Below are 72,089 nucleotides of genomic sequence, written 5' to 3'. Positions count from 1 at the left end.
TTTAACCGTAGGCAACATCGGAGGGTCATCGAGGGACAAAGTTGTATATTCGAAGGCAACATCCGAGGGACTATAATTTATTTTATGATGATTTAACCGAAGGGTCTTTGCTAAGGGTATCCCCACGTTCGCGGGACATGACCGTAATATCGTAATCGTAAGGCAACAAAGAGAGGTCCAAGATCACTTATTCAAAGGCAAAGTTTTACAATTAATTATATAATTAGGATGAAACTCCACATTAAAATTATTAAAAAATAATATTAAAAATTAATACATTAGAAATTAATTTAGGGTGAAACTCCACAAGGGTATCCCACAAATAAAGTGGAATACCTAGCCAATAACCTTTTCCTGGGATATGAATACAAAACACAAAACATGTATCTCAGAGTAAAATGCCACCAAGGGGCTCAAACATTGCCTCCTATCGAGGTCTTCCAGCTAAGAAAGCGATAAAGTATGAGAAAGGGAAAAAATTACCACACGGATAAAGATCCGAAGCTATAGCAGTTAAAGGGCAAGAAACCCTGAAATGTCTCCAGCTGGACCGTCAAAGGAAATCAGTCAACACGAATAATCAGAATAAAACTCCAGGGGGTATCCCACAAATAAAGTGGGAAACCACGCGAGTGTCTCTGCGAAAGCCATGTGAGCCCTCACAAAACTCGACAAAGGGTTAGAGCAGTAGGATGAAATCAAGAGAAAACAATGCCATGGAAACACAAGACAGGTTAGAATAAACAAAATAGGGTAACCCAGAGTTGCCCCTAAATCAAAATGTAACCACATGAATAATTCCATCAAAATTCACAAAAGGCTCCCAAAAAAAGTATCAAATTCATCCATAATACCTCATACATTTAGAGCATTCAAATAAAAGGCATAAAGATGATGGATATAGGGCAAACCTGATTGGAAAGCTTGATTGAAATTGAGTTGCACCCGTGAGGTTTACAAGTTGAGTTCCCTTCAGGGCTTGGAGGTTGCTCTGAACTCTGTTGGCTTTTCTCTCACTATCTTTTTCCTCAGGGTTTGGTTCCAAGGAAACCTCAGAGTGTTTTGCTTCTCTTCCTTCTTTCTCCAGTGAATCTCCCAGTGTAAAACTCCAAGTCTCAACTCCAAGTGTGAAGCTTCAGTATTTATAGACTAATTTCATGGGTAATGGGCTTGGAATGAGGGAGACACAAGTCCAAAATAATTTGTTATATTTTATTTATTTATTTTAATTATTTAATTAATTAATTAATTAATTAATTAATAATTTTTTTTTTTTTTGGGAAAAATGATGGGTAATTTTTGGGGTATGACAGCTGCCCCTGTTCAATATTCTTGAACCGAGAGAGTTAGGATGGCGTGTATGCCATTCGTGGTCTGGAGGTGGAAGATTATTGAACACTAGAATGCCCCAAAAATTTGCACTTGAGAATCGACAGTTGGTCTTGATGGAGATGGGCTTAAAGATGCCATCCGGGAGGTTTGATGACGAAAGCTTCAGATCGAGCCGTACATTAGGCCAATTTGAAGACATGGGTGCCACACTGGGTCGTACATTAGACCGAATAATGAGTCATCCATTAGGCTGCCGACTTCGCTGGGGAGTCGGAGTGTGTCATATGCTGTTGGAGATAAAGGATCAGAATGGATCATGCGCTAGATCGTATCTGAGTTGCAGAATGAGCCGTACGTTAGGCTGAATCTGATGACGAAAGGGGTAGTCGTACGTTAGACTACACTTCAGAAATGTACCGTATGTTAGGTAGTATTTGAGGGGATGGACATCCGAACGGGTCGTACGTTAGGCCGTCGCAGAATGAGTCGTCTGTTAGGCCGCATCTGATGATGAAAGCGGTAGTCGTACGTCAGACTACACTTCAGAAATGTACCGTACGTTAGGTAGCATCTGAGGGTTGTAAGATCCAAACGGGTCGTACGTTAGACCGCGTTGGAGTTGCTGGAGTTCAGAATGGATCGTACGCTAGATCGTATCTGAGTTGCAGAATGAGCCGTACGTTAGGCTGTATCCGAAGAAGAAAGTAGTCGTACGCTAGACTACACCCCTGAACGTACCGTACGCTAGGCAGTATCCGAGGATTTGAAGGTCCAAATGGGTCGTACGTTAGACCGCATTGGAGTTGCTGAAGAAGTCATATGTTGGGCTGAATCAGAATGAACCGTACGTTAGGCTGTATCTGATAACCTGTATATGTTGTACTTGCAATAAATGTCTGGGATGGGCTTAGAGATGCCATCGTTAGGAGGATATCGAAGTGTTGTCAGAATGAATGTTCCCATGAACTGTATTTGAAATATGTATCTGAATCTTGAATGTGATTGATAAAGGTGTCTGTCTGAATGAACCTTTTATTTTGACTATATCAGGAGGATAAATAACCTGCAAAGAAAAGTTAGCTTCATGCTATGTCATGATGTATGAGATGTTTCGTGTTATGCTAAAATAAATGTGAATGTTGTATGCATGCGTATGCTGTGAAATGATGTAATGAATGAGTTATGCGTATGAGAAGTTCTGCTTGGGGACTCTACTGGGGAAAATAAATCCCCATCTACTGATTGGAGATATTTGTAACGATGACCCTTTCTCGGCAGGGGGTTCTTGATTCTGTCTGATGGTAGAAATATTCCACAGATCTTGGCTGAGGATGGATGAGATGATCAATCTGTCTGATGATGCCGACCTCTGTTGGGGAGTAACTGGCTGTGCCGGGGAATACTGCTAATTTCTTCTGAGGAATAACAGACTTGCTGGGGGAGTAGAATTGGTAGCGGATTTATTGGAAGCATGGTTAGACCTTCTCCTCGATCCTGAAGTCGGGTAGTAATTGCTATTGCTATTCTATGCATGTATTTTGGTAAACATTTATCATATTCAAATGCACATATTAATTCAAATTAAATCAATGGACATTTACGCAAACAAAACAGAAAAAGTAAAACAAAAGCATCTTTTTGAAATGAATCGCATTGATTTTGAAAGGAGGCCTATGAACAGGCAATTTGTGTACAAGGAGACAGAAATCCTAGTAAGAGGAAATTGTCGAAAACAAAGAGAAAGCTATGTGGAAGAATTCCTATTGATTTTAAGCCTACTACTGTCATTATGTCTTCGAGCATCTCATCCCTTGCTGTCGGATAGAAGTGATTGGCTTGGTCAGTCCTTCGAACTTGGATGAAAGTTGACTGAGAACGGGACATAGTCATACGCTTTAATCCCTAATTTTTGCCTGGACCGCCTTTTCAGGTTTTCAGTCCACCAGGATACCCTTTTTTGCCCAAGCCGCCTTTTCAGGTTTTCGACTTGCCGGGTGTACATTTTTTTTATATATCCCTAATTTTTGCCCGAACCCTTTTGGTTCGCCGGGATGCCCTTACTTTTGCCTAGATACGTCGATCTAGCGGGTCTCTTTCATGCGTAGTATTTTTTAACTATGTCCGCGTTCACGGGATGTGGGAAATCTTCACCATCCATTGTAGCGAGTATCATGGCTCCACCTGAGAATACCTTCTTAACTACAAATGGCCCTTCGTATGTGGGAGTCCATTTGCCTCTGGGATCAGTTTGTGGTAGGATGATGCGTTTGATTACCAAGTCGCCAATTTGATACACTTGTCTCTTGACCTTTTTGTTGAATGCCCTGGTCATGCGCTTCTGATATATCTGCCCGTGACATACAGTCGCAAGTCTCTTCTCATCAATCAAATGTATCTGATCGAGTCGAGTCTGAATCCATTCGTCCTTGTCTAAGCCCGCCTCTTTCATGATCCTTAGAGAGGGAATCTGGACCTCTACTGGTAAAACGGCTTCCATTCCGTAGACTAAAGAGAAAGGAGTTGCCCCTGTCGAAGTTCACACGGAAGTACGATAACCATGAAGAGCAAATGGTAACATCTCATGCCAGTCTTTGTATGTTACCGTCATCTTTTGTATAATCTTCTTAATATTCTTATTAGCCGCTTCTACAGCGCCGTTCATCTTTGGCCGGTACGGAGAAGAGTTATGGTGTTTTATTTTGAACTGCGTGCAGAGTTCAATTTAGTACCATTATCAGTGATAACTCTTTTAGGAGACAGCAGGTTTCTCGAATGCATATTTGATAAGATCCATCTTAGAAATCAATAAAGTGGTATGATTCAACCTATACTGTCTTAGTCGGCGAGCAGCCCAAGCCAAAGCGCAGCAAGCTTTCTCGAGCTGTGAGTATCTTGTTTCACAGTCGGTACCTTTTGCTAAGGCAGTGTATGACATGCTCTTTTCGACCAGACTCGTCATGTTGCCCCAGCACACCCTATTGAATTTTCTAACACGGTCAAATACATAGTTAGAAGTCTTCCTTCAACTGGTAGCATCAGAATTGGAGGTTCTTGGGGATACTTCTTGATTTTGTCATTCATCATTCCATACCATCTCTTGATTTTTCTTTTTTAGTAATTTGAAGATGGGTTTGCAGGTAGCAGTCAAGTGTGGAATGAATCGGGCAATGTAATTCGAGCGCCCCAAGAAACCTCTGACTTCTCTCTTGTTTATTTCAGTACCCAGATTTACAATTTCAATTGATTCCTCATGCGGCTGTATAGTCTTTTGTAGTACCAGTCTGGCAAGTGCTCTAGGGACTTCACAATCTTCCTCACTTCCATCCTCGGCTTGGTAGATCGGATTTTCAAAGTCATAATGAACAGTAGCAGAGTCATTACCAACAGGATCCAGCGTGGATATGGATCGGTCAAATTGTTACGTGAGTGTGTGCAAGAAAACATAGCTTGTTTGAAAAATGACAGGAAAGATAAAGAGCGCAATATTTGAATGCAAAAAGTCCATTGATTTATTGAATATGAATATGCTTATGAAAATGACAAAACCCTTGAAAAATTAGCTATTGTGCCCCGGGTATAGACACAATGCTTTAAAACACCAAATAGCAATAACAATTACTCCTGACTAAAGGAAATCGGGATAGTGTCCTCAGCCTTCCAATTATTGAGTCCGTCACCAATTGTTGGAAAAATCCAGCTATCCAAGTCATAATCGTTATCGGCATCTTCCACAGCATTAACAGTCTCGTCATGATTAGACAGAGGAGCAGTGATGACATTAGGAGTCTCCGGAGGATCAGAGGTAGTCGCCTGTATCTTTCCGCTTCGAATGCCGCTTTCAACATGTTCACCTGTTAATATAAGTTCAGTGAAACCCAATGAGGAGCTCCTTAATAGATGGCCGTAGAATGGGCCAGTCAGTGTACTCATGAACATGTCCACTAATTCTCGATCAGTCATAGGGGGTTTGACTCTGCCAGCCAAATCTCTCCATTTTTGAGCGTATTCTTTGAAGCTTTCTTTAGATCCGATAGTCATATTCTGCAACTGTAGCCGGGTAGGCGCTAGTTCAGAGTTATACTGGTAGTGCTTGTAGAAAGCTGTCGCTAAATCAGTCCATGTGCGGATGTCAGAGCTCTCGAGCTGATAATACCATTCCAACTGTGTGCCAGACAGGCTCTCTTGGAAGAAATGGATCCATAGCTTCCTGTCAGTGGTATGCGGCTGAATCTTTCTCACATAAGCTCTCAGATGCATCTGAGGACAAGATGCACCATCATACTTAGTGAAAATGGGAATCTTGAATTTGCGGGGAATGACCACATCAGAGACCAGACCCAAGTTTTCGAAATCCAGACCGGGCACTTTCTGCCCCTCCATAGCTAGCATACGTTCTTCCAGCAACTTGTACTTATCATCCTTCGGAGAGTACTATTCATGTTCATAATCTTCGTCGTCGTCCTCAGAATTGACGAGATTAGGATTCTCATCTTCCGAATCATTCTCGGTCTCCTCTTCTGAATCCTTCGGAATTCTAATCTTGACTCCTGTAACCTGTCCCTTAAGCCTTCTCCCCGGGTTGATGTAACCCACAGGTTTCTGATCCTTCTTCTTCTCCATCAAAAGAGCTTTCATTTCTTCCTGCCCCTTAGATAAGCTCAGCATCATTTCCTGGAATTGAGCATTCTGGGCCTGGAGATCTTTGACAGTTTGTTCGAGAGCCATTGTTCAATCTGTTTGAATCTGCTGGAATCTGTTTGATAGGAAAATCGTGAGAACACTGATCCTTTAGAATACCTGTTATGCGATGCAATGCAATGTATGAAATGTTTTCAAGGACTTTCGGGATTTAACTTTGCATAAACTAACAAAAAGAGCTTCTTTTTTTTTTCTCTTTTGTTTTTGCTTTTGTTTTTGTTTTTTCTATTTTTTTTTTAGCAGAGTTAAATCCCTAAATCCTTGAAATGGTTAGTACAATGCCATGATGTTATGATGTTATGTTGTTATGATGTCATGTTGTTAGATAAATAACAAGCACAAGCAAGTCACACAACAATCATTCCTAGGTTTTAAGGCTTGCGTGAGTTCCATAGGTAAATACCCTCCCCACTGAAGTTTGGTTGGTTCAACCTGTCTTAGAATAGTAACCGGGTTCTAGAAGGATCTCAAATCATTGACCTTTCCTTAAGTCCACTTCAGTGCAACACCAAGTGGTTGACCGAAGCTTCCCTAAAGTCCAATCTCAAAGAGTGTAGTATCGAGTCTCAACCAACTCCAGTTGGAACCGAAGCCAGTTATCTCACTACTTTCTAATGGCCAGGATGAGTCAATTAGGGTTCTAAAAGGTCTGGTTAATGCTTTGAAGACACCACGCGGAAGCCAAATTTTTCCTCAAGTAACATGAGGAACATCAGGACAACCAAAGTGTCACATCAACCGTAGCCATCATTTTAACCATTCCAGTATACGCCGGATAGTCGCGATGATCTATTGCTACTTACCTAAGGTACACTAGATCCGGGTGTAGGATCTTTCACTCAAGCATAGGATACCCAAGCAATCCCTTAAAAGTAAATCAAACAATTCAAATAAGTGATCTTGTTTTAAGGTAACCTCTCTTTTTAAATATTCCGACTCCCCAGCAGAGTCGCCAGTTCTGTCATACGGTGAACTGGACTTTTTGTGGTTTTAATCGCAATGTCGCGGTTAGCAAGAGTCGCCACCGACTTTTCTTTTATCCAATAAGGAAAGGTGGAAAAGAACAGGAAAGACCTTAATTTAGATTTTGGGTTCGGGAGGTACATTATACAAAGGGAAGGTGTTAGCACCCTTTGTATCCATGGTTATCCATGGGCTCTTAATTGCTCGATCACTTATATTATTTTTGTCTGAAAAAAAAAGTGTTTGTGAATTGTTTAGAAAATTGTTTTTGGAAAGAGAATTTAACTTTGTAATGATTCTTGTATGAATGTATACAAAGTGGTTATCCCGTTTTAGTTTTGAAAATTGTTTAGAAAAATATAACTCGGTAATGATTCTAGTATGAATGTATACCAAGTGGTGATTTTCTAAAGGCATTTTGAAAGGTGTGAGGTGTAAAAGAAATGTTTTAAGTTGTGAGCCAGCAATTAAGAGTTATACCGACCCAAGGTCTTTACGGGCATTTCCTATCCTTAGGAGGGTAAAACTGTCCTTATTATTGAGAAATAAGTAGTTTTATCCTTTGGATGTAAAAGGGTCATCGTAGGGTCATCGATGGGTCATTGAAGGCAACAGTTATGAGGATACCTTAGCATTTGAAGGGACTATCATCTTTTAACCGTAGGCAACATCGGAGGGTCATCGAGGGACAAAGTTGTATATTCGAAGGCAACATCCGAGGGACTATAATTTATTTTATGATGATTTAACCGAAGGGTCTTTGCTAAGGGTATCCCCACGTTCGCGGGACATGACCGTAATATCGTAATCGTAAGGCAACAAAGAGAGGTCCAAGATCACTTATTCAAAGGCAAAGTTTTACAATTAATTATATAATTAGGATGAAACTCCACATTAAAATTATTAAAAATAATATATTAAAAAATTAATACATTAGAAATTAATTTAGGGTGAAACTCCACAAGGGTATCCCACAAATAAAGTGGAATACCTAGCCAATAACCTTTTCCTGGGATATGAATACAAAACACAAAACATGTATCTCAGAGTAAAATGCCACCAAGGGGCTCAAACATTGCCTCCTATCGAGGTCTTCCAGCTAAGAAAGCGATAAAGTATGAGAAAGGGAAAAAATTACCACACGGATAAAGATCCGAAGCTATAGCAGTTAAAGGGGCAAGAAACCCTGAAATGTCTCCAGCTGGACCGTCAAAGGAAATCAGTCAACACGAATAATCAGAATAAAACTCCAGGGGGTATCCCACAAATAAAGTGGGAAACCACGCGAGTGTCTCTGCGAAAGCCATGTGAGCCCTCACAAAACTCGACAAAGGGTTAGAGCAGTAGGATGAAATCAAGAGAAAACAATGCCATGGAAACACAAGACAGGTTAGAATAAACAAAATAGGGTAACCCAGAGTTGCCCCTAAATCAAAATGTAACCACATGAATAATTCCATCAAAATTCACAAAGGCTCCCAAAAAAGTATCAAATTCATCCATAATACCTCATACATTTAGAGCATTCAAATAAAAGGCATAAAGATGATGGATATAGGGCAAACCTGATTGGAAAGCTTGATTGAAATTGAGTTGCACCCGTGAGGTTTACAAGTTGAGTTCCCTTCAGGGCTTGGAGGTTGCTCTGAACTCTGTTGGCTTTTCTCTCACTATCTTTTTCCTCAGGGTTTGGTTCCAAGGAAACCTCAGAGTGTTTTGCTTCTCTTCCTTCTTTCTCCAGTGAATCTCCCAGTGTAAAACTCCAAGTCTCAACTCCAAGTGTGAAGCTTCAGTATTTATAGACTAATTTCATGGGTAATGGGCTTGGAATGAGGGAGACACAAGTCCAAAATAATTTGTTATATTTTATTTATTTATTTTAATTATTTAATTAATTAATTAATTAATTAATTAATTAATAATTTTTTTTTTTTTTTTTTTTTGGGAAAAATGATGGGTAATTTTTGGGGTATGACAAGAGTGAGTGAGATAACTTGAATGATCCTCTAAGGTTTAGAGATGCTTGAGGATGAAGATTAGGGTTAACGTGGCTTGAGCACACCTCAACATGATCAGGGGATTTTGAAGCTTCATAGATGAACCCCATACCTTGAGTTTGTGGATCATTATGGGTTTAGATGCATATGAGATGATATACGAGGGATGAATGCTCATGAATTAGAGTTATGAAGATTCTATTAGGGTAGAGTGAATTTGAGGATATGACATGTGTGTGTATGAGAGAGAGTGATATATATATATATATATATATATATATATATATATATATATATATATATATATATATATATATATATATATATATAGAGAGAGAGAGAGAGAGAGAGAGAGAGAGAGAGAGAGAGAGAGAGAGAGAGAGAGAGAGAGAGAGAGAGAGAGAGAGAGAGAGAGAGAGAGAGAGAGAGAGAGAGAGAGAGAGAGAGAGAGAGAGAGAGAGAGAGAGAGAGAGAGAGAGAGAGAGAGAGAGAGAGAGAGAGAGAGAGATAGAGAGAGAGAGAGAGAGGAGAGAGAGAGAGAGAGAGAGAGAGAGAGAGAGAGAGAGAGAAAGTTTATTAATCAATTTTGATGGAATTGACCAATCTTCAAAAAATCATTAAGAACCTAGAAACCTATTTTTTCCAAGAACCTTGATAGAACCAAGTTGTCTTCTTCATTGACCAACACACATATCCTTGTCGATACCTTGTAATTAACCTTCTAAAATGTGTATCTTGTATGAATTAGACGTGTGTGTGTGTGTGTGTGTGTGTGTGAGAGAGAGAGAGAGAGAGAGAGAGTGTGAGAGAGAGAGATTCTCCAAATACTATTCAGCATTTTTCAAGAACCATTGTTGTGGATATCCAACTCTAAAGATTGAGTGTGAGAGGTAAACTAAGGGTATATTAGGGAATATAATTTTGTTCTTTGAATTTATGTTTTTTGTGTATCAGGTGGAAGAATCATTTCATGTACATGGATTTTGGTCGTGTGTTGTTCATAAAGAGAGAAAAAATTCTCTATACTCCATTGAAGACCGTGATGAAACCATGTGAAGGTTGTCGTAGGACAAAGTTGAGAGTTATCCAACTATTCGAGGCTAATAGCAATCGCTCAGACAAATCTTCTTCATATTTGAGGAAAGAATGCTTCAAAAATGAATCTTGAAGCAGGTTATTATGGATAGCAAAATTATTGGATCAAGATCATTGATGATCTTGAATATAGCAAAAGAGTATTTGAAGTCTACAAAAGGAACTATCATTTGATCTGTGTGTAGGCTAATCTAGTGAGGCTATTAGTGTTCAGATTCATGATAGTTCATTGTATCATAATACATGTACATTAACTCTTGAAAATAGTGGAAGACATGATTATTTCCCAATGGTTTTAAACCATTAAAGGCTGGAGTAGGTGCCTGCGAGGACGATAACACTGAACCAATATATATCTTTGTGTACTCTTTTTGTCCTTCATCTCTCTTTAATTTTCTGCATTTTTTATGTAAATTTTACACATATCATAGTTTGTATGACATCTAGGTCAGATCATGCTTATAACGGTTTATTGTGTAAGCATATGCCCATGTTCCGTCAAACCTACTGAATCGTCTTTAAGTCAATTATGATAAAACACATGTCTATGTCGAGATATTAAATTGATTAGATCAAGCAACTTGAATTATCCTATTTTGTTCATGTCCTTGAAAGGATCATGAGTTTAGTGACAACATTGAAATATATTGGTTAGAAATCATGTTGATGAGCTTCTAAACATCCATCTTATTTTCTTTTTACCTCCGACCATAAATATATGACCTTGTGTGAAATACTTTTTGAAATAATTTTTAAAGGGGATCAGTCTATTCAAGACCCCTTCTAAACCTTTTATTATTTATATTCCCAACGAACAGTTTCACTATTCACCCTGGTTCCTCCACGGTGTATTATGACTAGAAGGGGATTTTTGGTGACCGAGAATGAAAAAAGGATATAACAGAGTTCTTGGTTAGATGTTTTATGTGACAACAGGCAAAAATAAAGCACCAAATACCAAGCGGTGTGTTAGTAGAAGTGGGAAAACTCTTCATCTATAAAGTTCCTCAATTGGCAAGACTCTTCATCTCCAAAATAGTGAGGTTACATGGAGTACCATCGATTATTGTATGTGACCGTGACCTAAAGTTCACTTTTAGGTTTTATAAGACATTTTCACCGTGTGGCGGGGACCAAGTTGAATCTTAGTGCGATGAATCATCTGTAATCGTACAGAAAGACGAGAATGACCATTCATATGGTAGAGGATATGTTAAGAGCTTTTATGTTGGAGGGCGGAGGGAGTTGGAACCAACATTTTTCGTTGGTTTAATTCGACTACAACAATAGCCACCACACCGGCATATGGATGACACTGTATGAGGTGTTATACAAAAGTAAATGTCATACTCTTTTGTGTTAGGAAAAAGTAAGAGATAAGGAATTCTAGGACTGGAAATATTTCAAGAGACAATTAAGAAGATAAGAGTAATTTAGGAAAAGATGAAAAAGCTCAAGATTGTCAGTAAAGTTATGCATACCAACATAAGAGGCCCTCAGAATTTACCAAAGGAGATCATGTGTTCCTAAAGATTTCTTTTAGACTAGAGTTGAAAGGTCCTTTCAAGACGAGAAAGTTGAGTTCAAAGTACATTGACCCTTATCAAATCATAAGTCGAGAAGGAAAAGTGGCATATCAGTTGGCACTGCCACCTTCCCTATTCGAACTACATGATGTATTCCATGTGTCATACTTTAGAAGTTCATACCAGATCCTTTTCAACTTATCCTTCTATATACGATTGAAGTTGCAGTAGACCTCACATTCCAACTCCTATTCAAGTAGTGGATTATGTTGTGATGTCCCTAAATAATAAGGAGATACTATTGGTGAAGGTGTTATGGAAAGAATCACATCCCAGCGAAGCTATTTGGGATCTAGGTTAGATATGCGAGCTAACTACCCGTATGTTTGCAGATAAATTCTTAAATTTCAAGGACAAAATTTAATTAAGGGAGGGATTGTAATATCCTATACCATATATAAGCATAGTATTAAAGACCTTGGAAGTTTAAAGTTTTGCTTCAGAATATATTATGCAAGACCAACTCCGAAAGTTACCATTTGTTAGAGAAAATATGCTTTGATATTTTTACATGATATTGGTCTTCTAGATGAAAAACCTGTCATGAATCCAGTGGTAATATCCTCACACCTTACATTTATAATTGATTCTCGTCCCATTAATCCTATTGGATACATGAGAATTATTGGTAGGTTGATTTATTTAACCACCACCATATTTGATTTGAGCTAATTTGTTGAATAATTGTGTTAATTCATGTCATCTCCATCAGTATCTCATATGCATGTTGCTATTTGTGTAATAAGATATATCAATCAATCCATGTCTCATAGATTATTCTTTCCATCTTTATCTAAACTTCAACTCAGGCCTTTAGTAAGTCAGACTAACATCTTGTTTTGACTCTAGAAATTTAGTGGCATGCTATTTTATGTTCTTTGGTGATTCATTCATTTCATAGAAATCAAAACACTTTATCCAGATCTTCTTTAGAGGTTGAGTACATGGATTTTGCTTCTATTGTGTGTTAACTTCAATGCTAACTTATTTACTCTTTGATCTTTGTGTTAAATATATCTCACTAGATATCTTGTCCCATGACAACTAATCTGCTTGTCACGTTACAACTAATACCAACTTCCATGAGACATTCAAATACATTGACATTGACTAGATATAGTTAGAGAATACTTCTATTCAAAATTATTCCATTTGCTCCCCCATTTGCAGATATTTTGGAATTTTCAATTTTTTTCCTTCTTTTTGTCAAAGTTGAGAGTTTATAATTACGACTCTTCAGTTGGACAAAGGGTATTAAAATTGTTAATTATAGCTTTAAAAATATAGTTATTATATTAAACATTATGCCATTAGGCTTGACAATTATGTTAGTTGTAACTGTTTTTTATTGTCTCGTTGTAAGTCCATTATAATTAACGTCTGTTATATATGTTGTATATATTTGTAAGGGAATTTATTATAGTACTTTATGATGTTGAAAACACTATGTGGAAAATTGAAATTGTCCCTCAAATTTCGGAGATGTATCTTTGGGCACACGATGCACCAATATTATGTCGCACTAAATGAGTGACATCCTAAACTAATACTAAAAAAGATTCTTGATATGCATCTTTGGGTATTTTCAACAAATATGTTCATAGTTGATTAGTCTTCTGGACATTCCAGAGATGTATCTTTGCAGGTTTGGGGTGGGTTTTGAATTTTTTTTGTGACGTTTGAATGTCTGATTTTTTCGGAGATGCATCTTTGAAACAATCACCCGCATGATCACACAACCATATTTGTTTTCTACTTTAAACCCTTACCAAAAACCCTTCCATTCTCAATCCACATTTTCACTTCAAATCTTCAATCTTGTGTTTCATCACATAAAAGGGAGAAAAAGAAGTTGAAATTTCAGGTAAAGATCATTTATTTGAAGCATCATTGCTCATATTATTCTTGTTTTCAGTCTGAAAAACACGTATGTATTCCAGAGATACATTTCCAGAACGAGTATGAACTCATCCATAAATGCATTTTCGATATCTGTCTATTATCATTCTTTCAACTCTGTTTACAACATTAGCATTTTTTAGTGTTTTATTGTAATTATTTTCATTAGATATGGTGCACCCCGATGTTTTTCCCAAACATATTGTGTCTCCGGACACCAAAGGTGTTATTGTGAAGGCAGTAGACGCTGAAAACCAATTTAAAAATGACCAAGAGTTTGAATTTCGTGATCACATGCTTCAATGGATTCGTACGGAGGCCTCCAAAATGAGATTTGGTGTGGTAATCGAAATGTCAGATAATGATTCAGATAGAAGATGTGCATTTGTGACAATGACGTGCGAAAGAAGTGGGAAATATAGACCTCCTCTCCGTAATTTTAAACAAGATGACACTAGTTCAAGAAAATGTGAGTGTCCCTTTAACTTGCATGGTTATATGTTGGCAAAAAATAAATTGAGATTTAATGTCATATGTGATTTACATAACAATGACATGTGTGAAAAGTTAGTTGGTCATCCAATTGTGTGTCGCCTCATGTCAGAAGAGAAGGAATGCGTTGCAGACATGACATTGAATTTGGTTCAATTGAAAAATGTACTTGCAACTTTGAAACGTAAAAGACCCAAAAATATCTCAAATATTAAGCAAGTGTACAATATTCGGTACTAAATTAACAATGCGTTGAGTGGGGATAAAACTGAAATGTATCCACTATTGAAATCATTGGATGATAAAAATTATGTGTCTAGGTACCGAACATGCGAGAATGTAGTGACCATTAGAGATATATTTTGAACTCATCTCGATTCCGTCAAGTTGTTCATCACGTTTCATACTGTGCTCTTAAAACGTACAAGACTAACAAATATAGACTTCCATTATTGGATATGGTTGGTGTTACCTCTACTGAGAAGACTTATTTTGTCGGGTTTGGATTACTAGAGAGCAAAAAAGAGGAGAATGTTACTTGGGCCTTCGAGGTGTGTTGGGCAATGTTAAAAGACCAATAAGAGATGCCCAAAGTGATTGTTACCGACCGTGATACCGTGTTGGTGAATTCGATTATAAAGGTATTTCCTACTTCTTATGCATTACTTTGTAGGTATCACATTACAAACAATGTGAGAAGTCGGGTTAAACCTGCGGTAGGGACGAAACAGATAAAGTCCGAAGATGGAAAAATGGTGAAGGAGAGTTCGGTTGTGGAAAAAATAATGGATGCATGGAATGGTATAGTAAATTCTTCCACTAAAGAGTTATATGCCGATTCCGTTATACATTTCAAAAAGGTGTGCGAGAAATATCCTGATTTGTTGAAATATGTTGAAAGCAAAATTCTTGATTAGGTGAAGGAGAAAATTGTTTGTGCATGGATTGATCATGTTAGACACATTGGGAATACAATAACAAACCGAGTTGAGTCTGCACATGCTACATTGAAGAACTCGTTGGAAAATAGAATGGAAGATTTGTGTAGAGATTGAGACTTAGTAAACCAAATGATCCATAACCAGCATAATGAGATACATACATCATTTGGTCGAAGCATCATAGTTTAGAACACATATTTAAAGACAACAATCTTTATTCTCATTTGGTCGACAACATATCTCTAGCGAGTTTAAATTATATTTTTACGAAGCTAAACGAGGTGATAATATAGGCTCCGATAGCGTAAAATGTGGATGCACAATTGTGAAAACATATGGTCTCCCATGTGCTTCTGTTATTGCAAAGAAGGTTAAACTTGGTAGTCCGATAAGAATGGATGAAGTTTGCGCTCACTGGAAGAGTCTTAGGTTTGATGATGATAGTGTCATGAAAGACGAAAAATCAAATATCTCTATATTGACCGAATGAGAGGTGATACAAGAGAGATTTTTGAAATTCGATGACAATATGAAACTCCACATCAAAGAGAAATTGAGGAAAATTGTTTATCCGAAAACCACCGATTTGAAACCATCATCTTAACCGGTAAAAACAAAAGGTACTCCAAAGAAGCTAAAGCCTACACCGAGTGACAACTCAATGGTGTAGTCTCCTTCGTATTTTTAACATGTTAACAAAGTTTTTCCGGACTCATCAACTCCAAAATCTCAAAAAAAGTGTTTTTCAAAGGAGCTTGCATTAGCAAACCACCTCCACCAAATATTCCGTTAACTGATGAGATGCTAGTTTTTATGCGCAAATACATCAAGCAGATCATCAATACTGAGGGTGACGGTAATTGCGATTATCGAGTTGTTTCGACTTTATTCAGTAAAGGAGAAGATAATCATACACCTATCCGCCATCAACTTATCCATGAGTTGAGGACTCAAAAAGACTCATACACATAGATTTACAAAAAGAAAAAACTTTGATGCAATTTATGAGTCTCTTGTTCCTTTCATTAGTAGATCGACACCGAAGGAAAGATGGATACACTTCCCTGAAATTGGTCACCTCATAGCATGTGCGTATGATATAGTGTGTATTTGTAATTCTGGTATCAGATATGAGATGTAAAAGGTAATGTCACGACACTAATATCTGAGTTATGCAAACAGGATAAAGATAGAGAATAGTAATGCAAGAGACACAAGCAATTGTTAACCCAGTTCGGTCCAACTCACCTACATCTGGGGGCTACCAAGCCAGGAAGGAAATTCACTAAAATAGAATCAGTTCAAAGACTCTCCGTACACTTCAACAAGTTACAGTCTTTCTCACCTAATCTCTACCCGTGCAATTTCTACCTAAGCACTCTTAGATATGAGAACCCACTCACTTCCTTACAATCACACCAGTGATTTTCAACAACAATCCCTTGAGAAAAGAAAACACTTTTCAATGACACACTCTTGATTTTACTTCACAGTTTCAATCAAGAAGACACACTCTTGATCTTGCTTAACAACTTTGATCAAGAAGACACACACTCTTGCTTAACAGCTTTAGAGTGACAAACTACAACCACAAATCTGTCCAATTCAATCATCAATGGATGACTTGAATGACCTACAAGTCTCACGACTAAACAAACATAAACCCTAGCTCTCTCTCTATATTTCGCTCAATATTGGTTGTGTTGTAGAATAGGTTTTCTAAGTCCTTTTTTATAGAAGCATTCAGCTGGGCTTGGACATCTTGAAAACCCTAAATCTATTTTCCAATCAAATCTTTTTATAACAGCTGGTTAGATCTCCTTGGAAAATAAGTAAATCAGGTTGTAATCCATGATTGAATGCGCCATCTAATCAGATCTTCAATCAAACAAAGATTGCCATTAATTGTGCAATCACAAAACACCAGACATTCACACTGAATGTTCTGTATACAGGATGTCATGACATCGGGTCTGACATCCTGGAAAAATCCTGCATAATCCAATAATTCCTTTTATAACTTCCAGCAGGTACAACCATATCAGATGTCATGACCTTGTGTATGTCATCTGAAACAATCCTGCATGAACATGTCTTTCATTTAAGCTCCAGCGGGTACATCCAATATCAGAAGCCATGGCATTGTATGTGGCATTCTGAAACACTCCTGCCTGAACATGTTCTTGAACTCCAGCAGGTACATAGGATATCTCATGTTAAGACATCACACATAACATCTTGTGAACACTCTTTGTTTTACCAAAATTGTTGCCAACACTTAGAATCAACAAACTCCCCCTTTGACAAATTTTGGCTAAAACATATATCTATCCTTTTTGTTCACAAGGTAAACTATCAACAGTTAAATAATATAATAGTAGTTTAAACAGCAGTAGAAGAAAATACAATTACTAGTTATAGCTACTAGTAACACGCACATGCACAAGGGTACTTCTCCTCCCCCTAGATCTGTGCAACAAAAACAAAATTACTAGTTATGGATGCAACTAGTAAGACACACAAATGCACAAGGGTACTTCTTCTCCCCCTAAATCTGTGCATCAGAAACATCTCCTTTAATAATAACAGCACCTGTAACAATCAGAATATCATTCTGACATCTGCTTCAACATGTTAACATTCAGAATTTCCTTCTGACATCTCCTTCAACATGTTAACATTCAGAACCTCCTTCTGACATTTCCTTCAACATCACCTGTACAACACAGAGCTTGCATAGAACATCAGACATCTCCTCCAACATCTCAGAACAGAACACCATTCTGTCTTACATCAGACATCTCCTCCAACATCACAGAACAGAACATCATAGAACATCATTCTATTCAACATCATCAGCTGTCGTCTGTTTAGCCTAGCTAGATACATCAGCACTGTAGATCTCCACATAATCACTTCTCCCCCTTTTTAGTCAAAATTGACCAAAGGTGACTTAAAACATAAATGCTAGGAGATACACACCATAATTATACACAACTGTAATAGCTGAGATAATTAGAAATCCATGGAACTCATTAAGAGCCTAAATATTACATCAAGGCATCAGTAAGGATTGCCACAAAATACAAACATTTCAACAGAAACAAAACATCAAAGCTTCCAAAACAGTCATAACAGCATCCAGAACATCACACATGTCAACATAACAGGGGGACCATCACCACAACTTAGTCTGAGGAGGTAGCATCTTCTTCACTTTCAGATTCAGAACTGCCACTAGATTACACCTCTCACTTGAGGTATGGGCATCTGAGTCCTTGGCTTCACCATCTTCCAGATGGAAGGAAATATTGTCCAAATGCACAGTTGCAACCTTAGCTGGAGACTTTCTAACAGTTTGCCTTTTAGCAGGTGAGATGTCTGGGACATCGTCTTCAACATCATCTTCAGAATCAGAGCTTTCTCTGATTTTCCTGTTCTGAATCTCTACTTTACTCCATAATTTAGAAGGACCTACAGCAGCAGCCTTCCTACTAGTTCTAGTTGTCAACATCTCAGCCACAGTCTTGCCTTTCCTGGTTTTTATTTTCTTTGCAACACTTGGTTTCAAGTGATGAACCAAGGTGTCATCTTCCTCTTCTGAACTCTCTTCCTCCAAATCAATTACTCTCTCAGCAGTGTCATGCTTTTTTCTTGGCCATTCTTTAACTTGACCAGCAGTGATTGTCCTACAGACTTCATTGTCTGTGGCTTCTAACTCGACAGCTCCTTTTGTTCCTCTCCCTAGGAACTTATTCATTATAGTTGGGGAGAACCTTACACACCTTCTTCTCACAAAGACCTTGCAGAATTCTTTGTTATTCTTGTCAAAAATATCCTCTGGGATATTCACCACAAACTCATCCACTAACCTTCAAAACATTGGGGCAATGCACTAACTGTTTTCATCAAACCAACAAACTTGATTAATTCCATAACCTCCTTCACTTCTACAGCCTCCTTCCCTAGCTCCCTTTCTACAACAACTCTCCTATGTATAACAAATTTCCACTTTAATTGCTATAAGTTCTCATGAATACAAATCCCCAATTTCCCTCTTAAACATTCAAATTGATTAGCATCCAAAGCTTTTCTAAATATGTCAGCTAATTGCATCTCAGTAGTAACATGCTCCAGTGCTATGATTTTCTCTTCCATAAGTTCTATAATAAAGTGATGACTAATATCAATGTGCTTTGTCCTGCTGTGCTGAACATGATTTTTGGAAATAGTTGTAGCACTCAGGTTGTCACAGTACACTGTCCTGACATCTTGTGTGACATTATGTTCAGTCACCATTAGTTTCAACCAACCCTGTTGAGAACAGCTACTTCCAGCTGCTATATATTCAGCTTGATATATAGCACAAAAACCATTTTCATCTTTGAATACTTTCGAATGTGTAGGAGCAGGAGTCCTTGCACTCTTCATGCCAATCTTCTTAACATTGTTCTTGGCACATTTGCTTTGAGATAGAAAACTAGACTCTTCGATCTGCTTGACTTGTAGCCCAAGTCCAACAAAGCTCTTCCCAACTTCACACTGCATTTGACGAGCAACATGTTCTACCATCTGATCTGACCTCCTACCAAACCCAATATTATCCACATTTGTTTGAGCCACCATGAGCTTTTCTCCTTGAGGTTTCAGACAACACTCTTTGAAGATTTCAACCACATCAGATTTGTTTTTGGTCCAGATGTATCTGGAGAAATCATCCACCACTGCAAACTTCTTTTCACCAAGGCTTTCCACCTGCATGGGTCCCATCAACTTCATATGGAGGAGTTTCAACCCTTTGGAAGTGATGTTAAGTCTGAGTTTCTGGTGTGACATCCTTGTCTGGCATTTCCTACAGACTTTCAATTTGGGAGTTTCTCTAGCAGATATAATCATCTTCATTTCTTTCTCCTTGACTGAGGTACAATTTGAGGGGTAACTAATTTGAGAGTTCCACATGTAACAGTTGTCTTTGGTTCTGACTCCTTCCATGATTACTTCACTTTCTTTGTTGGTAATCATACATTCAGTTTTAGTGAAGTTAACATTTAGACCTTGGTCACATAGTTGACTGATGCTTATTAGATTTGCAGTCAAGCCTTTGACAAGTAGGACCTTGTCAAGTTTAGGAACTCCAGGGCATTCAAGCTTTCTTATCCCCTTGATTTCACCCTTTGCTCCATCACCAAAGGTTACATAGCATATGGAATGAGGATGAAGGCCAGTTAGCAGGTCTTTGTTTCTAGTCATGTGTCTGGAGCATCCACTATCAAAATACCAATCTTCTTTGGCTGAGACTTTGATGGGAATGTGAGCTATTAGACTTGTAACATTAGTCTTAGGAACCCATTGCTTCTTGTTGACAGGCCTGTGCTGTTTGGGTCTGGGTTGATAGTGAGTCTGATGATGAACAGGGCTAGGATAACCATACAACTTATAGCAGAAGGGCTTAAGGTGACCAAATTTCCCACAGTAATGGCATCTCCATCTTTGGTGTTTCCCTTTCTGTTGTCTTCTCTTCTGATGTTGTGACATATGATGTGACATCACAGACTTGCTTTTACTATGGCTGCATTTAGGTTTGGCTTTAGGTTTGCAACCAGTGTAACTGCACTCAGGCTTAGATCCATTATACCCAATGCCAGATTTGTCTCCTGTTATTTATCCAGTTTGGAGAATCTTGTCTAAGGAGTCAGATCCATTGTTTAACATTCTTACATACTCGGTCATCTCTTTTAGTTTAGAATTCAAGAACATAGCTTCAGTTTTTAACTTGGAGATGGTTTCCACATGGTCTTCCTTCTCATTCTCCAGTTGTACTATCTTCTGAATTTCAACTTGTTGACTTTCATCTAGCTTGGCATTCAGAACCACTGCTTCTGTTTTTAATTTGGAGATGGTTTCCAAGTGTTCTACCTTTTCATTCTCAAGTTGAGTTATTTCCTTCTTTTGGCTTTCAACCTGTTTACACAACTCTACACTTTTGTGACACAACTTTCTGTAGGTAGCAGCCAACTCTTCAAAGGTTACTTCATCATCACTTGAGTCTTCAACAGAATCCCATCTTCCAGTCAAGGCAGTCACAAGATTTACAGACTCTTCTGTTTCACTTTCATCTGACCAAGTGGCAGCAAGACTCCTCTTTTGTTTCTTGAGGTAGGTCCCACATTCAGTTCGAATGTGTCCATACCCATCACATTCATGGCACTGAACTCCTTTTTCTTCTTTGGGCTTTTCATTTGACCTTGTTCTTCTTCCAATATTGTTGGATTTACTGATGTCAGATGCGATGTTCTTGACATTAGCCTTAGATCTTACATCCATCTTTTTCACAAGCTTGTTGAACTGTCTTCCCAGCATTGCTACATCATCTGCCAGATCTTCATCAATATATGGACCACCTTCCTCCTCTTCCTCCTCAGTGTTTGACTTGAATGTTATGCTTTTGGCTTTCTTTTCAGATCCATCACACATTCCCATCTCAAATGTTTGAAGGGATCCAATTAGCTCATCAACTCTCATATTGGAAATGTCTTGAGACTCTTCTATGGCTGTCACTTTCATGGCAAATATCTTAGGGAGTGACCTGAGTATTTTCCTCACTAACTTTTCATCTGACATCTTCTCACCCAGGGCTCCTGAGGCATTAGCAATTTCAAGGATATTCATATGAAATTCATGAATATTTTCATCTTCTTTCATCCTTAAATTTTCAAACTTGGTAGTGAGCAGTTGCAGTCTAGACATCTTCACTCTAGAGGTGCCTTCATGAGTGGTTTTGAGAATGTCTCAAGCATCTTTAGCCACTTCATAGTTGTTTACCAATCTGAAGATATACTTATCTACACCATTGAATATAGCATTCAATGCTTTAGAGTTCCCAAGGGCTAAGTCATCCTCCTCCTTGGTCCATTGTTCTTCAGCCTTCTTATCAATAGTAGCTTCTCCATTCTTGGTAACAACTGGATGTTCCCAGCCTGTTAACACAGCCTTCCAAGCCTTATTATCCAGAGATTTTAGGAAGGCTACCATTCGAGGTTTCCAGTAGTCATAGTTGGATCCATCCAAAATTGGTGGCCAATGAACATATCCTCCATCTCTCTCCATTGTACCAGAAAGTATTGTCCCTAGATCTCACCCAGAACCAGAGCAGGATGCCTGCTCTGATACCAATTGTAATTCTGGTATCAGATATGAGATGTAAAAGGTAATGTCACGACACTAATATCTGAGTTGTGCAAACAGGATAAAGATAGAGAATAGTAATACAAGAGACACAAACAATTGTTAACCCAGTTCGGTCCAACTCACCTACATCTGGGGGCTACCAAGCCAGGAAGGAAATTCACTAAAATAGAATCAGTTCAAAGACTCTCCGTACACTTCAACAAGTTACAGTCTTTCTCACCTAATCTCTACCCGTGCAATTTCTACCTAAGCACTCTTAGATATGAGAACCCACTCACCTCCTTACATTCACACACCAGTGATTTTAAACAACAATCCCTTGAGAAAAGAAAACACTTTTCAATAACACACTCTTGATTTTACTTCATAGTTTCAATCAAGAAGACACACTCTTGATCTTACTTAACAACTTTGATCAAGAAGACACACACTCTTGCTTAACAGCTTTGGAGTGACAAACTACAACCACAAATCAGTCCAATTCAATCATCAATGGATGACTTGAATGACCTACAAGTCTCACGACTAAAAAAACACAAACCCTAGCTCTCTCTCTATATTTCACTCAGTATTGGTTGTGTTGTAGAACAGGTTTTCTAAGTCCCTTTTTATAGAAGCATTCAGCTGGGCTTGGACATCTTGAAAACCCTAAATCTATTTTCCAATCAAATCTTTTTATAACAGCTGGTTAGATCTCCTTGGAAAATAAGTAAATCAGGTTGTAATCCATGATTGAATGCACCAGCTAATCAGATCTTCAATCATACAAAGATTTCCATTAATTGTGCAATCACAAAACACCAGACATTCACACTGAATATTCTGTGTACAGGATGTCATGACATCGGGTCTGACATCCTGGAAAAATCCTGCATAATCCAATAATTCCTTTTATAACTTCCAGCAGGTACAACCATATCAAATGTCATGACCTTGTGTATGTTATCTGAAACAATCTTGCATGAACATGTCTTTCATTTAAGCTCCAGCAGGTACATCCAATATCAGAAGCCATGGCATTGTATGTGGCATTCTGAAACACTCCTGCCTGAACATGTTCTTGAACTCCAGCAGGTACATAGGATATCTCATGTTAAGACATCACACATAACATCTTGTGAACACTCTTTGTTTTACCAAAATTGATGCCAACACTTAGAATCAACAGTATTGATCTTACACAATACGATTTTTGAGAAACCTTTTTCTAACTATGCACCACCCTATCTAAAAATCCAAATGATCGTATGATGTGTATTGGGTGGCTTTCAAAATCACAAAAGGTTGCAAGAGTTCAAAAAATTGAGCAACATTAAAGAGAATCAAATGCACAAAAGTCAAAGGGGGTACCACCTATACTTATAGATTTAGCTGGTGACAAATCTTTCAATTCATTTTAGTTTTCTGTTTAGCCGGACCAATAAGTGTGTGTAATTGTGTCTTAATATTAATGAAGTATAATATATACAATTTCTAAATATTTTAATGCATTTTTTATCTGTGCCAAAACATTTGGGGTCCCAAACATTTGTTTATTTGCCAAACAAAGTCATCAATTAGGTTATGTCTTCTTCCTGGTTTATTAAGCCTAGTTCAAGATAGATTTCAGAGATGTATCTTTGGAACAAGAAAATAGAGTGTCGTATCAGAGATATATCTCTGGAACCAGCACTAATACACATGATAGAATTTTTGAGGTCCACATTTGTCCACAACTTCTATAAATTAAGGGGCTCTTGTTTTTTATTTTACACGCATACAGAAAATGTCTCAAATGTCACAAATAAACGTCATCTGGAATGTTGCAAATGTCTCCTTCTCCAACGTGACACCGGGGCAAAAGTTCAAGCTCAATGAGTACAACTCTTTTGCAGATATGAAATACGAAGTACATAATCTCCTACATTACGGAGATAACCGGAAAATTGTCAAGCTCGAGTACTACTGTTCATCGTCGATGACATCGAAGGGAATATTGAGTTCAACAACTTTGAGCTCAAGACGGATGTAAGATGTAAAAGCTATGTAGAATATATTTTCCGTTTCAAAACAAAAGTTTCGCTTGAGTTGGAAGTGGCGATTTCAAGACCGGTTAAAGATATTGTGAAGATGTTGAAGCGTCCACCTGGATATTGAAGTGTATTTTATGTTGAAATCACCTATAAAATACTAATTTTATATTATGAATGGTAATTTTATTTTTTTCAAAATACATTTTTCTAATTTTTGATTTCTGCCTCTGATACTGGTGCACATATGTTACGGAGATGCATCTACGGATAGATTCCAAAGATATATCTCCGGATTAAAAAAAATCTAACTCCTAAAACGTCACTCAGAATGACCTAGATTATGTGTGTATTTAGTATGTCCGGAGAGATACATCTTTAAAAATTAATAACATTTTAATATTTTCACATGGTGTATTAATAATATACAGGATGCATGAAAAAATTATCTATTTATAATGATACAATAAGAAAGAGCTAATCATTATTTTCACTTGATAATAATGTCCTATTATTCTTTCTACTATTTTTTTATAACTTCTTTTATTTTATTTTTTACATCAAATGAATGGGATGAAATAGATGATCCTGATCCAAATCCCAAATCCAAATCAGTTACTGAATGACTCTAGTAAGTTTACCATGGGCAGCAAAAATACTCTTTAGTTATGATTCTAACTATAAAAAATGTTCACTTTTGAGAGCGAGAGAGAATCGTTACATAAACTTAGCAAATCATCTTGAAAATATATTTTCAAAGGTTGTCTCCCTAAAGAGAAATAACATCTTTATGGATAACTTAAATTCCATATCCACTGTCCACTATAAATTTAAACATGCAACAAGGTTAGTTATTTTCTTTATTACATATTACTCCACTATGATTTATAAATAAAATAAATAAATTTTATATTTATTAATAAATATAGTTAAATATATTTAACTTTTTTATTACTGTAAAAATAATACAATTATTAATATACTTTCATTAAATTGTTTTCCACTAAAAATATTAAATAGTTAAAACAATGCTATTTTTGAAATAAATACATTAAATATATATAAATTTATTGACATTTATTTATATTTAATGGAAAAAAATTAAAATATATTTACTCAGGAGGAGTACTAATTAAAACATATATTAGATCACATATGATATTCATGTGAATCAATATTTGTCAAACATGCATAGCCATAAAAGTCATATATGAGCAATATTCGCGGGTAACCACTTGAATATGCCTCAAATTTGATGGAAAAAGTTCGCTTTGATTGGAGTTAGGTTTGAATTTGGATTTTCTTCAAATATAAAATATAAAGATAAATTGGATAATGAAGACATTAGTATCCATCTCAAATCTGTTTAGACTCATTTATTTTATTATATATTTTACTATTTTAACTTTGATAATTTAGAATATTAAATATATATTTAGGATTTTGATATTTTGATATGTATTCATTAAAATATTTAAAATGTATGTTTGAAATATTTTAATATTTTATTATTTTATTATTTATAATGTAGTATAATTTTGGAAAAATACATATTTTTATTAAAAAATTGATTTTACTAAATAGATGATAATGGACCGAATATATCTGAATCCAATCCGAATCCATTTAAAATAGATTTGAATTTTAATTCTCCAAACTTTACGGGAATTAAGACGGAACAATGACTATTTTGAAATTTGAGTTTAAATTTGAAGGAAGTAAAAATCGTCTTCTATCCACCTCGTTGGTATGCATAAGAAATAATTGAAGCCACATGAAGCCATTTTCATTTGGTCATCTAATTTGTTTTTTTATTTTGTTACTTTTTTTTCAAACTTCAAACAACCACAATGTTTTTATTTATGGGGTCCAACCTGGTTTCTCTATGGTTTTAGTTGTGTGCTTGGAATTGACTTTGTTTGCCCAATGTTGTCTCTAATAAATTGACTCCTTTAGCTATTTGCCTTAGAAGGCAAAGAAAATATAGACTAATCAAGTATCACGTTTCCTGCTTTCATACTTTAAGCGTCCTTTTTGTTAATTAAAAATATCACCAAATTTATATTCACATGGTTGTGGTTTTAAAAGTGTTTTGAGTTCTGACTTTTGAATTTTGTTTACTTGGAAATTTAATAACTTAATCAATGAGTTTGTACTTTTTTAATAAAAGTGTGAAATTGGAGGAAATTTTCAGTATAGAATTGGATTCAATTCTTTTTGTTTTGTTTTTGCAGAACCTAAATTAGGATATGGTTCTAGGCCCGTGACAGTATTTATTTGGATAGCTTTCAGTACTTGTACTGGATCCCATTTAATAGCCCAATAGCAAGAGTTTGGGAATTTAACTGGCAACCCCACGTTATACTTGGTACCCAAAATTTCTAAATTTCTAAATTGCTTTTTGTTAATATTTATCAACTAAATTTTTACTTTTCTTTCAAAAATTTCATTTTCACTAATATAAATAGGTAATTATTTTAAATTTTTCGATTAGTAATTTTTTGCATTTTTGAAAAATTCACGTATTTATATAGGAATTTTGAAAAATTACGAGAAAAAAATACTCGAAGTTTCAAAAAATCTAGTATCCAATATTAGAAAATGTCAAAATTTCCGAAAAAAAAAACAAAAACTTCCAAAAATTTGTAAATTTTTGGTATATTGAAATTTTTGAATATATTGAAAATTTTCGGTAACAAAGCAGAAAACAGGAAAAGTGATTTATTTGTGTGGTCCGAGACCGGCAGGATCATCTACAGATTCGTGTAGTGATTGTACGTAGTTTTTCACCATTGACGCAATATATTTTCTATGTAACAAGTTTAAATTAAATATTTTCTCGCTCTTATATGATATTGATAGTATACTTTTTATGCGATGTAAATGACTGATATTTGAGTCTCGGTCTGAAGTATTGACTTGGACACAAAATATTGGCAAACAACATGATATTATTGTTGTGATTGTTCATTCTGATATTGCAAATGACAAGCGAGATAAAAAAAGATAAATTAATTATGGGTTGTGAGAGAGGAGAAAATTATAAAAGGAAGAATGCATTTGAAAGTAGTAAATCCTCAAAAGGCATTGAAAGAGAAATGCTCGTTTAGGATGAGATCTGCGTTTAGTGGTAGTGGTTGGAAGGTGATGGTTACGTGTGGATTACACAATCATAAACTATTTGAGAATTTAGACGGCCATGACATGTTAGGGCGTCTAAAAGTTCATGAGAGACCGTTTGTGAATGACATAACGAAGTACAACATGGCTCAACGACACATAGTTTCTGCCTTGAAAGACAAATATCCAGAAAACCTCACCAGTGTTACCCAAGTGTATAAATCTAGAGCTACATACAATGCGAGCAGGAGAGGTCCATTGACGAAAATGCAAATGTTGTTGACTCTTATTCATAGATAAAAATACATATGCTGGACAAGAAATAGGAAAGACTCAAATGTTGTTGCTGATATCTTCTGAACACATCCTGATTTATTGAAGTTGTTGAATATGTTTCACTTGGTGTTGATTTTTGATTGTACATACAAGACAAATAGGTATTGTGATCTTTGATATCATTGCGACATACTTTGATTTATCGGATTTTTTATTATTTGCATCGTGGTCATACAGGTACCGACTAACACTGTTGAGTTGATGGCGTTACGTCAATAAAATTGATGTTTTTGCTAGGATTTGCCTATTTGTAACATGAAAGGGAGGAGAACTTCAAATGAAAATTTGATAATGCAATTGAAGTTGTGTTTCCAAATTCAACTCATTTGTTATGTTCGTTCCATACAAGGCCGTTTACAGATATTTTAGGGCCTTAGGCGAAAATGTTAAAGGCACCTTTTTTTATAAGAATTTTAAAGAGACTTAGTATATTATATAGAATATCATTTTTTATATTAATCTTCTAGCTTTTTTAACTGCAAAATCATTTATCAGAGTTTTATAATCAAGCAATTCTAACCTTTCACTTTCAATAGATAAAATAGTTAACTCATTCAATCTATCTTGTAACGTTGTTGATCTTAGATATGATTTAAGCAATTTTAATTTTGAAAAGCTTCTTTCAGCAGTAACAATTGTTGTAGGGATTGTCAATAAAATTCTATATGCAATGTAAACATTTGGAAAAGAATCTCAAGTTTTAATATAACTCAATACTTCTATTGGCGTGCTAATTTCTTCTCTTAGTACTCTAAATTATGAAAATAAATCAAGACCATCAATATCAGAGTATTCATTAAATCTTAAAAACATGAAGATGTCAAACTCAGAGAGGTTGAGTGCAAATACAAAGTTTGATCAATAGACAATAGGTTTCAAGGGAATGAGAAGAAGAATTTTTTTATGAATAGAAGATGAGCAGATGAAAAAAAAAAGTGAAGAATGGAGTCTGGAAAGTGAGAGACGTTAGTTAGAGAATTGAGATGGGTTAATAGGGATTTACTTTTTTTTGGGATAAACAAAATACTTTAAATGACATTAATTATGATATTGATTAATTTTAAAAAATATGATATTAATTGACTAATTTTTAGGGAAGAGAGAGATTCTAAATTCTTTTATTTTAATCAGTTAAAATCTGTTAATAGTTAATATTAATAAATATTTTGTTTAGGGTCTAAAATTTTTTTTGGAGGTCTTAGGCTAATGCCTAATTTGCCTTGCATCTTGCACGACCCTGGTTCCATATTTCAAAAAACGTTAACATGAAATGTAAAGAGTATGTTAAATGATAAAAACATGAACATGTCATGGATCTATGGAATAATATCATGTATGCTAGTAGAGAAACTGAGTTTGTCGCACACTTGAAGCACTTTGAGATTGTTTATGCTGATATTCCTTTTTTTGTTAGGTATGTGAGTGAAACATGGTTGACACCTGCCGTGTCTCGAAAAATGAGAATATGATGCTCGCGAAGGGAAATCGCACGCTCGTAGGATAGACTTAACAGACTCACCATCGAACTTTATTTATTCCGAACGAGGCTAAGGGAAAATATCTAATAAAACCCTTAAAAAGAACGACAATGATATGGTTGTCGCAACCAAATCAGGGTTCGAGAGTCGATTACATAAGGGAAAGGTATTAGCACCCCTCAAGTCCGTTGTACTCAATGAGAATCGTTTGGTTAGTTGTGCGCATTAGTGTTTACTTTGAAACGTTAGGCTTCTCAAGTTATTGAAATGGGGAAGAATATGACAAAAGGTTTATTTTTTATTAGGGTGCCTGACGAGACTTTGAATCTCGCTCATACGTATCTCTGGGTGCGATGGAAAACTCAAGGCTACATAGTTCTGGATAGAAAATGTTTGTTTGTTGGTCGATTTTAGAAAAACATATTTTTTTCTCAATTGGCAAGAAAACGTTACTCACCCAAAATAGGTGAGGAGCGGACGTTTTCATCACATTGAATTGATTTCTACATATCAAGATTCACGGGAAAACTTCACTTATGTCGACTTACGCGATTGTGGACGAAGTTGTTTTGCATCATCTCGGGACAAAATACCTTTTGTTTGTGAAAAAGGTTTTGAAGATCACACGGCGGAGAGAAAAAGAATTTGATTGGTTGGATGTCTTTTTGGTTTGAAAGTTGAGTATTTATGACTTGCAAATTCTTACAACTTGGGTCTAATATTCAGGAATATGAATGGACCTTTCACCCAGGTAGTCTTTTCCTTTCATTTTTGTTATGAAAAAGGTCAAAGTTTTTAAGTTAATCATTTTTTGATTTGCCTGAGAAAGGAGCTTGACGTTGGATCAAACTTTTTTATTTGTGATGAAAAAATCGTTTGAAGTAATTTTAGGGTTTGAAATGAATGGTGAAGACTTGGTGTTGACCAAGCGTTTATTTTAAAATAAGTCTTGGTGTTGACCAATTATTTTTAATATTTTGAAAGATTGATTTTATTTTTTGTTCTTTTTTGAAAATGATTGATTTTACGCAATAGGAAAGCGATAAAATTATTACACATCATGGGAATATGGTACATTTTGTCGAACGGGGATGTAATAAAGCAATTAAGCGCAAGTCCATCAAACAAGTAAATGCAAATAAAAAGATCTCATTTTAAGAAGGTCCAAGAGAAAGTCACGAGACTAGAAATAAACCGAAATCGAGAGCAACGAATTTAGCTCTAAGCTAACTTAAAATGAATTCATGTTCGAACCACTCTATAAGAAGTTAGTCTACAAAGTCCATGCGTTCGAACGATTTTCGAAAGTTAAATTAGATTTTAACTTCAAGATTGTAACGCAATATAAGCCAAGCAGCAATCAAGCACAATATTATTACAGTAAAACTTCAATTTTTATAGCTCAATCATCATAATCAAATGCAAACAACAAAAATACAACTTATCGCAATCATAAAAAGAATGCACCATGGGTGTAAATGACTAAGGTTTGATGAGCTTAAACCAATATTACAAGCACAAATCCAAAAACAACAAAATTAATTACCCTAATATCTCACACTAATAAAAAGGTTACTAAAACACATATTAATAAAAATGCAAATGTGAAAGTCACATAAAAATGCAAACGAAAGTTAAAAACCAATATTTCTAAAACATACGGTAACAACACTCTAACATTTTCATGGGACCAATCATATTATATATATGGAACTTCAAAGTAAAATGAAGAGAAACAAATCCAACAAAGTGGATGTAATGTGAATAGTCAAACAAAACTTCCCCTTATCTTTTCTTTCTAGCCATAACAACTAACAACTAACTAGACAAAGTCATGAGCTAAAATAGATCAAATACCTCCTCTTCACCTTTTCTAAGTTTCATGTAAAATAACAAAAAACAATTATTTTCATATGAACAATGATCAAACAAGCAGATTTAACAAAACCATATTTCAAACTGTAGAAAAAAATAAAGGAAACAAGATGAACACAAGAGACACGTTAGAAGAAAAGAAGTGGATACCCAATTGAAACAATAACGGCCAAGTAGATTCTGCTTCTTTTGTCGTGGTTGAGAGTAGCATGATGACATCAGGCATTGTTTCAAGCTGGCTTTGTTGTCGTTTTCGTCAAAAACGTGCGATGTAATGAGGAATAATGGGGTGTTGAAATGCAGCAGCAGGTTATGCATTGTTTCCAGCTTGGTGAACTCTCTCATACACATTAGGAGAACTTGTAATACCTTTACTAAAACAACTTCTTCCGTAGAAATGTTCATAGACCTCAAATATGTGGATGATACAACCGTTTCATCATGTTGAATCAACAAGAAAAAGCAATATAGTGGTTGGTATTGAAAAAATGGGACTGAAGATCCTCCTACATATATGGAATTTATAGAAATCTATCCTTACTTGGTTTCATCCTAAGCATCCTCTAAACCATGGTTTTAAATTGCGGTCTGCAACCGTAATATTGTTGATGCGGTAGTCTTCGCATCCGCATTAGGCCGCAATTGCGGTGTGATTTGAAATCACGCGTTCAACCACATTAGAATTTGCATCGAACAACTTCACCAATGTTTCTTCACATGTTTTCATCCTAACTCAAAGTTTGAGAACCTAAAACTTCAGTTTACATCTCATTTGTAATGTAAAAGATTAATATTAAGAGTTTTTCAATGATGTATTTTAAATATATTTCAATAAAAATTCACGCTGCAATGGCCGCAATACGCATCGCAACAACTACAATGACCGCAATCACAACACACGCAACCGCATCTGCATCCGCGACTGCAACCGCAATTTAAAACCATGCTCTAAACTATCTGACGGTGGAGATGTTTTCACAATTGGTGTGGCTAAAGGGAGGGAGTAGTAGATGTTACTCACAAAGAAAAAAGGTGAGTTGATGAAGGATATTGCAGATGGTTGGAAAGGTTTTGGTGTAGCAGGTTATGGGTTGAGGTGTAATGGTTCGATCATCACAAAGTGGTGGTTGCGGGGAGTTTCGATTGGAGGTTTTGGTGAGGTGCATTTAAGGTTTTTTTTCTATGGTAGAAGGAGGAAAAGATCGTTTTGAGAAGTGTTTCACGGTGAGTTGATGAATGATGTTGTTCAAACGAAGAAGAAGAAGCAACTTGAAAATCCACGGCGTGTGGATGATGTTGTTGGTGGTCACAACAAAGGTGTTTGTTAAGTTGATATATATTAAAAGTTTAGTGGTTAGTGGTGGTGAGAGTGTTTGGTGGTAGCCGCATGTGATTATTTGTTGTTCTATGGAGTAAATATGTAAGGTGTCCGTTTGATTATAAGTTATTTGTAGTGAGTGTAGTAGATGCTAGTATGAAGGAGAAGAACAATAGAGGAGAAGATGAGGTTGAATGGTGTCAGCATGGTTTAAGAGGAAAGAGCAATAAAGCACTCCAAAAGCGAGAGAGAGAGAGAGAGAGAGAGAGAGAGAGAGAGAGAGAGAGAGAGTATTCTTTTTTTTTCTTCAAACCCATGTAAAGAGAAAGTCCCTTTATTGATTATTGTGAATGGGTTTTTCTGCCACTTTCATTTTGGATCCGTGAAATGTGTGAGAATCCCCACTCCTCTTTATTTTATGCACCTCATTTCAAATATGACCCAAAACATCCAATGGGATGTCGCAACCTGTCAAACATGTATATGGATTCTAGGAATGATTTGTTATTTATTTTGTGATGAACGTGTGGCAGAGAACCAATAGTTGGATTCTCCATAGAATGAGAGGATAAGAGGGACATTAATGGGGATGTGTGGCTCACATTGAGTGGTGAAATCCAAAACAAAATTTCCTTTCCTCTCAATGTCAACGTGAGTATATCAAAGAAATGGTTTTCCAGCTATTCTTCATAGATTCCCTCCATGTGCCCTCTTTTTTCTTTTATTTCACATTTATTTCCTCTTTTATTTTGAATATTAGTGACACTTATAATAATTAAAATAAAAACTAACTACGTAAAATAAATTAAATCAAATTATCTAATTAACTCTAGTTAATTATACTAATTATTTTTAACTAAAAAATAAAAATAAAAGGTTTAAAAATAAATGAAAAATGCGTGCAAAAGTGCTCAAAAAATTAAAATGAATGTACTAAAATATCGGGTGAAATAAGCTTCTCGAAAACATACATATTTTGATTAAATTTTGAAATGAAAAATGATCGATTAAAAGGCCCAGACTGATCAAAATGCGACTGAAAAAGTAGTAAAAATAAAATAAAATGAACATGCCAGGTTAAACAACATGAACCGTAGATTAATAAAATTGACATCGGCAAGCTCGATTTTGATATTTTTCTCCTGTTAATTTCATGATCATTTGAGGCACTTAGACGATTTTCCGGATTTTTTTACGGTTTATTGATTTTTACTTTCTTTAGATGCTTATGTGATGAAAAGCGGTAAAGTGCGGAAAGTAAAGAACACCACGATGTATAGTGGTTCCCCTCACAGATCGAGAGTACTCTACTCCCCTTTCAACACGAAAGAGAATTCACTATAATGTTAGATTCCTAGACAAGACACCTTAAGGCCTTTCTATCTAATTCTAACACACCAAGAACAATCCTCTTGGATTTACAATGTTTAAAGTCCAATCGAGACTCAGATTCTCACAAAAGGACCTCTTGCATCCACACACCGGATAACAAGGATAAAACCTTACAAACTTATTCTTAACAATCCTCAAAATAAGTTGTAATTAAGAGATACAATTCTGAATTTTTGTAGAAGATGAAATAGTTGAATATTTGAAGTATATCAATTTATCAATTGATCTTCTCCTTTGTAACACTCAATTCTCACAATAATTATACAAGTGTTCTTTGTATGGAATGAAACTATGATGCTTAAAAAGAAAGTTTATGCGAGGTTTCACTCTTAAGAAAATTTGGAAGAACACTTAAAATATGTTTGAAAGAATATGAGTAATTGATTTGAAATTTTTGCAAGGAGGTTAATTTGAAATCTGAAAAAATGATGTATATATGTTGTCTAAACACCTCCTCAAATGGATGCAATTACCCAAAGGATGCCATGGTTCATGGTAAAGAAAATAAAAAAGTTTTCATGAAGAGATGCACAGATTTTTGCCTTTGGTTCAGTGGTAATCGATTACCTTAATATGGGTAATCGATTACTTGCCTCCAACGTGCAAAAATATTTGAATTTTTCACAGAGTAATCGATTACCTTAAAATGGATAATCGATTACTTCATCCCAGATTTGAAAAATAGCTTAAAAAATAAAGTGTTATGATTTCTTTGATGCATAAAATTACTTCCAATGATTATGGCATGAATGAGACATGTTTTGAACACTTGTATAATCATCTAGAGGTCAAGTGTTATACCTATTCATTTGAAATACGAATCTTCATGAGTTTCATCGAGACTTGATCATTTAGTTGAAAACTTACTTCATGAGCTTGAATCTTGATCAATCCTTTTTGTTAATCAATCTTAGAATTGTATAGAAGTTTGTCGTCATCAAAACATTTGAGAAGTCATGTCTTCACACCGGTTCGTCTGCAGATTCAAAAATTTATTCAGGTTGACATTTAGGCATAATGTAAGATGAAATGCATGATATGATATGTAGGTGATGCTATGTATTGATGAATGCATCGATTTATTGATTCAGGGTCAAAATTAGGGTATGACAGTTGCCCCTATTTAAGTATCTTCAAACAGAGAATATGAAGAGGGTCACTCTTCATATGATCACGGTGAGAGATAGTTAAATACTAAAAATCCCAAATTTTGTCCATGCATGCAGATGAAATGAGATGTTATGAATGCATGAAAGACTCTTTTCGTTTTGGTTTGCTAGGGATATAATGCGGTATGAGATGAACCCTAGCTGGATATTTATGATGGATAAAGAATGGTAGATGGACATATGGGGAATGATGGAGATATAAGGTAATAATGGTCCATGTGAAATGAAAATGAGGGTGATAACTCACTAGGGATAAAACATTTACTAGAGAAGAAACTGGGGAATATTTGAAGGACTTGGAGATTCCTAAAGAATAATTCATCCAAGATAGGAAAAAAAATGGGAGTCTTATGACAAGAAGATCATCCACACAAAGCTCTGGAGATTCTTCTACATGAATCAATCCAAACGAAAAAATATTGGAGTTTTATGATTGAAAATCATCCAATCTTCTAGGGAATTTCTTTCAATGAAAGACTCAAAACGATGAAGTTCTAGGAAACATCAGGACAAACATAACATAAACCTTGAATGTGCCAGACAAAGCTGGAACTTACCCATAGGCATCAATAGCATAAACTGACTTCTAATGGAAGCTACCAGAGATAGACTGGGCTCTAGACCGAAGGCATCAGTAATATATACTTACTTCTAACGGAAGGTGTCAAGAACAAAATTAGACTTTATGCAAACAAATGGACTAGGGTTTAAGTGTGCCAAAAGGAAATTGGACTTTAAGGATGAACTTCCATACACGAGTTGTACTTGAAGGGTATATTATCAGACGATAATTGGTGTTTTTTGTTTGTCAGACGAGAACTGGCTTTTAGACAGTCTACCAGACGAGAACTGGTTTTGAAAAGGCTACTAGACGGGAACTGGTTTTACAATCGGTCATCAGACGAGAACTGGTTTTACAATCGGTCATCAGACGAGAACTGATTTTAAGAAAAGGCTACCAGACAGGAACTGGTTTTAAAAATGTATTGTTAGACAGGAACTGACTTTCAAATAGTCTACTAGACGAGAACTGATCTTTGATGTTTAAATTTGAATTCTATAGACATAAGCTTGATTAAGATGATATGCATGGATTAAAGCTAGAGCAAAGTGACATGATTAATGTAGCGATAAATTCATGACCATCAAGTTATGGATAAGCTAGGCGTCAATAAAACCAGAGTCACCACTACGCTTTTATTGTTTCTAAGGGAAAAGGGAAAAGCACGAACAAAACCCAAAAATAAGAAGTTTTCAAATCAAAACTAATAAAATGCCAGAGATTACAGGTAAGGGGGTTGGTTACACAGAGGAAATGCGTTAGCACCCAAAGTGTCTTAGGTACTCCTAGGGAGCCCTTTCTTGTGTGCATATGTGTTTTTGTACAAAATGATGTTTGCAATAAATAGAATGGGGGGATGAGAAAAGAATTTATTAATTATATTTTTGTGTTTGACAAGACCTTCGGACTTATGCCTACGTACCAACATAAAAATGAGGGATCAAAATCTCGTAGTTCGTGGTATCAATTTCAAAGTGGATGCATTGCTTTTAACAAGAATTTAAGTTTGAAAGGCACAAGGGCCTAAAATGGTTTGAATGCGTGTTAGTTCTTTTTTACTTTTGAAATATTAAGTCAAGTATAGTTAAGTTCATTTACAAGTTTGATTAAGAAAATATTTTTAAAAATGCAATGGCATAAGGCCAAAGTTTCTAGTTTGCAATAAGGTCAAAGTTTAGAAAACAGACACAAGCAAAGAAGATTTTAAAAGGAGGAAGAGATTTTGAAATTAAAGAAATTGGGAGGAGATGAAGAGACTAATCTTAAGCATAAATTTAAAAGTTGAGAGTTGAAAAGATCTGACCAATGGGTTGCAATCCAATAGACAAGAATGTCATATAGAAACCCAAATTTCCCTTAGACTTTAGAATCACACAACAATAAATACACAAACAGCAAGTTGAAGAGCAAGGCATCAAATAAAGATATCCACATCCAAGCTTAACAACTCCATGATCTTTTTCAAGTTTTGCCCATGTAGCAGATGACTTCCAAGATGACATAAGTCACAGGTTCAAAATAACAGCTTCACAATGATCATGTTGCAGATGAACTCAAATGGATCTTCAATGATGTAACAAATGAAGTTTCAATTCACAAGCATTTAGTCTGATTAAAGTTTGCATTGGCCAAGTCCTTTGCATAGGGAATGTTGCCTAAATTCTAAGTCCAATAGTCTCAGATCACACCAACAGTCCACACAACATATTTTTTAGGGTTTTTTTTATTCTTATTATGTACATTAAGGTCAAAAGACCACACAAACAATCACAATATACACAATCACAAAATATCACAAAATATGGTCCAAGTGGACAAAGTGAAAATGATATTAACATAAACAACTTGAATGATATGAATAATGGCAAATGAATAAGGCTTAATAATTAAATTTCATTAAAAGTAAATGACTTGAAATTAAATGTTAGTTATTAATGAGTTAGAAGTTAGTATTGCTTTTGCTTTTGTTTTGTTTAAGTCATTTTTTGGAGAACACTCAACCCACTTATCACAAGATGGATCCTTGAACCAAGACATCTTCTAAAGGAAGGAAAAAAGGGCAAGTTTCCACACAATACCATGAAAGAGGGGAGACTTACAATCTCACTAACTAGAATGCTATGCCTTTTTGTGTCACAAATTTAGCACTATGTTAAGCAATCGTAATTGGACTTATGTAGAAGTCACAACTATTTGAGGTCGGGCAATAAGATTTTGGTGTTAGTGCATGTTACAGACATAGTATGATGAACTATGCTCATGAAACATACCACACACAAAAAGATTATGCAAAGTGGGGGACCTAGTCTCATCCATACTTATGTTGATTTTGCAATCAACTAACCTTAGGATATAGAGATATTATAGGTCCATGACATGAATGCATAAAGAATGGGAATGAGATGAAGAGGGAGGGGAATGGATCAAACATAAATTGGACAAAGGAGGATTTTTACCAAGTTAAGAGCATTCATTCATTTTGGGAGATGGAATGTACATTCCATCAATCCCCTAAATCCAATGATCTTAACCTAACAAAGTCAAATCAACCTTGACCAAGGCCCAACAACACAAGTCAAACTCACAAAGTCAATTAAAATGATTATACATAATTTATTTGGCATTTAATCAATTAAAAATAATAAAATAAATGTATTAAATTAAATATGGTTTGTCAAATTCCTAAAACCTCATCAAAACACCAAAGAAATGGCCATGAGATTTATCATAGGTCAAACAAGGTCAAAGGACCTTGGAGAAAAAATTTCAGAATTTTTGGAAACTTAAAAGCATTTTTAAACAATTAAAAATATTCACAAAATCAATTAAATCATGAAAAATATTAATAATGATCCAAAAAATAATTTTAATTTAGAAAATGAAACAGGGTTTTATTTAATTTTTTTTGGTGAAACTCTCATATTTTTTGGATCAATATTAAATTTAATATGAATTAATGAAAATAAAAGGAATAAAATGAAAATCAATTAAATCAGAAAAACGTGGACCACTTGATCTCCCTCATTAATTGAGGTGGCAGATCAAGTGGTGGGAAATGCGTGTTCCATGATGTGCTTGAGTCGGCGCGCCACACGTCTGGTATTTAAAATGAGCGCTCAAGATTAAAACGATTTGAATTGATCAGATGGCTCTGGACCACGCCACCTCATTGCCGGAGCAAAGCGCCGGTTATCTTCTCAGGCGACCTTGGCCGGACTGGTCCACTAATCACCATCACATAAATGAAAAAAAGAGGACATGATCTTAAAGGAAAAATGGCGTAGATCACGAATATCACCTCAATTTAACCTAACTCCAAGTATATTAAGAGATACATGAAGTTGAATTTTGAGGTGTATGAACTGAGTTGCTTCGATTTGACCTCAAAGCAACTCAATCTTCTTGCCTACATTGGTAGAACTTCATATAACCAAGGATCCAAGACATTTGATGAGAATTGAGGGAGAATCGAAGAAAAGAAAAATCTGGAAAAATACCTTCAATATTGTGCAGAACTGGATCTCTCTTGCTTCAGTTCGTGCTTGATCTTGCTTATGGAGCTGGCAAAAGTAGATTAGGAATGGTACAAGGCTTTGGATCCTGGAGTTCTTGAATCTCCAAACAGAGAGATTCAAACTCAAATTTCAAGTGAAATTTATCAGGTTTTCCTTTGAATTGTGAGGGTTTCAATGGTTGGAGACAAAACTGGCGCGCAAGGTCCTTCAAACTGATGCAATGGACCTCTATTTATAGCAAAATGTAAGTGATATTTGCATACTTGAAAATGCTTCCAAAATTGGCAATGTGAAGTGCACGTTTGCATGGGCATGCGCATGCCCATGAAGCAACTCAATTAGGTCCAAGTGCAAGTGGAATGAAGTCTAAATGAGAATTGTGATGCAAGGCAAAGATGTATTGATGTTTGAAACATGATTCTTGCCAACTGATACAACCATGTTCAAGCCATGCATAGAGCCTTCAAACTTTGTCCAAAATGAATGAATTTGGACTCTTTGGAAAGGCTAGATCAAGAGGAATAACTCTTATGTTGAACACTTTTCCATTTGGAACTTGTATCATGGTGAATTTTGAGGTGGAAGTTTGGAAATTTCAACATGTCAAAATATTTTCTAAGTGTTAAGCCATATGTTCAATTATTCCACCTTGGCTAACTTTTTATGTGAGATCCAAATGAGAAAAGTGTCTTCATAAAAGTTGTAACCCTTTAAGAAACCTTAAAAATGGTCACCAATTTGACATCATTTGGATTTGGGATGAATGCGTTATGCATTTTTGAAGTTGAGGAAAGTTACTTGTTCAATGGTATTGGTCCAAAATGACCTATAATGTATCCTCATATCACATGCTCATAAAAGTTGATTTAGCTTTTCCTCCAAACATAAAATTTGAATTATACACCTTGAATTTGATTGTGCAACTTGGAAATCTTTCATATCATAAACATTGAGTAAGTTATGGCCTTGGGAAGTTGACTTTCAAATTAGGGTTTAAACAAAATGACCTATAGTCTTTCAACATAAAAAATGACTTTCCAAGCAAAACTAGCTCTAGACCTAAACATGAAAGTTGTTTGGAATGTCATTTAGAGTAACGTTTCTCTTGAAATCATTTTCATATGATGAAAATTGTAGGAGATAGGGTCTAGGGGAACCCAGTTTTGATAAGATGAATTCATCTGGCCAACCACCATCAACCAACTTGCTAACTTGCAACTCTCTTGACTTTTTAGGCTCATGGGAGATCATATATGCATAAGATGATAGAATTTGAAGTGTCCCTTGAAGTATTTGATCAATGGGTGAAGAAGCTTGTTAAAGAAGTTACTCAAGATACCCAGATAAACTAGGGTTTCCAAGGCAAACCAACTCCAAACTCTTGAATAAATCTTGATCAAAATAACATGTAGAGATCATTGTGACTCATATATGATGCCTAGAACCATTGTGGATCATTTCTTGGTTGAGCTTTTAGCAATGAGGGTCTTAAACTCTAGATGTGAAATTGGTAGATCAATGGTGATCATGTCCTACCTACAAAAGAGTTAGACAAATACAAAGACATATTTTTGGTATTTTGGTTAGTAAAGGACAAAATAACAAGTATGATACAATCACATGGTGCTTGGTGATCTCTCCCAAAACAAACACAATGAAAGAGGGGTAAGGAGGATGCCAAGGTATGATCCCAATGCTAATGCATATGATGAGGTAGCATGAGGGATCTTAGGGTCAAAATTGGGGTCTTACAAATGCCTCTATTTAAGGACATTCTAACTGAGGAGGTGAAGGTTAAAATCTTCGTATCGACTCAGTAGGATGGGCTTAAATAATAACATATATAAACAAATTTTGGTCCCTAAGAGACCTCATGATGCATATGATATGAATGTTAAAATAAATCTTTGTGGGGAAATGTTGCCACAAAGGAAAAGAATCCGGAGAGACTAAAAGTCCACAGGAGTATAATGCATTTCCCTAAGGAAAACTCACTAGGGAGACAGAGACTCTGGGGGGAAAGGGTTATGCGTACGCCAGACTACGACTTAAAACAACTAGGGGACTAGAGGAATTCCATGAAAATGGAAAGACTCCGCCGGGGAAACAAAGGACGCCTGTAGGGGAAACAGGTAGATCAACATAAAACTGAAATACTCGACTCATGTAGGAAAAGCGATTTCACTAAGGAAATACGCACTCAACTCAACTGGGGAAGAAATAAAATTCAACACAGGAGGAGCAGAAATTTATTATCCACTACTGGTTTCTGGGTACGGGGATAATAAAATCTGACAGAGAGGACATCCGTCACCAGTTAGGGTAAACATATCAAGGATGACTCACTGAGGGCCTCCAAGAGACATATTCATTGTCGATTACTGAGTAAGAATAGACTTGTTGGGGAAAAGCTGAAAATAGGATTTACAACTACCGGTTACTGGGCAGAAGACCACAAATGGGAGAATATTCGTCACTAATTAAAGTGAACATATCAAGGATAGACTCAAAGGGAAGAAAATCCGTCACCGGTTAGGATGAACATATCAAGGATAGACTTGCCTAGGGATGTTAAGGAGGATACCCTTCATCGGTTAAGATGAACATATCAAGGTTAAACCACCTGAACAAAAAGTAATAATTATATCTATCGAATGCTGGATAGAATACCATCAAAGAGAAATATTCGTCACTGGTTAAGATGAACATATCAAGGATAGACTCTGAGGGGAAGAATAGGGATTACATCTATCAGTTACTAGATAGAAGACCAAAAAGAGAGGATATCTGTCACCAGTTAAGATGAACATATCAAGGATAGACTCCGAGGGGAAGAATAGGGATTACATCTCTCAGTTACTGGATAGAAGACCAAAAGGAGAGGATATACATCACCAGTTAAAGTGAACATATCAAGGATAAAATCTGCAAGGGGAGAAAAGCAGGATTTATAACTACCAGTTACTGGGCAGAAGACCACAAAGAGAAGGAAACCCGTCATCGGTTAAGATGAACATATCAAGGATTAACCCTCTGGGAAACGAAATAGGGATTACAACTACCTTTTTACTGGGTAGAATACCAAAGGTGAGAATATCCGTCATCGGTTAGGATGAACATATCAAGGATAAACTCAAAGGAAGGGAAGAAAATATCTGTCATCGGTTAGGATGAACATATCAAGGATATACTTCCTGGGGAAACGTGAAAACGAATTCGTTGGGGAGAAACAAGGTTCGTTTTGCCGGGTATTGGGAAAGAAGTAACAAACTTCCCACTAAAGAGAATACTACCAGTTACTGGGTAATAAACTCTCAGGGGGACCAAAAATATCTATCTAGGTAAGATCTAGAAATAAATGGTCAATCAAGACTCTACCCAATGAGGATATAACTCAAAGGGAGTGGTTCTATCCAGATAATCAACTGGGGAGGAAGCTGAAACGATCATTATCCACGAGGAAATAACTCAGGGGGAAAGGAGAAAGGTTAAAGTCTTTCTATTTAAGGGGCTGACACTCTACAATTGAAGGAGGATAGACACCAAACTTATATGGGGATAAAGTACCACCATAACAGAGAATAAGAATTACAAGAATGAGTTTCAAAGCGTAACGACGTAACAATGAAATTATATGAGTGTATAGGTATATGTATATGTATATATGATGATTATGCTGACAAAACAATCACAAAGGATAAAAAATGTCGCAGATTTGAATCATCGATACAATTCTAGGGGGAAAGGAGAAAGGTTAAAGTCTTTCTATTTAAGGGGCTGACACTCTACAATTGAAGGAGGATAGACACCAAACTTATATGGGGATAAAGTACCACCATAACAGAGAATAAGAATTACAAGAATGAGTTTCAAAGCGTAACGACGCAACAATGAAATTATATGAGTGTATAGGTATATGTATATGTATATATGATGATTATGCTGACAAAACAATCACAAAGGATAAAAAATGTCGCAGATTTGAATCATCGATACAATTCTAGGCCAATCCACAAAGGAGGGAAACAACTGCTGGAGAAAAGAGAGATCAACATCTCAAAGGCTTAACCCTAGCTGGGGCAGGAGGAGATCTGCTGAGGAAAAGTATTATCAACTCTGCGGGGAATTTTAGGTCAACACCATATCAAATGGGAGACAACCAATGCAGGGGATAAACACAAACAACTGCTCAGAAACTAGGAGGAAACTCTGACTGGGAATGAATCTGATGGCGACTGGTGAGGAAACCAAAGTCCTATCGGAACCACGAAATGTTCTAACTCTGCTGGAGACCAAATATAAATTTGGCTGGGGAATAATCATCCAACTCAACTAGGGATGACGGAGAAATAACCATCTGGAGAAATCAACAAACACCGAGTGCTAATCAATGCTGTCGGGGATGAAAGAGAAATCGCTCTCCCTAACCAAGATACAAAGGAGTTGGAAGACGCACTCACCAAGATGAAGCAAGAGAAAGATATGTGGGAAGAGAGATTCCATGCTTCGAGCCGAAAGCATGAAGAGTTGCAGCTTGAGTCGAAAGACAAGGATGCGCTTATTGAGATTCCTGAAGATTGAGCAATGAAGAGACAGAGAAAGCCACAGGGTCCATCTTCCTCTAGTATGCCTCAACCTTCTGGTGCTTGGAAGAAGATAGTTGATAAGCTTATCCTTGAGAAGGCTCAAATGAAGACATCCTTTGAGTCCGAGATTCGACGCATCTGAAGGAAGTATGCACCCATAGCCCGATCGTCTAAGGTAGTTGCTAAGGGATCCTTAAGATGATAGTTTCCTTTTCTCTTATATTTGTATTTTGGTTTCTGAAATTGTACTCAGTATAATCCTTCCAAATTTTATGAATAAAAAGAGATTTTTTATGGTTAATCAAATTTTTGTTATTATATATATATATATATATATATATATATATATATATATATATATATATATATATATATATATATATATATATATATATATATATATATATATATATATATATATATATATATATATATTTGCAAAAAGAGATTCATATGTTCCTTGAAATTAAAAACAATAAAAAACATTGCATTTCATGCATCATTTGCATAACAGGTTTTTCTTCCGCAAGATGTCTTATCAATTCTTCTTCTGTGCATCAGCCAACTTGACTCACCATTATAACACTCGTGCTAATCAATCAAGGATCATGGAGCATCTAGAGCAAGAGAATCGAGAGTTGAAGGATGAGATTGTCAGATTAACAGCGCTGATGGAATCTGTCATTGCTGCACAGAACCAGTCATCACCAACTCCTGCAACTCCTCCCCAGATGATTGTTATTTCTAAGGTGGCTACCTCAATTATTCTTGTTGCTACCAATCAATTTATTCCCTCTATGCTTGCTGGATTCCCTTGGGGAATGCCATCAAACTTTATGCCAGAAGGGTATGTGCCCACATTTGTTTCTCTGTCGGCATCTAGCCCGGTCATGTCAATACCTCCTCTTGTTATTCACACTTTACCTCGTGTCGAGGACACTATCTACTAGTCTGAGTCGTATGAGGGCCCAAATGTATATGAGAAGATATATGAGATAAAAGATTAATTCCTCGTGCTACCTAAAGAGTTGAAGACTTTGAGAGGGAAAGATTTGTTTGGGAAAAGTGATGTTGAACTCTGCCTGGTCCCCAATGTTAAGATCCCGATGAAGTTCAAGGTTCCCTACTTTGAAAGGTATAAAGGGAATACTTACCCGCTAAGCCATCTTGTGATGTATGCCAGGAAAATGTCTACTCAGACTGATAATCATCAGTTGCTGATTCACTATTTCCAAGACAGTTTGACTAAAGTTGCCCTGAGATGGTATATGGGTTTGGACAGTGCAAGCGTATGTACTTTCAATGACTTAGGCGAGGCCTTTGTCAAGTAGTACAAGTACAATGTGGATATGGCGCCTGATAGAGACTAGTTGAGGTCTATGTCTCAGAAGGATAAGGAGATATTCAAAGAATATGCCCAGAGATGGAGAGAGTTGGCTTCCCAGATTAGTCTACCTTTGGAAGAGAAGGAAATGACGAAAATCTTCTTGAAGACGTTGAGTTTGTTTTATTACGAACGTATGATTACAAGTGCCCCCAATGATTTTACCGAAATGGTAAATATGGGGATGAGACTATAGGAAGGAGTCCGTGAAGGACGTCTGTCTAAAGAAGAAGCATCATCCAACAAGAAGTATGGTGGGAGTTTCTCCAAAAGGAAGGAAGGAGGAACTAACTCAGTGTCAGTAGGGAGGCAGATGAGGCCTCATGTCAGAAAAAGTTCTCAACCTCGTCACCATCAACATCAAGTTTATTTAGTAATTCCAGTTTTTTTTCCAACAATTCTAACCAATCAGTTCCAATTCAACAACAACATCGATAACAACCACAATAAAGAACCAACTACGACAACAACAACAACAACAACAACAACAATAATCATCATCAACAAAACTTTGAGAGGAAAAAGGTCTCTTTTGACCCTATTCTTATGACATATGCAGAATTATACCCATCATTGGTTCTCAAGAACCTCATTCAACCAAGAAATCCTCCGCAAATCCCTGAGCCACTTCCATGGTGGTTCAAACCTGAACTTCATTGTGCTTTCCACCAGGGAGCCCCTGGCCATGACATAAAGAACTGATATCCTTTAAAATATGAGGTCCAAAAACTTGTAAAGAGTGGTAAGGTGTCCTTTGAGGACAGAGCACCGAACGCGAAAGCTAATCCATTGCCTGCTCATGGTAATTCTATTGTCAACATGGTGGACGGCTATCCAAGAAATTTTCGAGTATTCAATATGTGACGTATCCGTAGGTCGTTGGTGGAAATGCATAAAACTTTATATTTAATCAGTGACTATGAACATGACCATGATGGTTGTGCAATATGTAGCGTGAACCCCCGTGGGTGTATGATTGTCAAGAGAGATATCCAGAAGTTGATGGATGAGAATGTAATCCAGATTCAACAATCAAGGGATATAGATGATGTAAATGTGATTGTGCATGTATTCAAGACACCTAAGCGGGTAGTCATTCAATTTGATAGTAGCAGCAATAATAATGTCAATAGATCGGTATCACCGTTGGTTATACGGTTAGTGGGCCATGTTCCATATGCATCCGATAAAGTTGTGTCATATCAATACAATACCTTTATGATTGAGAATGGTCAAGAGGTTCCTCTACCAGTCGCAGACTCCGTGATGAATATTGCAGATATAACAAAGGTGACCCGTAGCGGTTGTGTGTTTAGTCCAGTTTTTTCAAAAGAAATAGAAGATGTTTCTGCAAGTAAGAAGGAAGAGATTCCAGTAGTGAATCCGATTAGTGCTTCAATGTGTCAGTCTGGTGAATCCAGCAAACTGAAGGCTAACGATGATGATGAAGTTTTAAAGCTGATTAAAAGAAGTGAATTCAATGTCGTAGAGCAGTTGCTCCAAACTCCGTCAAAGATCTCCGTGTTGTCACTACTGATGAAATCTGAAGCACATAGGGAGGCATTGTATAAAGTGTTGGAACAAGCTTATGTTGAGCATGATGTGACCGTGGATCAGTTTGACCACATAGTTGCCAACATTACTTCTTGTAATAATCTGAGTTTTTATGATGAAGAGCTTCCTGAGGAAGGCAAAAATCACAATTTGGCATTGCACATTTCTATGAACTGTAAGGAGGACGCTATGTCCAATATGTTGGTTGACACTGGGTCATCTTTGAATGTGCTACCAAAATCAACTTTATCAAGACTTTCTTACCAAGGCGTCCCAATGAGGTACAACAGCGTAATTGTCAAAGAGTGCGACGATTCGCATAAAACTGCCATTGGTGAAGTGGACCTTCCAGTAAAGATAGGTCGGAGTACTTTCCAAATTACTTTCCAGGTAATGGATATCCACCTGACCTACAGTTGCTTGTTAGGGAGGCCATGGATTCATGATGTTGGAGCAGTGACGTCTACTCTACACCAAAAGCTGAAACTTATGAAGAACGACAAACTTGTCGTTGTTGGTGGAGAGAAGGCATTGCTGGTGAGCCATCTGTCATCTTTCACTTATGTTGATGTTGAGAAGGAGGTTGGAACATTGTTCCAAGCCTTATCTATTGTTGATGAAATGAAGAAAACTAGGGCACCCATGTCTTCTTTGAAGGATGCATGAGAGGCTATTGAGGCTGGCAGCATTGACAAATGGGGTCGTATGGTGGAGATTGCCGAGAACAAGAATAGAGCAAGATTGGATTTTCAACCAGGACCATTTAACATCATAACTGAAGTTGTGCAACCAATTTTCCGCATTGGAGGGTTCATTCATGGGAATGATCAACACTCAGTTGTCGTAATTAAAGACGATAGTGATGAAGACGAAGCTTGCGCACTCTTCGTGACACATGGCCAGACTTACAACAATTGGGTTGCTATTGATGTTCCTACTGTTATGCATCGCTCTAAGTAATTTGTTTTCATTTATTTTAAAGAAAAATCCTTCTCCTATGCCTAAAGGAGAAGTGAAGATTATTGGGCATTTTCCTGATTATCATCAATAAAAGATAATTTTATTCATCCACATCTATGATGTTTTATTTTTTCTTTTTTGCTTTTCTGAAAATGGTAATCACAAAAAACATGAATAAATAATAATCTTCCATCGGCATAATATTTGGTCACATTCCTCTTCTCTAAAATCAAAATATCAAATCATTATGCAGGTTATTTCTCAAACCATTTGAATACAATGATCCTACTCCCTCTCCAAACTTTGATTTCCCTATGTTTGAAGTTGAGGAAGAGAATGATGATGAAGAAGTATCTGATGAATTATCTTGTTTGCTTGAGCATGAGGAAAAATCCATTCAGCCATTTGAAGAGCAGATTGAACTGGTCAACTTGGGTTCCGATGATGATGTGAAGGAAGTCAAGGTTAGGTCTCGACTATGTCTAGAAGCTAAGAAGGGGTTGATTGATATTCTTAGAGATTATTCTGATGTGTTTGCTTGGTCCTATCAAGATATGCCTGGTTTGGATTCTGAGATTGAGGAGCATAGATTGCCGTTGAAGCCAGAATGCCCGCCAGTTAAGTAGAAGTTAAGAAGAACTCATCCTGATATGGCAGTGAAGATCAAAGAGAAAGTGTAGAAGTAGATTGATGTTAGTTTTCTTGTAACCTCCGAGTATGCGCAGTGGGTGGCCAATATTGTGCTTGTTCCTAAGAAAGATTGAAAAGTCCACATGTGTGTTAATTATAGAGATTTGAACAAAGCTAGTCCAAAAGATGATTTCCCTTTGCCACACATTGATATGTTGGTAGACAATACAACTAAATTCAAAGCCTTTTGTTTATGGACGGATTTTCCAGTTATAATCAAATCAAAATGGCACCTGAAGATATGGAGAAGACCACATTCATTACGCCCTGGGGAATATTCTGTTATAGAGTGATGCCTTTCGGTTTAAAGAATGCTGGTGCAACATACCAGAGAGCTATGACCATATTTTTTCACGATATGATGCATAAAGAGATCGAAGTTTATGTTGATGATATGATTGCAAAATCAAGCGATGAAGAAGGACATGTTGAGCATTTGTTGAAGTTATTCCAGTGTTTGAGGAAGTACAAACTCCGCTTGAATCCCAATAAGTGTACTTTTGGTGTTCATTCTGGTAAGTTATTAGGCTTTATTGTCAGTGAGAAGGGTATTAAAGTTGATCCTTCCAAGATCAAAGCAATACAAGAGATTCATGCGCCCAAAACTGAGAAGCAAGTCAGAGGTTTTCTCGGTCACTTGAATTATATCTTAAGATTTATCTCGCATATGACTGCCACATGTGCGCCTATATTCAAGCTTCTTTGGAAAGATCAGTCTTGTGATTGGACCGAGGATTGCCAGAAAGCTTTTGACAGTATCAAAGAATATTTGCTTGAGCCTTTAATTCTGTCTCCGCCTGTTGAAGGAAGATCGTTGATCATGTATCTGACTGTGCTTGATGAGAGTATGGGTTATGTTCTTGGTCAACAAGATGAATCTGGAAAGAAAGAGTGTGCAATTTACTACCTCAGTAAGAAGTTCATCGACTGTAAGACTCGGTATTCTATGCTTGAAAAGACATGTTGCGCATTGGCTTGGGATGCTAAGTGTTTGCGCCAGTATATGTTGAATCAAACCACTTGGTTGATATCCAAAATGGATCGAATCAAGTATATTTTTGAGAAGCATGCTTTAACTGGGAGGATTGCTCGTTGGTAGATGTTGTTATCCGAGTATGATATTGAATACCGATCTCAAAAATCTATTAAGGGTAGTGTCTTGGCTGACCATTTGGCTCACCAACTGATTGATGATTACCAATCAGTGCAATACGATTTTCCTGACGAAGAGATCTTGTATTTAAAGATGAAAGATTGTGATGAACCATTGCTTGAAGAAGGGCCAAAACCTGGTTCTTGTTAGGGCATGGTATTTGATGGAGCTGTTAATTTGTATGGTAATAGCATTGGAGCAGTGATTATTACTCCTCAAGGCACTCATTTTCCGTTTACAGCTAGATTGACCTTCAAATGTACAAACAATATGGCTGAGTATGAATCTTGCATTATGGGGCTTGAAGAAGCCATTGATCTCATAATCAAATACTTGACGTCTATGGAGATTCGGCTTTGGTGGTAAATCATATCAAAGGTGAATGAGAGACGAATTAACCTAGTTTGATACCATATAGAGATTATGTGAGAAGGATTTCAACTTTCTTTACAAAGGTTGAGTTTCATCATATCCCTCGAGATGAAAACCGGATGGCAGATGCTCTTGCAACGTTGACTTCAATGATTATGATGAAATTTTAGAATGAAGTTCCCAATTTAACTGTGATGCGTATTGACAGGCCATCTCATGTTTTTTTATTGAAGAAGTCGAAGAAAAAAATCCGTGGTATTTTGATATCAAATGTTTCCTCCAAAGTCAGATTTACCCACCCGGGGCATCTTTGAAAGATAAGAAGACTTTGAGAAGATTAGCTGGAAACTTCTACCTGAATAGTGATGTGATTTATAAGAGAAACTTCGATATGGTTTTGCTCAAATTTATGGATAGACACGAAGCAAACCTATTGATGACTGAAGTCCATGAAGGTTCCTTTGGTACTCATTCTAATGGACATGTTATGGCAAAGAAGATGTTGAGAGCAGGTTACTATTGGCTGATAATGGAATCTGATTATTGCAAGTTTGTGAGGAAATGCCACAAGTGTCAAATTTATGCAGATAAGATTCATGTTCCCTCGACACTATTGAATGTCATCTCCTCTCCATGGCCCTTCTCCATGTGGGGAATTGATATGATTGGTATGATTGAGCCCAAAGCTTCAACCGGACATCGTTTTATTCTGGTGGCTATTGATTAGTTTACAAAGTGGGTTGAAGTGGCATCGTATGCAAACGTAACCAAGCAAGTTGTTATAAGGTTTATCAAGAATCAAATTATATGTCGTTATGGTGTGCCAAGTAAGATCATTACTAATAATGGATCGAACTTGAATAATAATATGGTGGAATCTCTTTACAAAGACTTCAAGATTGCACATCATAATTCTTCTCCCTACAGACCCAAGATGAATGAGGTTGTTGAAGCTGCAAATAAGAACATCAAGAAGATCAACAGAAGATGGTTGTGACATACAAAGATTGGCATGAAATGCTCCCGTTTTCTTTACATGGGTACCGTACATCCATTTGCACTTCAACAGGGGCAACCCCTTTCTCTCTTGTATATGGTATGGAAGTTGTGCTCCCAGTAGAGGTTGAGATCCCGTCACTGCGTGTGCTAATGGAAGTCAAGTTTATAGAAGCCGAATGGTGCCAGACCAGATATGATCAATTGAATTTAGTTGAAGAGAAAAGATTGATTGCCATGTGTCATGGTCAACTATACCAACAGAGAATGAAGAAAACGTTTGATAAGAAGGTCAGGCCTCGTGTGTTTAGAGAAGGTGACCTCATGCTCAAGAAGATTTTATCTTTCAAACCTAATGCCAGAGGTAAATGGACTCATAATTATGAAGGTCCATATGTTGTTAAGAGAACCTTCTCAGGCGGTGCTTTAATTCTTACAACTATGGATGGTGAAGAGTTCACTCGTCATGTGAATGTCGATGCAGTCAAGAAATACTTCGCCTAAAAGAGAAAAGAACATCTCGTTAAGTTGAAAACCTGAAAGGGCGACTTAGGTAAAAATGAGCGTCTCGGTGGATTGAAAACCTGAAAGGGCAGTCCAGGCAAAAATTAGAGACATAAAACAAAAAATTTATCCCGGTAGATTGAGAACCCCGCCTTGGGTAAATTTAGGCAAAAATTAGGGATTCTGGCAACTAATTGCATTCAGTTGGTCCTGATCTTGGAAGCAACTTTGAGCAAGTCGTTTGGGTCTGATTCATCATTCTCGACTGAAGACAAGAGCACAATGGATATTGAAGTTGGTAGGGAGAGTAGTGATAATTGTATTCAATGTATCCCTTTTCCATGTAAATTACCATTTTCAACTTTGTAAAGATCTATGGAGTCTTGTCATTTACAGACTACCATTCTATTAAATAAGGTTGAGCTTTTTATCCAATTGTTTCTACTCTTATTTACTTCTGCTAAATAAAAATGGACTTTTATGATGATAATTTTGAAATAAATTAATTAATAAAAATTATTTTTTCTTAAAATAATGAAAATAATCACTTTAAGAAAAATCGATTTCAACAAGGAATATCAACAGCAACCTGAGAACAAGTGAGTCTTGAAGTGCGAAGCCTTGCTGGTCTTCCTCAAGCATTTGGTTTGGTAACTATTTTTCCTCCCTGACAATTCGTCAGTTATCCCCAGCTGAGTTGTTGGGTCACATCCCCAGTGGAGTTGAGTTGATGATTGATCCCTTTTGCAAATCCATGTTCCTCAACTGTGGTGCTCCTGTTGATATCCTCCAGTTTGTGGTTGAACTCTGGAGATCCGAAACCTTTATTTGGTTTCCATTAGCATATCTGTGTTGCATAACTTCAGCAGTTTATCATATTCGGTTATCTTGGAATTGGTTTATTTCGCAATTTCCAAGGAGAATTTGTTGATTATTGAGGAATGTGATGATCTTGGTTGTAGCATCCTCATCAATTTGCTTAGATCCCCATGTAGAGTGTTACCTCTTATATTCCCTGGCGGGGTTCATCTTCTAACATGAAGATCCCTTGTTCCTGGCAATATTGGATTCTAAGAAGTTTTTGTCTTTTTTCCCCTACAAGGTTGTCTCCCATTTGATATGGTGTTGGCCTAAAATTCTCCGCAAAGTTGACAATTTGGATCCTCATTTGATCCTTTCTCTATTCTCGATGTGTTCGTTTGAATGCTCTTTTCTCCCCGTGGAGTTTACCGTGTTTGGTTGGAAGCATGTTCTCCATGACTTTCTCAGTCAGGGTTGATTTGTTTAGAGCTAGATGATTTATTTTCATCCCTAGCATTTTCTCCAGTTGATGTTTCCATCTTGTTGAGATTAGTCAAGTGTTACAGCAGTAATTCAAATCTTTGATATTTGTATCCTTTGTGTTGTTTTGTTAGCATAATCACAATCATATACATGCATATTCATGCATAAAAATCAGCATCAGATGTTTCATTATGCATTTTATTGCATTTGATTTCATTATTCATATCCCCTGCTTTGGTGATACCATTTACCCATGCAGATTTGGTGTGTCTGTCCTCTTTCAATTGTAGAGTGTCAACCCCTTTAAGCAGAAAGAGTTTAACCTTTCTCATTTCCCCACTGAGTTACTTCCTCGTGGATGATTATTATTTCAGTTTCCTCCCCAGATAATTATCTGGATGGAACCACTCCCCTTGAGATATATCCTCATTGGGTCGAGTCTTTGTTTGATTGTTTCTTTCTAGATATTACCTAGATAGATATGTTGGTCCCTTGGGAGTCTATTACCCAGTAATTGGTAATATTCTTCTCAATTTTTAAGTACTTTACTTTTTCCCAATACCCGGTAAATTTAATTTACTTCCTTTGTTTTCCCCAGCGGGTTTGTTTTCACGTTTCCCCAGGCAGTATGTCCTTGATATGTTCATCCTAACCGGTGACAAATATTCTCCCTTTGTGGTTTTCTACCCAGTAAAAAGGTAGTTATAATCCCTACTTTTATTCCCCAGAGAGTTAATCCTTGATATGTTCATCTTAATCGATGACAGATTTTCTCCTCTTTGCGGTCTTTTGCCCAGTAACCGGTAGTTGTAAATCCTACTTTCCCCTACGAGTCTATCCTTGATATATTCATCCTAACCAGTGACAGGTATTCTCTCTTTGGTATTCTATCCAGTAACTGATAGATATGATTCATATTTTCTCCCCGGCAGTCTATCCTAGATATGTTCATCTTAACCGATGACGAATATTCTTCCTTTGAGTTTATCCTTGATATGTTCACTTTAACTGGTGACAGGTATTCTCTCCTTTTGGTCTTCTACCCAGTAACCGGTAGTTGTAAAACCTATTTGATCTTTTTTCCCATCAGGCTATTCTTAACCAGTAACAGGTAATGAATACACCTCTTTCTCCTCAAGGAGTCATCCTTGATATGTTTACCCTAACCGATAACGAATGTCCCTCTGTCATAGTGTATTATCTTCCTACCCAGTAATCGGTAATAGATAATATATTTCTGGTACTCCTGTGTTGAAGTTCATTCTTCCCCAGTTGAGTTTGATTTAGGTATTTCAGCTTTGTTCTGATCTACCCGTTTCCCCTGCAGATTTTCCCTTATCCCCAACAGATTCCTTCCATTGATTTATTTTCATGGAAATTCCCCTCATGTCTCCAGCAATTTTCAAGTTGTAGTCTGACCTACACACAACTTTTATCCTTCTAGAGTCTCTGTCTCCCTAGTGAGTTTTCCTTATGGAATGCATTATGCTCCCGTGGACATTCAATCTTCTTCGGATTTTTTTCCTTTGTGGCCATACATTCCCCACAAAGATTATTTCAACATTCATATCATATGCATCATGATGTCTCTTAGGGACCAAAGTTTGTTTCTATATGTTGTTATTTAAGTCCATTATACTGAGTTGATACGAAAATTTTAACCTTCACATCCTCAGTTAGAATGTCCTTAAATAGGGGCAGCTCTAAGACCCTAATTTTGACCCTAAGATCCCTCATGCTATCTCATCATATGCATTGGATTTGGGATCACACCTTGGCATCCTCCTTACCCCTTATTCATTAGGTTTGCATTAGGAGAGATCATCTAGCACATTTGATTGTATCATACTTTGTTTTTCTTTTGCTTACTAACCAAAATACCAAAAATATGTCTATGTATAACTTTGTTTCTTTTGTAGGTAATGTGTACATCCACCAATGCCTCATCAAGCTCACATCTAGGGTTTGAGACCCTCAATGCAAGAAGACTAATCAATAGATGGTTCACATTGACTCTAGACATAATATATGGGTCTCCATGGTCTTCATTTATCATTTTGATCAAGAATTCATCAAGAGTTTGAAGCTTGTTTGCCTTGGAAGCCTTGGTTCATCTGGGTATCTTGTGTGACTTCCTCAGTAACTTTCTTCATCATCTGATCAAATGTTTCAAAGGATACTTCATATTACATCATATTATACATATATGATCCTCCATGAGTCTAAGAGATCAAGAGAACTTCAAGTTTGCAAGTTGGTTCATGGTGGTTGACCAGAGAAAGTCAACTGGTCAAAACTGGGGTTCCCTAGACCCTATCTCCTACAACTTTTGTCATACGAAAATCATTCCAAGAAAAACATTACTCCTTATGACATTCCAAACAACTTTAATTTTTAAGTCAAGATCTGGTTTTGCTTGGAAAGTCATTTTTTATAGATAAAGATTATAGGTCATTTTGTGTGGACCCTAGTTAGGAGGTCAACTTCCAAGGACAATAACTTGCTCAATTTTTATGAGATGAAGGCCATTAAAGTTTCATTATCAAATTCAAGATGTCCTCTCCAACTTTTATTCTTTGAAGAAATTCAAATTAAACTTTAAAATTCATGTGCCAAGAGAAAACATTATAGGTCACTTTGGGTCATTACCATTGAACAAGAGATTTTCCTCTTACATATTCAAATTGATTATCACTCAAATCCCTTGCAAACTTGTCAGCTGATTACATTTCATGCTTTAGAACCACAAATTTTCTAATGGAGTGATGACAACAAATAATGTGCTTGGTCCAACTATGCTGACTAGAATTTTTGGACATAGTTGTAGCATTCATGTTGGAATAATACAATGTCATGACATCGTGTGTGACATTGTATGCAATCATCAGTAGTTTCAACCAACCCTGTTGAGAACAGCTGCTACCATCTGCTAATCTTCAGCATAAACATCATTTTCATCTCTCAAATGTGTAGGAGCAAATATCCTTTCACTTTCCATCTCAATCTTCTCAACATTGCTCTTGGCACTTTTGATTTGAGATAGATACATAGGCCCTTCTATTAGCTTGACTTGTAGCCCAAGTCCAGCAAAGCTCTTTCCAACTTCATATTGCATATGACCAGTAACATGTTCAACCATCTGATCCAACTTCCTATCTATTTGAGCCATCATGAGCTTTTCTCCTTTAAGTCTGAGTTTCTGGTGTGACATCCTTGTCTGACATTTCCCACAGACTTTCAATTTGGGAGTTTCTCTAGCATATATAATCATCTCCATCCCTTCCTCCTTGACTGAAGTACATTTTGAGGAGTAACTAATTTGAGAGTTCCACATGTAATAGTTGTCTTTGGTCCTGAATCCTTTCATAATCACTTCACTGTCTTTGTTAGTAATCAGACATTTAGTTTTGGTGAAGTTAACATTCAGACCTTGATCACATAGTTGACTGATGCTTATTAGATTTGCAGTCAAACCCTTAACTAGTAGGACCTTGTCAAGTTTAGGCACTCCAGGACAATCAAGCTTGTCTATCCCCTTGATTTCACCCTTTGCTCCATCACCAAAAGTTACATAGTTTATGGCATGAGGATGAAGTCCAGTTATCAGGTCTTTGTTTCCAGTCATGTGTCTGGAACATCCACTATCAAAACACCACTCTCCTTTGGCTGAAACTCTGAGGGGAATGTGAGCTATCAGACTTGTAACATTAGTCTTAGGAACCCATTGCTTCTTGTTGACAGGCATGTGCTGTTTGGGTCTGGGTTGATAGTGAGTCTGATGATGAACAGGACTAGGATACCCATACAGCTTATAGCAGAAGGGCTTCAGGTGACCAAATTTCCCACAGTAATGGCATCTCCATCTTTGGTATTTCCCTTTCTGTTGTCTTCTTTTTTGATGTTGTGACATCATAGGTTTGCTTTTACTCTGGCTGCACTTTGGTTTGGCTTGAGGTTTGCAACCAGTGTAACTGCGCTCAGGCTTAGATTCATTATACCCAATGCCATATTTGTCTCCTGTTATTTGTCCAGTTTGGAGAATCTTGTCTATGGAGTCAGATTCATTGTTTAACATCCTTACATACTTGGTCATCTCTTCTAGTTTAGAATTCAAGAACATAGCTCCAGTTTTTAACTTGGAGATGATTTCCACATGGTCTTCCTTCTCATTCTCCAGCTGTACTATCTTCTGGCTTTTAACTTGTTGACTTTCATCTATCTTGGCCTTCAGAGCCACCGCTTCTGTTTTCAATTTGGAGATGATTTCCAAGTGTTCTACCTTCTCAATCTCAAGTTGAGTTATTTCCTTCTTCTGGCTTTCAACCTGTTTACACAACTCTACACTCTTGTGACACAGCTTTCTGTAGGTAGTGGCCAACTCTTCAAAGGTTACTTCATCATCACTTGAGTCTTCATCAGAGCCCCATCTTCCAATCAAGGCAGTTACTAGATTTGCAGATTCTTCTGTTTCACTCTCATCAGACCAAGTGGCAGGAAGACTCATCTTCTGCTTTTTGAGGTAGGTTCCATATTCAGTCCTAATGTGTCCATACCCATCACATTCATAGCACTAAACTTCTTTTCCTTCTTTGGGCTTCTCATCTGACCTAGCTCTTCTTCCAGCATTGTTGGGCTTACTGATGTCAGATGAGATGTTCTTGACATTAGCCTTAGATCTTACATCCATCTTTTTCAACAGTCTGTTGAACTGTCTTCCCATCATTGCTACTTCATTTGACAAATCTTCATCAACATCCTAACTGTTTTCCTCTTCTGTGTTTGACATGAAATCCATGCTTTTGGTTTTCTTTTTCAGAACCATCATTCAATCCCATCTCAAATGTTTGGAGGGAACCAACTAGCTCATCAACTCTCATGTTGGAGATGTCTTGGGACTCTTCTATGGCTATCACTTTCATAGCAAATCTCTTAAGGAGTGACGTGAGTATTTTCCTTACCAGCTTCTCATCAGACATCTTCTCTCCCAGGGCTCCTAAGGCATTAGCAATTTCAAGAATGCTCATATGAAATTCATGTATATTTTCATATTCTTTCATCCTTAAATTTTCAAACTTGGAGGTGAGCAGTTGTAGTCTAGACATTTTAACCCTAGATGTGCCTTCATGAGTGGTTTTGAGAATGTCCCAAGCATCTTTAGCCACTTCACAATTGTTTACCAGCCTAAAGATGTTCTTGTCTACTCCATTGAATATGGCATTCAATACTTTAGAATTTCCAAGGGCTAGATGATCCTCCTCCTTGGTCCATTGTTCTTCAGGCTTCTTGTCAGTTGTGGCTGCTCCTTCCTTAGTAATTACTGGATGTACCCAGCCTGTTAACACAACCTTCCAAGCCTTATTATCCAGAGATTTTAAGAAAGCTACCATTCGAGGTTTCTAATAGTCATAGTTAGATCCATCCAAAATTGGTGGCCTGTGAACAGATCCTCCATCTCTCTCCATTGTACCAGAAAGTATTGCCCCTAGATCTCACCCAGAACCAGAGCAGGATGCCTGCTCTGATACCAATTGAAATTCTGGTATCAGATATGAGATGTCGAAGGTAATGTCACGACACTAATATCTGAGTTATGCAAACAGGATAAAGATAAAGAATTGTAATGCAAGAGACACAAGCAATTGTTAACCCAGTTCGGTCCAACTCACCTACATCTGGGGGGCTACCAAGCCAGGAAGGAAATCCACTAAAATAGAATCAGCTCAAAGACTCCCCGTACACTTCAACAAGTTACAGTCTTTCTCGCCTAATCTCTACCCGTGCAATTTCTACCTAAGCACTCTTAGATATGAGAACCCACACACTTCCCTACAATCACACCTGTGATTTTAAACAACAATCCCTTATGAAAAGAAAACACTTTTCAATAACACACTCTTGATTTTACTTCATAGTTTCAATCAAGAAGACACACTCTTAATCTTGCTTAACAACTTTGATCAAGAAGACACACACTTGATCTTGCTTAACAACTTTGATCAAGTAGACACACACTCTTGCTTAACAGCTTTAGAGTGACAAATTACAACCACAAATCAGACCAATTCAATCATTAATGGATGACTTGAATGGCTTACAAGTCTCGCGACTAAACAAGACACAAACCCTAGCTCTCTCTCAATATTTCGCTCGGTATTGGTTGTGTATCAAAACAGGTTTTCCATGTCCTATTTATAGAAGCATTCAGCCGGGCTTGGACATCTTGAAAACCCTAAATCTATTTTCCAATTAAATCTTCTCATGACAGCTGGTTAGTCTCCTTGGAAAATAAGTAAATCAGGTTGTAATCCATGATTGAATGCGCCTGCAAATCAGATCTTCAATCATACATAGATTACCATTAAATGTGCAATCACAAAACACCAGACATTCATACTGAATGTTCTATGTACAGGATGTCATGACATCGGGTCTGACATCCTGGAACAATCCTGCATAATTCCATAATTCCATTTTTAATTTCCAGCAGGTACAACCATATCAGATGCAATGACATTGTGTATGACATCCTGAAACAATCCTGCATAATTATGTTTCTTAAATTCCAGCAGGTACATAATATCAGATGCCATGACATTAGTGTATGACATTCTGAAACAATCCTGCATAATTATGTTTTCCATTTGAACTCCATCAGGTACACAGATATCTTATGTTAAGACATCACATACAACATCTTGTGAACACTCTTTGTTTTACCAAAATTGCTGCCAACACTTAGAACCAACAAACTCCCCCTTTGGCAAATTTTGGCTAAAACATATATCTGTCCACTTTGTTCACAAGAAAACTATCAGCAGTTAAACAACAGTTTAAACAGCAGCAAAAGCAAATACAATTACTAGTTATAGCTACTAGTAATACACACATGCACAAGGGTACTTCTCCTCCCCCTAAATTTGTGCAACACAAACAGAATTACTAGTTATAGATGCAACTAGTAAGACACACAAATGCACAAGGCTACTTCTTCTCCCCCTAAATCTGTGCATCACAAACCTCTCCTTTAATAATAACAGCACATATAACCACAACACCTGTAACAATCAGAATGTCATTCTGACATCTGCTTCAACATCACCTGTGCACCACATCAGACATCCCCTTTGACATCTGTAAACAGAACAGTATTCTGTCTTACAACAAACACATCTCCTCCAATAATAGTTGTTCATCTGTTCAGCTACATACAACCAACACATACATCTCCACATTAACTCCATATCAGCTCACATACTTCTCCCCTTTTTTAGCCAAAATTTTGACCAAAGGTGACCAATTAGACAAAATAAATGTCAATTAGCCTTGTAGAGAATGTCAGATAAGATGTTATAACATTAAAAATGTTAAAACATACTTGATGATAACAGGATCGGGGATCCGAAACACGGGAGAAATCATATTGACTTCGGGCTCATCCTCGTCAACATTTCTGTTCTGAAGGATCTCAATGACTCCTTCATCCAGCATTTCTTGAACATCTTTGCGCACCTTGCGACAACATCTTTGATTGACAGAACAAACTCGGCATCTGTCATGGTCATGCTCATAATGACTATACTCACACAGCAAACGATGCATCTCGACCAAAGATTGTCGAATATGACTGACATATTTGACTTTGTGCTTGCCAGGGCAGCCCTGGACTATGTTGACAGATTTCCCATGCTCGGGCAATGGGTTCTTCTTCACATTAGGACCTACGTCCTCTAAACACAGAATGCCACACCTCACAAGGTCTTGAACCTTGGTCTTCAAAGGGTAACAATTCTCCACGTCGTGGCCGGGAGCACCGGAATTGTAAATACAGTGTAACTCGGGCTTATACCACCACTAGGGGTTAGCAGGTATAGCCGGTGGGTCTCTCGGAGTAATCAACTTCCTCTTTATCAAAGAGGGGTATAATTCTGCATACGTCATTGGAATAGGATCAAAGGTGACCCTTTTCCTCTCGTAACTCGTGCTGGTTTGATTACTGTTTCGAGGTTGGTAGGCCTGCTGTTGATGTTGATATTACGGATGTGGTTGCTGATTGGTGTTATGTTGCTGGTACTGCTGATTGTCCCTGAAAATAGGTGTTATATGAGCCACCTGGTGCTGGTTACCGGTGGGACGCACGGTCTTCCTCCTCACAAAGGGCCTTCTTGGTTTTACATGGGAGGTCACAGCATGTGCCTCTCCATCTTTCCTCTTCGCAAACGCCCCATATCGTTTGGCAGAAGAGCCTTCTTCTCTGGTTAGACGTCCTTCTCTAACCCCTTCTTCTAGACGCATCCCCATATTCACCATCTCGGTGAAGTCAGAAGGAGCACTAGCAATCATCCGCTCATAATAAAAAGAACTTAAGGTCTTCAAATAGATCTTAGTCATCTCTTTCTCCTCCAGCGGAGGCACGATCTGTGTTGCTAACTCTCGCCACCTCTGGGCGTACTCTTTAAACGTTTCCTTGTCCTTCTGGGACATGGCTCTCAATTGATCCCTATCGGGAGCCATATCCACATTATACTTGTACTTCTTGACGAAGGCCTCGCCAAGATCATTGAAGGATCGGATGTTCTCACTGTCTAAACCCATGTACCAACGCAGAGCGGCACCAGACAGACTGTCCTGAAAGTAGTGGATGAGCAGTTGGTCATTGTCGGTCTGAGTTGACATCTTCCTGGCATACATGACCAGGTGGCTGAGAGGGCAAGTATTTCCCTTGTATTTTTCAAAGTCAGGGACCTTGAATTTCACAGGGATCTTCACATTGGGGACCAAGCAGAGTTCGGCAGCAGACTTGCCGAAGAGATCCTTTCCTCGAAGAGTTTTCAATTCCTTGCGAAGCTCAAGAAATTGATCGTTCATAGCGTCCATCTTCTCATAGACATTTGGGCCTTCAGATGGCTCAGAATGATAGATGGTGTCGTCTACCATGGGCATAGTATGCACGACAGGAGGAGGAACAACAAGGACCGGGCTAGATGCCGGCATAGAAGCAAAGGTGGGAGCAGGACCCTCAGGCATGAAATTGGGAGGCATCCCCCACGGGAATCCGGTTGGCATGTGTAGGTGTTTAATTGGCTGCATTATATGGTAAAACACTAGATGGTTACTAATGTCTTGACTGATGTCATGACATGTAGGTGTGACTACATTGTAGTTACTGCAGGACTAGCTAACACAGGATTTATTGAATGTCAAACTGGATGCTGTGACATTCATACCTGTCAACAGATACTAAGGAATAGAACAACAGGTGTTCTGTTAGAACTTAGTATTTATTTCCAGTCTGGTTATCAAGGAAAGACCAGACCTGGCATAAGGCCTACTGACTGAATGTCAAACTGGATGTTATGACATTCATCATTGATAGCAGCTGCTGAAGATTAGACAGAGTGGTGTTCTGCTATACTTCAGCATGTAACTTAGTTTGTTCTTCAAAAGAATAACAGAACTAACTTAAGGCCAATTGTGTAAATGTTAAGTTGGACACTTTGACATTTATTAATATAAGCTTTCACTGTAGTATGGTCATTTTGATCATGTACAGGTCAGCAAAATTGTACAGTCTGTTTTCTGGAAAAACAGACTCAGCATATGGACCTTGATGTCAAGCTAAATGTCGTGACATTCATGCCTGACAGCATATGCTATATTGTAGGTTGTTCAGTTTTCTGTTTCAGCTTTTTCTCAGGCTATTCTTCAGGAAGTCAACAGCTTAGAGAAAAACCAGGAAATCAACAACCAATCTACATTCAATGAACCTAACAAATAGCCTATTTGTTAGTAACCTAAATGTTGAATTTATGGGAACTTGTGTGACCTTAAATTCAGGAGAATACAGGTGCAAAAGCCCAGGATACTGCAATATAAAAGGAAGGCGTTCCTTCATTCAGTTTCAGGGATTTTGAGGCGTGAAGATTTTGTGTGTCCATCATACTTCACTGCTGTATTTTTGTGAGTCTTGTATTAGACGTATCTTGTAAGCCAAGCCATTATCAAGTAGATGATAGCTTTGGCATAGGGTGTTAATTGAGTTGTAAGTGTTGTGTCACTCAAAGCTTTTAAGCGTGAGTGCTGTGTATCTTGATTAAAGCTGTGAAGCACAATCAAGAGTTGTTTGAAGTGTGACTTCAACTTGTCTTTAATATTGTTTAAAGATAGTAATCACTGAGGTGATTGAGGGGGAGTGAGTAGGAACTCTGATCTTAGGTTAAGATTGAAATTGCATTGGGTAGGGATTAAGTGATAAGTTGTAAACAGGTGAGTTTAGCTTTGAATTGATACTACTAATAGTGGATTTCCTCCCTGGCTTGGTAGCCCCCAGATGTAGGTCATGTTGGACTGAACTGGGTGAACAATTACTTGTGTTATTTACTGCACTTACTGTTAAGTTCTGCATAATCCCTGTCTGTGCAGAATTGGATGTCATAACAACCAGTGTGACATCCAAAGTCTGATAACTAGAATTTCAATTGGCATCAGAGCAGGCACCCTGCCTGTGAATTTCTGGGTGAGATCTAGGGAAGTTACTTTCTAGTACCATGGACAAGGATTTAGGACACTCAAACAGACCACCCATGTTGGATGGATCTAATTATGATGACTGGAAGCCTCGTATGATAGCCTTCTTAAGGTCTCTAGACAGCAAAGTCTGGAGAGCTGTCAACAAAGGATGGGAACATCCAATGAGGACAGGTGAAGATGGAGTCAGTGTGCAGATTCCTGAAGAAGAGTGGGACAAGGAGCATAAGGCATTAGCTCTTGGAAATTCCAAGGCCTTGAATGCATTGTTCAATGGAATCAGCAAGAACATCTTCAGGCTGGTACACCACTGTGAACTAGCTAAGGAAGTTTGGGATACCCTCAAGGTAACTCATGAAGGTACGTCCAAGGTGAAGATGTCCAAACTTCAGATGCTGACCACCAAGTTTGAAAATCTGAGGATGAAAGAGGATGAGACTATTCATGACTTTCACATGAATATTCTTGAAATTGCAAACACCTCTGGTGGACTAGGTGAGAAAATGGCTGAAGAGAAACTTGTAAGAAAGATTCTCAGGTCCTTTCCTAAGAGATTTGCTATGAAGGTCACAACCATAGAGGAGGCGCAGGACATCTGCAACATGAAGGTAGATGAACTCATTGGTTCCCTCCAAACCTTTGAAATGGGCTTGGGTGAGTATGCTGAGAAGAAGAACAAAAGCATAGCTTTTGTATCTAATGCTGAAGAGGAGTCAGAAGCAGGATATACTGGAGGTGATGAAAGTATATCAGAAGCCTTAGCCATGCTTGGGAGACAGTTCAACAAGTTCGTGAAGAAGATTGATCAAAGAGGTAGACCAAATGTCAAGAACATCCCGTCTGACATTAAGGAAAGATCAACTTCTGATGAGAAGTTCAATCACGGCAAGGGAATCCAGTGTCATGGTTGTGAAGGGTATGGACACGTCAGAGCTGAATGCCCTACTTACCTCAAATTGCAAAATAAGGGGTTAGCTATCACATGGTCTGAAGGAGACTCTGAAAGTGAATCTGAAGGAGAATCAGCCAAACATGTCACTGCACTAACCAGTGTTTGTGCCTCTGAAGATGACTCAAGTGCAGATGAACTGACCTTTGATGAACTTGCTGCAGCCTATAAGAAGCTGTGTTCCACCAGTGCAGAAGTGCGTGCACAAGGAGAAAAGCAAAAGAAACTCATCAAGGAACTGGAAGATGAGAGACAGATGCAACTGTCTGTCATAAAGGGTCTAAATGGTAAGATAACCCTGCTGACCTCCAAGCTGAATCAGATGACTAAATCCATCAGAATGATGAATAAGGGAACTGACACCTTGGAAGAGATTCTAAAGGTGGGACAACAGTCTGGAACCAAATCTGGCCTAGGATTTGGGAAAAGATCCTCAGCTGAACACGAACGCCCAAAGGCTAAAGTTCAGAAGTTCAAGCGGAAGTCAAAGCCAATGTCTCAACATCGAGGAACTAGGATGAATGATCATCAGAAGAGGAAATACCAGAAGTGGAGGTGTCACCACTGTGGTAGACTTGGTCATATAAAAGCCTTCTGCTACTGGATTCATGGTTTCCCTAACCAAGTCTCGCATGTCAGGCCTAAGCATAAACCATATAAGCGCTATGTTCCCATCAAGAAGCAACAATGGTATGCTAGGATAGCACACACTGCTCTAAGGGCTTCTTCCAGAGAAGACTGGTACTTTGACAGTGGATGCTCAAGACATATGACTGGTATGGAAAATCTACTGGTAGATATTCAACCTCACACTACCAGCTATGTGACCTTTGGTGATGGTGCCAAAGGAAAAATAAAAGGTGTGGGTAAGCTGGACTGCTCTGGAGTTCCAAAACTGAATAATGTGCTGTTAGTAAGAGGACTAACTGCAAACCTCATCAGCATAAGCCAGCTGTGTGATCAAGGGTTCCATGTTCAGTTTACTAAGGAGCTATGCATTGTGACAAATGGTGACAATCAGGAAGCTATGAGAGGAACCAGGTCCAAAGATAACTGTTATCTGTGGGAACCTCAAGTCTCTAACTTTTCCACCATGTGCTCCTCAGCCAAGAAAGAACAAGAGGTGAAGCTGTGGCATAGACGTCTTGGACATCTCCACTTACGGGGAATGAAGAAGATAATATCCAAGGAAGCTATCAGAGGAATTCCAAAGCTCCTGATTGATGAAGGAAGAGTTTGTGGAGAATGCCAAGTGGGCAAGCAAACCAAGATGTCACATCCAAAGCTGGGACATCCCACAACCTCCAGAGTTCTGGAACTGTTGCACATGGACCTAATGGGACCTATGCAGGTTGAAAGTCTTGGTGGGAAGAAATATGCATACGTGGTGGTGGATGACCATTCCAGATACACGTGGATAAGCTTCATCAGGGAGAAGTCAGATACATTTGATGTCTTCAAAGACCTGTGCATAAGACTTCAAAGGGAAAAGGACAGTTGTGTGGTCCAGATTAGAAGTGATCATGGTACGGAGTTCAAGAATTCCAAGTTTGATGAGTTTTGCTCGTCTGAAGGAATAAGTCATGAGTTCTCCTCACCTATAACTCCTCAGCATAATGGAATAGTTGAAAGAAAAAATAGAACTATTCAAGAATCTGCCAGAGCAATGATTCATGCAAAGAAGCTCCCCATGCACTTCTGGGCTGAAGCAATGAACACCGCATGCTATGTTCACAACAGAGTCACCTTGAGAAAAGGAACCTCCTCCACTCTATATGAAATATGGAAAGGCAGAAAACCCACTGTGAAGTACTTTCATATCTTTGGAAGTAAATGCTACATTCTCACAGATCGTGAACAGAGAAGGAAGCTAGTTCCCAAAAGTGATGAAGGTATATTTCTGGGATACTCCACAAACAGCAGAGCCTACAGAGTGTTCAACTACAGGACCAATGTCCTGATGGAATCCATAAATGTCATTGTGGACGATAAAGAGGAAGGAACCAATGTCATGGAGGATGTTGAAACATTCCTTGACAGTTCAACTGACAGTCCAGTCAAGTCTGAAGAAGTACAGGAACCTCCTCCTGAATGTGAAGTAGATGCAACCACCAAAGTGCCATCTATCAGAATTCAGAAAGACCACCCTAAGGATCTTATCATAGGGGATCCCACCAGTGGTGTAACTACCAGGTCAAGAGGAATAAACTCAAATTCCTGCTTTGTATCCAAGGTTGAACCAAAGAATGTGAAGGAAGCCCTGACTGATGAATACTGGATCACTGCCATGCAAGAGGAACTTGAGCAGTTCAAAAGGAATGAAGTCTGGGAGCTAGTTCCAAGACCTGAAGGGACCAACATCATTGGTACCAAGTGGATCTACAAAAACAAATCTGATGAGAAAGGAGTAATTACTAGGAATAAAGCAAGACTAGTAGCTCAAGGATACACTCAAGTAGAAGGGGTAGATTTTGATGAGACATTTGCTCCTGTGGCTAGACTTGAGTCCATCAGATTGCTGTTGGGGGTAGCATGCATCCTGAAGTTTAAGCTATTCCAAATGGATGTGAAGAGTGCATTCTTGAATGGCTACCTGAATGAAGAAGTCTATGTGGAACAACCTAAAGGGTTCTGTGATCCTAACCAACCTGAGCATGTATACAAGTTGAGGAAAGCCTTGTATGGGTTGAAGCAAGCACCTAGAGCATGGTATGAAAGGTTAACCGAATTTCTGACCTCAAATGGATACAGAAAGGGTGGCATAGATAAAACCTTGTTTGTGAAGGATGAAGAAGGCAAAATCATGATAGCTCAAATCTATGTTGATGATATAGTCTTTGGTGGAATGTCAGAACAAATGGTTCAAAAATTTGTTCACCAGATGCAGTCTGAGTTTGAAATGAGTCTAGTGGGAGAACTGACCTATTTCCTTGGAATGCAAGTAAACCAAATGGAGGACTCTATGTTTCTCTCCCAAAGCAAGTATGCCAAGAACATAGTTAAGAAGTTTGGTATGGATAATGCTAGGCACAAGAGGACTCCTGCTCCCACTCATCTGAAGTTAACCAAAGATGATGGAGGGCCTAGTGTTGATCAATGCCTGTATAGAAGCATGATAGGTAGCCTGCTGTACCTAACTGCAAGTAGACCTGACATTTCTTATGCAGTTGGAGTGTGTGCCAGATATCAAGCAGAGCCTAAGGTGAGCCACTTGAATCAAGTCAAACGGATTCTCAAGTACATCAATGGGACATGTGACTATGGGATGCTGTACTCACATGGGTCTGAGCCTGTCCTATCTGGGTATTGTGATGCAGACTGGGCTGGGAGTGCTGATGACAGAAAAAGCACATCAGGTGGATGCTTCTTCTTAGGAGACAACCTCATATCTTGGTTCAGCAAGAAGCAGAACTGTGTCTCTCTGTCCACTGCAGAGGCTGAATACATAGCAGCTGGAAGCAGTTGTTCCCAACTGGTTTGGATGAAACAGATGCTCACTGAGTACAATGTCACTCAAAATGTCATGACATTGTTCTGTGATAATCTCAGTGCCATCAATATCTCCAAGAATCCCATCCAACACAGCAGGACCAAACATATTGACATTAGGCACCACTTCATCAGAGATCTGGTGGAAGACAAGGTGATCACTTTGGAACATGTAGCCACGGAGCTTCAACTGGCTGACATATTTACAAAGGCTCTGGATGCTGCTCAGTTTGAAAACTTAAGGAGAAAACTGGGAATATGTCTCTCTGAGACCTTATAGCAACCACTGATGTTTGGGATAAATTGTTTGATATCTCTGCCTATTAAACAATTTGTACTAGGCTATGATTGGTCACCAGATCATAGCTATGCTACCTGCAACAAGGGTGGTTACAAGAGGGTAAGGAGACACCCTACTGTGAGAAGGCCAATGTATCTGCAGGAGTTCAAGGATGCTGTTCATGCAGGAGTGGTTCTGGATGTCAGAAACAACATCATGGCATCTGATATGGTGGTACCTACTGTAAAGCAAAAGTGGGTGATTACTTGATCAAAGCTGTGAAGCAAGATCAAGGGGATGGTAACTTGGTTGAAACTGTGAAGTAAAACCAAGTCTGTAACTCTGTCGTTATTCTCTGGTTATGTTGTTGGCTTTGGCAACATTTTTGACAAAAAGGGGGAGTAACCCCTGAACAAACAGAGTGGGTGTCTCTACAACAGACACTCAGGACGACAGATTCCTCCCCTGCAGCAAGTGTGTGTGAAGTTTTTATTTAACTTCCATGTGTGTGAGTGTGCTGCCACTCTGAGTGTATTAGCTAGTATTATTTCCTGCTAGGTGTGTGATTCCGCTGCCATGAACTCTGTTATGGGGATCAAAGTGTTTTAGCCAAAAATTTGCCAAAGGGGGAGTTTTTAGGTGTTTAATTGGCTGCATTATATGGTAAAACACTAGATGGTTACTAATGTCTTGACTGATGTCATGACATGTAGGTGTGACTACATTGTAGTTACTGCAGGACTAGCTAACACAGGATTTATTGAATGTCAAACTGGATGCTGTGACATTCATACCTGTCAACAGATACTAAGGAATAGAACAGCAGGTGTTCTGTTAGAACTTAGTATTTATTTCCAGTCTGGTTATCAAGGAAAGACCAGACCTGGCATAAGGCCTGCTGACTGAATGTCAAACTGGATGTTATGACATTCATCATTGACAGCAGCTGCTGAAGATTAGACAGAGTGGTGTTCTGCTATACTTCAGCATGTAACTTAGTTTGTTCTTCAAAAGAATAACAGAACTAACTTAAGGCCAATTGGGTAAATGTTAAGTTGGACACTTTGACATTTATTAATGTAAGCTTTCACTGTAGTATGGTCATTTTGATCATGTACAGGTCAGCAAAATTGTACAGTCTGTTTTCTGGAAAAACAGACTCAGCATATGGACCTTGATGTCAAGCTGAATGTCGTGACATTCATGCCTGACAGCATATGCTATATTGTAGGTTGTTCAGTTTTCTGTTTCAGCTTTTTCTCAGGCTATTCTTCAGGAAGTCAACAGCTTAGAGAAAAACCAGGAAATCAACAACCAATCTACATTCAATGAACCTAACAAATAGCCTATTTGTTAGTAACCTAAATGTTGAATTTATGGGAACTTGTGTGACCTTAAATTCAGGAGAATACAGGTGCAAAAGCCCAGGATACTGCAATATAAAAGGAAGGCGTTCCTTCATTCAGTTTCAGGGATTTTGAGGCGTGAAGATTTTGTGTGTCCATCATACTTCACTGCTGTATTTTTGTGAGTCTTGTATTAGACGTATCTTGTAAGCCAAGCCATTATCAAGTAGATGATAGCTTTGGCATAGGGTGTTCATTGAGTTGTAAGTGTTGTGTCACTCAAAGCTTTTAAGCGTGAGTGCTGTGTATCTTGATTAAAGCTGTGAAGCACAATCAAGAGTTGTTTGAAGTGTGACTTCAACTTGTCTTTAATATTGTTTAAAGATAGTAATCACTGAGGTGATTGAGGGGGAGTGAGTAGGAACTCTGATCTTAGGTTAAGATTTAAATTGCATTGGGTAGGGATTAAGTGATAAGTTGTAAACAGGTGAGTTTAGCTTTGAATTGATACTACTAATAGTGGATTTCCTCCCTGGCTTGGTAGCCCCCAGATGTAGGTCATGTTGGACTGAACTGGGTGAACAATTACTTGTGTTATTTACTGCACTTACTGTTAAGTTCTGCATAATCCCTGTCTGTGCAGAATTGGATGTCATAACAACCAGTGTGACATCCAAAGTCTGATAACTAGAATTTCAGCACGGCCGTTAGAGCAAAGTGTGGACTGGCTGCAGGCACAGTTAAGGAGACAATCTCAGAGATGATTGTCCTATGGGGAGGAGTTGAAGGTGTCGGAGAAGACTGGCTCTGGGCAGCCAAGAATGATTCCATCAAGGCACTCAATCTGGCCACTTCCTCTTTCAGCTCACGGTTCTCTTGTTCCAGATGATCCATCAGTCTTGAAATGGTGCTCTGGTGTAATACCGGTGAGTCAGCTTGTCTTCAAAATAAATGAAGAACACATAATTAGACCACAGGACAAGAAGCCGGGAACAAAACCTGCTTGTGCACATGATGCATGCAATGCTCGTGCATATGATTTTTCTTTTATTTTCAAAGGAACTTTTTAGGGTTCTATTTGCAAATTTTCTGAAATATTAAGCATTTATCACATATGAGAATATCTCATCAAATAATATCAGGGAAAAGAAGTACAGTATTGTCAATCATATACAAGAGAAAAGGAAAATAATCATCCTATGGATCCCTAGAAACAGTCGTCTAAAGCTTGGGACACAGGAAGATAGGATGCACGAAGCCTCTTCACCTCCCTCTCGTAGGCTGCCTCCATATCTGCCTTCTCCTTGGCAAGTCGATCATACTTCCTTTTCCAAAACTTGGAAGACCGAGGAAGTAGAGAAGTCCATGCATCATCAGGATCATCAATAACCCGATGTTCGAGGAACTCTATCAGAGCATCCTTCTCCTTGATCTGCTGAAGCAACTCTTCCCTTTCACGGATCCAAGCACGTGATCGGTCTTCGTCTCTCAACTCCTCTACTCCTTGGTTAGGGAGGGTTGAAGGCCCAACCATAACCAAAGGTGTAGGTCTCGGATACTCGTAAGGCATGAGATACTCAGACGCTCTCTTCCTAACCCAAGTAGTGTATGGCTCCATAGCAACACAATTCTTAGGACCCAACTCTTTCCTTCCTTTCCTATGAATCTTCCGCCAAGCGTGGACCATTCTTCGCTTCAAGCCTTGGGGATCTTTACCCTCCTGAAAGAACATACCCTCTAACAGAATGTTATTAGGTTTATCCTTTAGGGGGAACCCAAGCTGACGACGTGCCAAAACAGGGTTGTAGTTAATCCTACCACATGTACCAAGAAGAGGTACATTGGAGAATTCACCACAAGAGTCAATAATCTGCACACCATCATACACCCGGTTGTACCAAGAGATATCATCATTAGTGAGGGACATGAGTCTCGTGGACCACCGTAGACATCCCTTGTTCTCCTTGAAGGCGACCGTTTGCGGTAAGTGAGAAATAAACCACTTATACAACAGAGGCAAACATCACACAATGGCACCACCACCCTTTGCATTCCTCAGATGCAAAGAGAAATAGGTATCATCCAACAGAGTAGGAACGGGATTAAGAGTAGAGAAAATCCTAATAGCATTCACATCCACAAACTTGTCGATGTTGGGGAACAATACTAATCCATAGATGAAAAGTACAAATATGGCCTCAAAGGCATCCTCACTCATGGCCTTCCCATACACAGTAGCTTGAGCGATGAGGAACTCAGAAGGGAGACCTTGAATTCCACCTTTGGTAGTCATATGAGCACTAACCAGAGATTCATTTATATGCAACATATTAGCAATCTCTTGAGAAGTAGGAATACTCTCCAAGCCACTGAATGGCAACTGGTCTGGAATAGGTATACCTACAAGGTAGGCATACTCCTCAAGGGTAGGTAAAAGCTGGAAATCCGGAAACGTGAAACAACGATACAAGGGATCATAAAACTGCACCAATACACTCATCAACCCTTCATCCACCTGAGTAGTCAGAAGAGGCAGAAGATTCCCAAAACGAGCCTTAAAACCCAAAGGATCTAATACATAGGATGTCAGATTCCTTAACTCTTTCAAATCTGGTTGTCTGAATCTGTACTTCTTTGTATTCCTTCTTTGTCTTTCCATGTCTGAAAATTTTACAAATAAACCCCCTTAATATCAATCATCCATTTTGGTGGATTATGGTTTACACCTTATCAACACCCAAGTTCCATTGATAGTAAGGATATATGAACGGATCAACCTGTAAGAACAAAAATTGTTCTACAACAGATTCCTTGATTTTGATGATAACAAAGGATGAAACCAAAAATGACACCCTAACGAAAAGTTTCTAAGTGTGTAGGGTTCTAAAAAAAGAAGGAAGAGATCTGATGATGTCATCAGATACAGAACCAGATCAGATACAAATTATCAGAAGATAAGAAGCATCTGAAGTAGAAACACGTTCAAGGAAGTCCAACTCTGAGCAAAACAGCAAAGTATCAGAAGCATCTGAACAAGAAGTAAGCTCTAGAAG

Source organism: Lathyrus oleraceus, chromosome 3, assembly GCF_024323335.1.
Source record: "Lathyrus oleraceus cultivar Zhongwan6 chromosome 3, CAAS_Psat_ZW6_1.0, whole genome shotgun sequence".
NCBI lineage: Eukaryota > Viridiplantae > Streptophyta > Magnoliopsida > Fabales > Fabaceae > Lathyrus > Lathyrus oleraceus.
The sequence above is the reverse complement of the archived record's forward strand: the minus strand, read 5'-3'. Positions refer to the sequence as shown.